The 63,356-nt window shown below is 20.7% G+C and overlaps 1 protein-coding gene and 1 long non-coding RNA gene across 2 annotated transcripts; both read left to right on the top strand.

Moving 5' to 3' along the window:
- The first annotated feature begins 12,396 nt into the window (after positions 1–12,396).
- On the top strand, positions 12,397–40,505 carry LOC105366125 (uncharacterized). Its single transcript, XR_912992.1, has 3 exons — positions 12,397–12,486; positions 33,664–33,769; positions 40,441–40,505. It is a non-coding gene; the product is annotated as an uncharacterized LOC105366125 (long non-coding RNA).
- Positions 40,506–40,669: 164 nt separating this feature from the next.
- zfh2 (Zn finger homeodomain 2) lies at positions 40,670–61,218 on the top strand. The gene is made up of 4 exons (XM_011504455.1): positions 40,670–43,607; positions 47,634–50,386; positions 53,858–56,488; positions 59,897–61,218. The coding sequence occupies exons 1-4, from the start codon at positions 40,751–40,753 to the stop codon at positions 60,350–60,352; spliced, it is 8,697 nt and encodes a 2,898-aa protein (XP_011502757.1). The 5' UTR covers positions 40,670–40,750; the 3' UTR covers positions 60,353–61,218.
- The last annotated feature ends 2,138 nt before the right edge of the window (positions 61,219–63,356 follow it).

The following is a 63,356-nucleotide window of genomic DNA, read 5'->3' as shown; positions in this document are numbered from 1 at the left end:
ATAAAATTTTCAAATTTTCAAGAATTTTCAATAAAAAGTTGAAACTTAAATAAATTAAAATAAATAACTAAAATTAATACTATGATTTACTAAAAAATCTAGATAAAAATTGAAAAAAAGATTTTCAACATTTTAATCAATTCATATGAATAGCTTAAATTTGAAATTTTTAACCCCATAAAACTTATTTGATCGTGTATATTTATTATTTATTTATCATTCATTATAACTTAACGTTTAAGTTAATACATTTTTAATTATTGATATCATTATTTTTTTTAATTTTCTAAAATTATAAAATATTTATCATTAATACACGAGACAGATCTATATTTCTATTAAATAAACTAAAAGCTAACTACATATGATTACTATTACAAAAGAAAAAAATATATGTATTTGGTTTTTGTTATCCATCTTGATTATATATATTTTATTGATTTTAATCGATAATATATTTGAATCGATAATAATCTCATAGCAAATAATAAGCTATAAAAATAATTTTTCCGCGATTTTTATTACTATTAAATAGAAAAAGGAATAGGAGTATAATATAAAAAATTTTATTATTAAAATAAAAATGAAAGTGAGAGTTTTTAATTTTGAAATACTTATTGATTCCGTAAATTATAAATAATGTTTAATGGGAACATAAGTAACATATAATCATAATCTACCAATAAGTCGAAGATTGGTAGTTATTCAAACTTATTAACTTAACATTTAACAGATTATTATAATTTTGTAGAAAACTCTCATTTATTCTAATATAATCAAAGATCCAATTATATCCATTAATATTTATTAACCTTCTATATACTCAGTTATTACACATTATATATACAAAACTTATTTAAATCAATAAATTTAATAATTTATTCAACAGTCTTTGGTAATATTAATATTTTCAATTACATTGAATGCTAATAATTCAATTTGAAGGGATATATGAATCATTAAAAAAAATGAATCTTAAATCATAACGTATAAAATTTTCTAAATAAAATATTTTTTTATTTTTTATTTCATATAATTAAAAAAAATATATTATTTTTGTTATTGGCGGGTTAAGAATAATAGTTTTATTATATAAAATATGGGATTACAAATCGTAAAGCTTACACCTATTAAATGTTGAATGAAATATTCCTTATTAGTTTTTATATTTAATAAAAATTTTATATTTAATATTTCAATTTTTATATTCAATTTTTTTATATATAATTTTATATTCAAATATTTAATAAATATTTGAAGCATTATAAATAATTTAAACGTGTTCAACTATATAAAAATTAAAGGTATTAAAATAAAGAGAATTTAACATAAAGAAAGAAAAAGGTATTATAATGCATTCGAATGTGGGCGGAGACTGTTCATGGACCCTAAAGGGCAGAAATATTATACACACACACACACACACACACACACATATATATATATATATATATATATATATAAGGCTTGATCTAATCATACACTTATATAAGTGAAATAAGCGTTCTTTAAACCCAGAGGGCAGTCAATTTCAGTTTACGTATGCAGGTGTAGGTGTAGACGTATGTACATGAGAGAATAAGGAAGAGAAGGAAACGAAGGAAGAGAGAGAGAGAGAGAGAGAGAGAGGGAGAGAGGGAGCGATTGTTTTAAGCTGAATCTTGAGTATAAATTGGCCTATTATTTGAAAATAAGGTAATTATATAAGAAGAGAGTGATCTATAGTACAACAAAGAAATAAAGTATATAAAAGAATAAAAATAAAAATAAAAGTTTGAGAACAAGAGCAATTATATATTATTCAGTTGGAGCTTTAGATTTTTGTTTTAAAATTTTGATTCTGTATACAATATCATAAAATATTTGCGATAATACTTTATTTGTTAATAGTGTAAAAATGTTAATCATCCAAATATTATTTCATTTATTAGATTATTAATGCCTTTACTTACTTTACTTAAACATTTACTATTTTTATTATTTTCTCTTTTGTAAAAGTTTTTAAAATAATAAAAAATCTTGAATAATATGATCCTCAATCGTTTTTAAATTAAATTCAGCTTGCATATTGTATCTTTTATTTGAATTAATATCGCTTATTATTATGTAATATTTTCATTTCAACAATGGATTATTAATTTATTATATTTTTTATATTCTATGTTATATATTATAATGTATATAATAAGTATAATTTAAATTATATTTAATTTTGTATTATATACGTTTCTTAATTTTTAATTAAATTAATAAAATTACGTAATCATTATTTTTTATATTATAAATCATTACTTTTAAATATCATTTCATCATATATTATATAACAAAATTTATATTACCATAAAATAAATACTTTTGTTATGTGAATATTGTAAATAGATTTTATGTAAATTAATTTATTAAAAAATTATTACTATTGAATATTTTTATCACTTATATATAATATAGTCTATTCAAAACTTATAATAAACTCTTATTTATGAAACGATAATTAGTTTAATCAAATATAATTCCACCAATAATAAAATTTATTTAAATTAATTTATAGTAAATGTTATTTTATACTGAAGGAATTATATAATTACAAAGCAGTGCTATTGATTAAATACAGTGCAACCAATCATATAAATTATTTAATTACATTGCTTGGCGATTATATATTTATGTAATTATAAAATAACATTCATTACAACTAAAATATTTAAAGAAAACGACAACTTTGATGTTGCTGGCATAAGCTTTAAAGTATTTTTAATTTTATTTACTTTTATGAAGGTACGGCTTCTTTACTAGCCATGTACTTTTCAAATTAGCTTATATTATGTTATGTTATGTTATGTTTCAGTTTATAATACATATAATAATGTTTAAACAATTATTAAGTAAACATGATACTAATATCAAATATTACTATTAAATGATACTTCGTTAATAATTTATCACTTCTTGATAAATAATCGTTTTATAAAAAAACTTTTTTCTTATTCATTTCAAAATTGCCTCATCAGTTCATTTCTCCTTTTTTCATCTATATTTAATTATTTTTATGTATTTTGTATAACAATACTGTATTTTAAATAAATACATATATTTATTTTAATTAATTTAATATATTTTTGAAATTATATTTCATTGTCTTAAAATTTAATATCATTTTAATTTTTTAACAAAATTCCTGTCTTAGTTGTCATATTTTTATTTTTTTTCCAGTATATTTGTTATATTAATTTACAATCTTACACTCAAGTGTATTAAAAAGTATACTGTTCGGCAATATTTTAGTAATTATACATATGTGTATTTATGTTCTTTATTCAATAAATAAGAAACAAATCAAAAGCATTAATGAATTGAGGCTTATTTTCAAAAGCAAAACATAATTGAAAAAAATAAAACGATTATAAAAAACAATAATAATTTTTTTAAACTACATGGTATAATATAATATCTAATGACTCTTTTGTTTGTCAATTAATTAATTTTTATCAAGTGATTAATTCCTTTAGAAAAACACCGGATTAATTATTGAAATAGAAAAACTGCATGTAGTGATTATAAATAAATAATTCTATAAAATTATGCATTAATAAGTGTTTAATCTTACTATAATAATTAAACAAATTTTTTATATAATTAATTCGATATTGAACACAAATTCTGCATCTAATTGAAAGAATAGAAATTTAGTTTTACTAACTAAATAATTGTATAGTTTATGCAATACAATTACTTGTATTTTGTTTAAATTTATTACAATAGTATAAACATAAAATAATGATAATTTACTATTTACATTTAATGTTTATTCGGTCACCTGGATTTTAATAAATAAAAGAAAACATGAATTTGATGTTTTAGTTACATTAAAAATATTCAAACTTACTTTGCTCCAGAGTTATGATCTATATCTGGTATAGTACCTTTTAATTTTTATTATTCTTGTTTGAGAACTTTTTAGAGGCTAGATCAAGTTTGAATATACAAAAATACTAAAAATAATTTTTATTTAAAAATATAAATACAAATTATGCAAAGTGTCATTAGCAAATTAAATTGAATAATAAATTATATGGTAAAAATGGTTATGAATAAATAAATATATATATATATATATATATATAATATTGTAGTATATGTAATATATATTGTTATTGTTATGAGCTTGATTACTAATATGGTATTATGGTTACGCATAGAAGTTAATAAAATAAACACTTGATACTACTCAATTTTAATTATTAAAAAGTAACGTAAAAATTAATTAAACATATTCATTTCATAAATTTATTAAATAAATTCATTTTTACACAAACGAAATCTAATTTTTTTTTATGTATTTAATTGGTTTTTACTATATTCATACATACGTATTTGTTACATGATCTATTACATAAAATATTAACCAACTATTATTTTAGTGTAAATTATGAAGTAAATAACCTTAGAATTTTATAATTTAATAATTGATTATAAAATATTTATTTTGTTTATATTATTAACAATTTAATTTTTTTTTCATGTTTAAAATATTTAATAATGTACCAATGTATTGTTAATAATAGTTAAATATTATTGATAATTTATATTGCAGTTACATTCATTATTTTTACTGTCATTGTTTCTATCGTTAATACTAAATGTTTATTTATTATTGTTAAAGTAGTAATAATTGTAATGGAAGTTTTCCAACTCTTATATCGTCTGTAGTTTAGCTTTTAGCTTAGGTCTTTTAGCTTAGATCTAATACCTCTTAGCCAGAGGTATTAGATCTTTATACTAATGTATCAATAATTTATGAAAATATGATATCATTATTCAAATCATTTGCTAACCGTATTTAATTTAAAAACGATCTAATAAAATAATTGACACTGTTTCACAGTAGTACATAACTTCCGTAATTGCTGGTTATTGTATTCTTGTCTTTCTATGTTTTCCTGATATTAACTAATGTATGAAGATGATAATTTTATGTTCGACATTCTTATTTATTTATCTATTCAGTTATTAATATATTTAAGTATATAAGATAGATTGAAAAATGTTCGATTTAAAAAATGGTTACAACTTTCTTGCTTCAGTATTGATAGGGTTGTACAATGTCTTTATTTCGTTCTAATTATATCATTTATATCCACACATAAATACGTGTCTGTGTGTGTGTGTTCTATGTAGTTATACATTTTGATAACAAAATTTAGTATCGCAGTAACCTTTATGATTAGTAGTATTTAGTATATAATTATATAATAAATATATATATGATATATATTTATACCAGATATTTATTTATTTATTTTGAAATACGTATAAATAAACGTATACATACATAAATATAAAAAATATATATACATATACATATATAAAAATTAACGTATACCAAAAATCCACTCTATATTTCAGCATTAAAAATAATTTTAATTGTAGTTAATAATTTGATAATTATTAATTGTCTAAATGAAAATTTTGAATAAAATAAAAACATTTCAAGGAAATTAAAGGACACATTTTTATAATAGAAAAATAATGATGTATGCATTATTAGAATTTATAAATAATTATATTAGATTAGAATGATAAATGTTAAAAATATTGATAAGTTTAGTATAAATGTTTTAATTTAATTATAAATGAATGCAAGAAATATTTTTGGTAGAGATAGCATTTTTAATGTGGTAATCACAAGTATAGAAAAATATGATATTAAAGTAAAAGTAAGTATGTGTACAATGTAAATGTTATATTTATAATTTTATATACATAAAAATATATACTACTTTCGCAACTAAAACTATTTTTTTTTACTAATACTATTATTAATAAATCGATAAATAAAAATTTATTATTATTGTAATAAAAAGGAGAGTTGAAAAAAGCATAACAATGATAATACAAATTTAAATTCATAAATTTTGATATTGTAAATCGTATATCATTAGTTGTCATACACAAATTGTATTATTAAATCGTAACATTCAAATTATACGTAAAAAAGGTATTTAAAAGAAAAATAAAAACAAACAAAATTTATACCATGAAATTTCGAAATGAAAGACTCAAAATGTTAATTATTTTCTTTAAATAAAGTATTTAGTAATTTCTTTAAATAAGTAAAAAAGAAATATGAATGTATTATGAAGTATATAAGAAATATGAATAATACAATTTAGCCGTCGTATACTTGAGTAATCACTGGTAATAAAGATATAATATACTTAACTTCGAGGTAATTAATAAAGAATCAATTAATAAAATATAAACCAAGACCAAATGGATTACTTAAAGAAAAACTATTGAAAGTATCATATGCCGGCTATTAATTCGTATAGATTTTACAGTTATTTAGTTACAATATCGTAATCAAACCAAAGATACTTAAAGAAGGATAAGTTATTTTTTATATACTTAAGAGAAATTTATATACGAGATACAGAAATTTATATATAAATATAAATTTTCACGATTATTCAAATTCAATAATTAATGATCTAACAAATTTGTCTTTTATTAATGAATTATTTAATAATATTTATATAAATTTTATAAAAATGTGAAACATATAGAAGAAATGAAAAATGTTTAAAACATAAAAATTACATACGAAGATTTTATAAAATATTTTGATTAGAAAAAATGGAAGTTGAAAAGAATCCATTATTAGAATAACATTGTATTCTAAATTCAAAAATATTTGAAAAATATTTAAAAGAGAATTTTCACACATTCGCTTCACGCATTCACTTTTAATCCACGTATTAGAAATATGGATTACAAACTTTATTATGATTGATATAAGATATTGCATTCAATGAAGTGGATACGAAATAAGAAGAAATATAATAATTTAAAGTATATGTTTAATTATTTATTAAAAATACTTATAAATAAAGAATATATCTATGTGAAATTATAAATCTAAAATAATAATGTTCATTATTATATCATGTATCAGTACTGTTATTTCTAGAAGTAAAATAAATGAATAATCAATAAAATGCACTCAAATCTACCTAAAAAGGTACTCTCTTACTATTTATTTCTTTTGATTTATACTTAATTATCTTATTTTTTATCCTTATTTTATCTTATTCTCTTTCATAATCTAGCTTTTGTTTTCATACCTTCATACCTGACATGTAATATGTCTTATCTTAATAATTAAAACTAAACTTGTATTCTATTGTATCCCTATTATTCTGTATGATCCGTTAAATATTTATTATATTATATATGATCTGAATTTTCTGTCATCTTTTTTAAAAATATATTACTAAAAGTACGTCATCTTACTATAATTTTAAATATCATAAGAAATATGATAAAACATGACCGCTCATAAGAAAATGTTTTCGTTTCCTGATAGTGTGTAATAAAAGCATTAAATATCATATTTTACAATATTGGCATCGTCTATTTAATAATATTTTACTATAAAATTAATCATTATAATTTTAATATTTTTATAAAAGTTATAAAAAAACTTCATATAAAATAATTTTTAAACATTAACTTAAACTTTTCAAATATCTAACTTAAAATCTCATTTTATTAGAATATATATATTTATAAATCAAAATTTGCTTATTAACAAATAAAAAATTAATTATATATTTTTTATTAGTTAAAATTGATAAAAATTTATATACATTGTATCATCTAAATTATTCATTTTTACACATAAATAATTAATTAAAATTATTTTAAGTTTATTTCAATATTATCAATGAAATGAAATGATAAATATACTATAAATGTATTTATATTAAATTGTAGAGCTTCAAGATAATTTACTAATGTTAAAATGCTATAATCGGAGTATGAAATCATGATATATTATGATAGAATATTACGATATATATTAATTTATTGATACGTTGTTATATCGCAATCACTTACAATTGTTAAATATGTAATAGTTATGGATACAAATTATCAAAAATTTTAATAGTATCAATATATTTCTATTATTAAAATGAAAAGAGTTTGAAACATACATATTTTATAGTTATAAAAAGATTAATGAAAAGTTTAATTAAATTGAAATCAATATATAATAATATAGAATAATAAGTTGAAATAAAACTTACAGTGATAGTTCAACTGTATGTTGTGTAATAAATACGTAAATGATGAATTATATGAGATAAATGAATGAATGAGATGAATATATGAATTTTATATTATAAATATCATTACTACATAAAATATATTAATTGTAATAATCTATATTCTATGTTTAAATTTAAAATAATTATTTTTATTCTATTGTATCTAATTAATAATATGTACATAAAAATAAGATTATTACACAATAAAATATAAAAAATATTAAAACTCATAACTACATACACATTACTTATATTATTATTTTTTAGTTGACTTTATAGCATGAATATTAGTATTTTATTCTTTAAAGATTGCTTTTAATATTATTTTCACATTGATTATTAGTGTAACATTTAATTATGTCAAATCTAAGAAGTTAGTTGGATGTAACAAGTTGACTGCTGAATGTATACGCTTGTTTTAAGGTGAAAATTACATTAATTGACATTTTGAAATAAATTATTGTACTTACGTAGACAAATTTGACGCTAAATAATTAAATTTTTCAATTAATTGCAGTAATCTATAAATCAATTATAAACATTTATGATTTCATTATAGATATAAACCATTTTTTCTTTACAATAATAAACTAAATTTTAAGTTTGATATATTACTATGAGAATTTAATATATAAGTTTAAAATCCTTATTCTTCATCTTCAAAATACTCATTAGATGTATTTCAATCAAATCACATCAAATATTTATATATACACAATCATATATTTATAAATGCTCAACGAGTAATATTATTGACAAGTTATTATAAATTTTAAATTTAACTTGTATTATTAAAAATTAACCATGTTTTCAAACATTTTTCATATTAAAAATGTGATTCATATATACACACACCCGAATACGAACCCACATATATTATCATATAGCTTATTAATATATACATAAATTATTATTTATATAAAAGCTTAAGGTAATATTATAATGCTAATAAAATTAAATGTATTCTTTAAATAATTTTAGATAAGGCTTTATACATTTTAAACTATTATTTTAAACATTTCTGTACCATTATATCTTACATAAATACTGTTTATATCTAATATAAGAATGTCGATTTTAATTACATTTAAAGCATTTTTGATGTAAACACGGTTATTTTAATATTAATTATAAGGAATATATATTAAAATTACTGTAATATACGATCGCTAGTACGTATGCTACTTTTTTCATTTTTACTTATTTGCAGTAAAAAAAATATTATCATCAGAAATTATTATTTAAGAAATTATAAATTTTCTTTAATTTTGTCTTTTATCTTCGCGGTTATAGAAATAGTCAACAAGACTAATGTTAGCTTTCATATTATCGTTTTCATTCATATGTTCGTCATCATCAACCATATTATCATTCGCAATATAATTTTTATTGCTATCATCATTCTAATCATTGTCGTCATCTATATTTACACCATCAACCGCATCATCAATCTTAACGCCATCGTCATCGTTAATCACATCTTCATTCTCATCGTTATTCCCACGTCATTCGCATTGTGACTAGTATCACTTTCTTCATGTAATTATTTAATTTATAAAATAGCTTTATGACTAGTCTAAAACTCGTTAATTAAAAAAAAACATTCAAGATTATTATGATAGACTAGTTTTTATTTCTAATAAATATCTGATTTTTTAATTTATTTTTATAAATATTACTAATTTTAATTAATTCCATATATAAATGGTATTTTTTTAGTATATATTCAATTACTAAATATCCCACTAGTGAGTAGGTAAGAAATATATACTTTTAATTTAAATTATTAATATAAAAAAAATTAGTCAATTATTAACTAAATTAAATAAAAATTTTAAGAAAATTTCCATTTCCATTTTAAATTACGTATCTTTAATGTATTGATGATGAATTTTATTATAAATTTCATTTATAAGTTTTTGGCTTTATACGTTAAATTATTATAATTTCTTTCAAAATATTATTTAATTTAAAATCTTTAAATTATGATGTATGGAAATATACTATTTTTTCACAAATTAATTAAAAATATTTTACAATTATACTATTTAAAAAAATAATAAAGTATTTGTTTTATTATTATTATTATTATATTATATATTAACAATTATATATTATTAATATTACATTATATATTAACAAAAACTTAACAAAACTCATAGAATTATTTAATTTTTTATCTTACTAACTTCAAAATCATAATTTCAAACATTTTCGGCCGTTTGAAAATCTGATTATCGTTACTCAGCTGATTTTATACAAAACCTGTTAGCTATAAAAATGTTAGTTCAATCTACTTTTAAACGTAAGGAACTATTTTTAGCTTAATACAGGAATAAAAAATATTATTTTTAGTAATTATTTCGAAAATTAAAATAGCTTATGACTACTCCAATATTATATAATTTTATATAATTATTCATATTAGAGATTGCTTTGAATTAAAGGATTTTTTATTAAAATCAATATTGTTATAAAGTGCATATGATTTTTATTGTTTTTAATTTAATTTATTTTGAATTAATTTTTCAACATTTTTTTATCAAAGAAATTTAATGTGTTAATAGTATAATGAATGAAATTATATTCTACTCAAATGATTAAAAAAAATTTATATTTAATTTAAATCTATTATTTAAATATATTTATTTTCTGAGACCATTATTATTTGTTAGTAAATACAACTAAATAAAATATATCAATTGTAAAATAGCGTATTTATTTTAATTAAAGAAATATATTAAAAAAAAAATTTTGTTTACTTGATTAATATTATTTTAAGTATATTGTTTCTTTTTTTTATTGAAATTCTTCTAACTTTAATAAATAATTTACAATAAACAAATTTAATGTATAAAGATACATTAAAAACAAAAATAAAGAAAAAAATTAAACGGATGATATTATTTTATTCTTTAATGATATTATTTGATGAAACAATATATTTAACACAATAATAAAGTTTATAAATTATAAAGAATTAAGAGATAAAAACGGTTTATATTATTTTTTTAGTTTTAGAAAGAATTATTAAAAAGAGAGGGATATTATAAGAAATATATCTAGAAAGTTTTTTAAGAAAATGTGGTGTCGCAGGCGAAATCCTTCAACAACTTTCCTTCTCTGTAGCTGACTATCTGTCCTTTATGAGTGTTGCTGTAGGTATGCGTAAGTGGGGAACAAAGGCGTGAGACGCTCTCCCCTATCGGTTGAAGTTGTGGAAGGGCAATGTGACTAGAGTTTTGAAGCCACGCCTTGTAGAAGCGTTAACGCTCCACCCAGAAGTTCCCCTACTGGTGAACCTGTACCTCTCAGATAGAAGAATCATCAAGTGGGGAAGGGAGAATGCAAGACTTTTTGATTTTGGTGGGGCGCAAGATCGACACGGAGGGGCGGGGAGCGAACAGTTCGGCAGCGCGACCCGACCTGGGCACTTCGCTGTCCGGCATTTGATCATTAAAATATTACTCATTATTTTGGCATATTTTCTATATATCTATGCGAATATTGCAAGTACCTGTTGTAATTGTTAATTTATGTGCATTTTAATTAAATATAAAACACTAATTAAAAATATATAGTGATTCGAAAAGAGACCAATAAAATATTCCTAAAGAAACAGTACAATTACTATTGTGTATGAGTTACTATGTCTACATGGACTATCATTTTTATATAAATTTAATTGGTATCATGTTGAGCTGCACAAACGTATTTTAATTTATTTTAAATATGAAAGATAAAGAAACAATGAAAACCAAGAAAACTAAACTTATTTACAATAAGTGCAAATTATTAAATTAAGTGTTATCAATGCATTGAAGAACAACAATATAATACTCTCACGCCAATTGTCATGACTTTATGGTGGCTTTTTAATTAATTTTTGATGGAGGGTATAGTCATTTTTCATTATTTTTCGATTTCATAATTATATTCAAAAACAGGACCATATATCCGTTCTTTTACGTTTAGACAGAGATTTTCCATATTTGCTATGTATGTTCCAAGGCAGTATTAAATGTCTTTAATTCAATAAATTAACAATTACTTGCAAATTCGTGATCAACAATTGTTCCTGTATGCGCTTTGCTGAATGTGATAGTCGAAGTGCCAGATTAAATATTGATAACTCGTTTATAAGATCTACGATTCACATTTCGAATGGATTGCTATTATCATTATTGTGTTATAGTCATCGTTTAAAAAGTTTTGTGAAATAAAACTTGTGCTGTGATCTTTTTTCTTTATGTCATATTAGTGTAAATCTTTAGATATTTTAATTACTTCCATTAATAAATGGTTTTAAGTTCAGTGATTGTTCACGAAGTGCAGTTGTTCAGAGAACTAAATTAATCTACGTAAATTATGTCTTCAGGTAAATTGTAATATATAATAAAATAAAATTGGTTACTAGTTAAAATTTTAAGTTAGATATTTTTTCATAAATTAGTATTACTTAATGCTAATTATATATATAATTTCTTAGTAGCCAAATTATTATTAATTTATATATCATATTCGTATTTGAAATGTTGATTATTACTTGAAATTTTTTAATCATTTACAGTTACAGCTTTTAAATATCATTATATTGCGTAAGATTGAAATATGAAAACATGCATATATATATATATATATATATATGATAAATGTACTTTATAATTATAGAATATTCCATTTATTTGTATAATAATAAGCGATTTTTTATGAAAAGTAATTATTTATATAAATTTGGAATTGGTTGTCTTCATATTTAAGTCTTATGTCCGACGGACAACGCGAGCGTTGAAATCTCCGAGTGATTCAAACAACGAAGAAAGTGATTTTCAAATATATGGAATTATTTTAAAAACTTTTAATATTCATAATTAAAAGTAATATTTAAATATATTTTTAAATTACATATTTGAATCTGGTTTATTAGTTTTCTACATTTTATATGTTTATTAATGTAATTAATTATTCATTTTTATTTTATGTAATATTTATGTCGAAATTTAGTAAACTGCTACTTCTATTATATAATCTTTTTTTCAAATTCTTAATAAATAGTATTAAAAAATATATAAGTTTATTAGTACTTGTTTTAAATTATGTTACATATTTTTATAATAGATAATTAAAATAATAATTTGTAATTAAATACTATATCCATATAAATGCTTCTGTATTTATTTAATAATAATTATTTATATTCTTTATATATTACATTTAATTAACTAATAGTCAGTAGTTTTTTTATACATTCGGTAAATTTCTGTCTAATGAAAGGTATTGCTTTATTTATATTTATATTAATAACAGATTAATAGTAAATAATTAGTTTTTACTTCTTATACTTAAAAAAATTATTTTATTTATTTTAGTATTTGTCACAATATATTATAGTTTCCTAAAAATCAATCATAGCAATCAATAACTTTTATGAATAATTATTTAATATTTATAAAAGAATAAGGTATTTTTAATATAGTTGATAATAATATACATTCTTCAATGAATTGTAAATAATTGTTAATTATTCAAATACGAAATTATTATTGATACAATTAATTAAATTGTTTAATATATACAAAAGAATTTATACAAAATTTTTATATTTATATAAAATTCTATGTTGAAAAGGTAAGTATTTTATCTAGAATTATCTTTTACATAAATTATCAGCTCATTAACACAGATGAATGATTAAAATAAGTGGATGGTATTATATTTTAATTAAATTATAAAATTATATTAAATAAAATAATAAAATACGTATTTGTACAATGGTAATTATATGTAATTAACGAATTTTCAATATAATTTTTTATATTGTATATTTGAAAATTGAATTTGATTTCTTATAGGATAAGAACGCATGCGCAAGTGTGTATAAATTGGTGACGTAAGACTATCGTAAACATTTCATGTTTAAAACTTGATAAATTGTATTTGATATATTTTGAATATATTCGATTCGATAAAATTTATATTTTAATTTTTGATAATCATTTATAAAATATACGATAAAATTTAGTATTAAATAAATTAATTTGAATATAATTTTTTTATAATAGCTTACATTTGTTAATTTTTTTCATGCTCATATAAAATTTATATTAACTGATACTATTTAGTCAATTTTGTTTATACGATTATTTTATGGTATAATTATTTATTATTACAATAAATATTTTTACTTTTATATGATATAAATGCTTTTCAAACGAGGAAATTCGAATAAAGCTAATAACTATAATATTTTATAATTTATTTTAATATAATAGATATGTTTATTGCTAGCTACATTCAATTTTTAATTCTTTACAAAATGACAATACAATAAAAATTACATTTGTTATAATGTTTAGTATAATAAAAATGTTTATTGTATATAAAGTTTATTGTATTTAAATATATATATATATATATATATCTATTTTTTATTAATATTGAATTCAAATGAGAAAAAGCATTTTTCTCATGTAATTTTTTCACAAAAATGTAATTTTTAAGCCTTATTTGTTAGATTATTTTTTAATTTTTATTTCCATGAATTAATTTTATATCTCATTTTAACATAGATTTTAAAAGTCAATATAAAATTAACAATATTTGAAAATATTAAGTAATATTGAAAAAATTAGTTATAAATTCTGATTAAATATTACTATAATATTTAACATTATTTATTATAAATGTGTATGTTAGTAATATTTTTATACTGAATAATTTGTGTAATGCTACAAATAATATTACATATTATATTCGTTATACAGTATGTAATTTTATATATAATTTATGCAATTCTACATATAAAATTATATATAATATATGTAATCCTGTATATATCCTGTAATATACATGTTTATGTCAAAATTTAATTAACATAACTTTATTTACATTTATTTTCGTAAGTAATCAGATAAAACAGTAAAATTTATTATTAAAAATAAAAATAAAAGAGTTTGTACAATTAATTATTACATTTTTTATTTTTATAAAAGTATTAATATATATTTATTAGTTTTATATAAAATCTTACGTTTATTAATAAATGTACTTTATTCTAAGTATTTTTAATGATTAAAAAATTATATTTATTACATTATCAAGTTAAGTGTTATGAAAATTTTACTAGTTTAAATAACGATAAATGTTCTCTTAGTTATTGGTTTTGAAAAATTATTCATTTTGATATTATTTATATAAAATGATATAGTTCATTTTACATGAGAGTAAAATTTGTGAAACTACAACATCTTTACATGTAAAAATATTGAATAATATAGAATAACATGTATGAGTTTTAATTTTATATTTATTATATATTATATTTTATGTATTTTATATGATTACTACAGTTTTGAAATTTTCGGCATTTAAGATGTCAGTAATAGTGGTGATTTATATATCTTATGCATATATATGTCTATATACAGTTTATTCTTCTTACCTTATAAATATTATTATTGCGATATAATTAATTCTACATATTGCATTTAAACTAATGTATTTTTGTAACTATCGATTTAGTTTTTTCTGTTATAAATAATTGAAAAGATTTAAAATTCTATTTCTAAAACGGTTAAATTTTATTATAGTAGTTATATAAAAAATATATTAAAACAATCTCATATCTTGAGACAATCAGTATCAATATTTATTTTATTATAACATGATAAATCAATTAAATAATGTTGCTTTTTTATAATCATTATTTTGCATTAGAGTTCTCTTATTTATGTTTCAATTATTCAATATTCTAGAACAAAATATTAAAATACTTAAAATAGAAATTGATTATTTTATTATTATATATCAAAGATTTTCATACTTTCATAGTAGTTACAGATAATTAGGATACATTTAATAATTAATTATAATTGAATAATATCAACAATATTAATAATATTAAATAATCCTTTTCTTATAATATTTTCACATTCATAAATATTTTTAATTAACATATTAGGAATTTTATGTTTATTTAAGATTTATAAGTTTTTTGTATTTTTTTTTTTTTGCAATCTAATATTAAAATATAAAGTTTTTGCTAATATTATAATTATTAATATTGCATATTGAAAAACTATATTACAACTTTCAATGTTAAATATAATAAATTAGTATTTTCTTTATACACATTATACATGCATGAATTTATGAATAATTCATTGAGTCTTGGAAACAACTCCGAATATTTTTTAAATATACTTTTAGCTTTTGAATTATATTATTCGTGTTTTACTTTTTGTTTGAAGTATATATAATTATATATATGTATATATCATATAATTATATAAATAATCATACTGTACAGCAATAAATAAATTATAATCTTAGATTAAACATAGTAAATTGCAGTTGATAACATTATTACCAATCGTTCTAAATTGTTTCAAGTTTTTAATTCAGTTTTCAATTATAGATTGTGACGTCAGAATGATTTTTAGAGTTTAGAAAATGTAAGATTTAATATAAAATTTTATACAATTTTAGATTTAGATTATGATTTGATTTTTTTTACATTGGTATTACTTTATAAAATAATTTTGTTAAAAAAATATTAATAACTTATTTTAATTTATTTATAACCTTTAGAAGATTTAAAAAACATTTTTTATCTACTTTAAATTCAATTTAAATTTGTCTAATTTATTTCATGTAATTAATATAATATTTATTTTATATGATATTTTTATTATTTATTCCATATGAAGAAATTCTACGCAATGTAATATAATATTATGTTTCATGAAAAAGTAAGGATTAACGTAAAGGATATGTCTTAGGTAACAAGTTATGAATAGCAAGGATAAAAAATAAGTAAGAAAAATATTGAATAATGTTTTCACTAATAGTATTGAATTAGTATTAAAGTTTCTATGTTAATTAATAATATATTTTTTTCTAAATATATTATCGTATTTAAACTAAAGAATTTATCTATAGAAATTATTTAGCTGCAATTAATATAATATACACTTTGAACATATATTATTTAACAAACATTTCAAATCCTACAATTCATGCATGAATATTATAGAATAACAGAATCACAATAGCAATTGCATAGAGTATACAAAACCAGGAATTGTATTTCAAATTAAGATGTGAGGTATGATAAAAAAATATATGTTAGGTTATATATATTTTAGTTTAGTATAACTTATATATCATATATCATACGATATTAAATCTAGAATACATTACAATATTAATACAAATTATTTCTGGAGGATATTTTATGTATTGTATGAAAAATATAATATGGAAAGTTAAAAAATCAAAATATTAATTAAATACAAAAATTTATTATGAAAATAATAATACACTTTGATATTTTATAATTAAACTTCAATTTAATATTTATTTTATCAGTAAAATATAGATTTGCTATTTACATTCATGTTTGTTAACAATATTCTAAATTGTATCCTAAAATATCAAAAAATACACTTACCTAAATTTATAAATTTATAAATATAAGCAATATATTATTACATTACTTTACATGATATTTACTGGTTAAATATTTTATTATACTTTAGCTATATGAAGATATAACATATTCATATGGTTAAAAGATTGCATTTTTGTTTTATAAAGAGCCAATAAATATAGATATTAAATTTACTGTAAATTTTATCGCTTAAATTAAGTTCAAAATCGTATTTCTGTAATATATGAGAAATCAATTTCGGTAATATATAAATCTAAAAATAATCATTATTGGCTGTTTGAAAATGTCTAAGTGCACATTCCAATTTTACTAAGTTATAAAATACATGCATATATAATAATTTTAAATATTTTCTAAAGAAAAAACTTTTTAATTAATTTAACAAATTTTATAAAAATAAATATATAATTTTTTATCCTTTTAATTTATAATTTACATTATTCTCATTCAAATCATCGATTATTAATTAAATTATTGTTTATATACTGTTTTAACACATTAATATTCAATCAAATAATAATATAATCGATAAAAGTAATTTATTTTTAATATAAAAATTTCTAGACTATGACTTCAATAATAATCGCGAAATAAGATCTAAATGGCAACGACTTGTATTGTCGATCAAATTTAATTTTTCACTTTATTGTATTTTATTTTATTTTAAATACATGTCAAGCGCAATGTTCTACAATTATCATTTACATATATATTTTTTTAATTTAGATATGTAATATAAAAATTATATATTGCCGCGTGTATTTTAATTATAGGCATAACTCTATTGGCTTTAGTAGCACTTTATTGAAATTATTTTTATTTTTCAATATAATTCAGAAGGTAAAAAAGTATGAAATAGATATTTATTATGTAACTCTTTACTTTATTTTATTATGAGTCTAATATTTGGAAAATAAAATTTTATATTAACTTTTAATATGTATGCTAGTTATTTAATCATGTAGTTACAATAATAAAGAACAATATAAAATCCTAAAGTAAAAGGATAGAATCCCGTTAAACTTAGCATCATATATAAAATATATAAAATTTCTATTAGATTCAAGATCAAATCAATAATAAGATATTTATTATGATATTATTTCGCATAATTCTAATTTAATTAAAATCGTTATAAATAAAAATTTAATAAATAATTTATATTGCAAGTGAGTTATATTTTGCCTTATTTATTATTTTAATCACGTGATGTATACGTATATATCTATAGCTATTTACAGTACTATTGGTATTTATCTATTCAATCCTTAACATTTAGTATTTAGTAAATTAATTACAATTAAACAATTACTTACCACAGTGTCAGTAAAACCTAAAATGAAATATCACTACATTAAATTTCTGGATATGCTATATTTAATATATTAATTTTCTAAGATGCAATAACAATAGAAATAATAATGAAATGAAAAATGAGATGAAATAAGATGAAATAACTACAATAAATACAGAATTAATCTAGTATTACAGTTATATTCTTCATCGATTATCATACATGCATAATAGTTCCCTGCGTGAATTTACGTTTTGACAATTGAATACAATACAAACATTTAAAAATATATATTAAAATCATCAAGTTATCACATCAAAATATATTTATATGCATGTAAAAAATAATATGTGCATACATTATAAGAATCCTATATACATTTTACACGATATATATAATAAACATTTTTTTTTAATTATTATTGTATAATAATTTATTCTGAATGAAGAACTAAAATAAAAAGTTAATATTCATCAAAAATATGTATTAGATACAATTAGATATCAATTTATATAAAAAAATATTGGCGGTTATATAAAAAAACTTTTTTCAATTATTAAAGATATATATTATGTACATAAACACTAGAAAAAAATAGGCATATGTAACATATATATTATTTAATTGATATAAATTTAATTAAAAGTGAATTATGATAAAGAATTTTATAATTATTATTGCATTCTGTTTTATTATATTTTACAAACTGTAATCTATAATTAATTTAATTAATTTTGATTTTATTACCATTATTTAAAATCTTTCCATTTCTAATTTGAGAATTCAAAAATTAGTACATACTATAATAATTAAAATAATAATAAATAGAATATTTGAGTGTATATATAAGTAAACTTTAGAAGATGTAAATTGTAAATAATATAATGAATTTAGCAATAGGTGTTAAATACCTAATTTTGTATACATAATCATTTTAATTACATTTAAATGCATAAAACATGTATTCTCATAAATTAATAACTATGTTTGAAATGATTAAAATTATTCTATATATGCGACTTTAAAGCAATAATTCGCCTTATAATTTATGAATTTTGCATTATTTAAATATCATTGATTTTTATTCATTATTATTAAAAGTGATTCATTAATAAAAATTTTCTAATATGTTTAAATAGTAATCAAATCATTTATTAAATATATTGTTTGATTAGATATCCTGGTTTTTTAAATTAATTAATTAATTTCAACGATTTTTCTAAGCAAATTTAATGATTTTACAATTATCAATTGTAAAATTGCAAAACAGATACTTGAATTATATAGTTTCATGTATTTAATAATAATGTAAATGATATATAATAAAATAAAAATATGAATGTATTAAATTGACATAAAAACAATGACATAAAAACAAGTTATATATAATTATTATATGCAAATAAAAATTCTTTACAAAACTTTTAATTACGTAATTAAACATCTTGTTCGTTATATCATTATAATTAATATTATTTTTTAAACTATTTTCTATTATAATATTAAAGTAGAATATAATTTAAATGTAATAAATTCTATGAAATATTTAAACAGTGATTTGAAAAAAAAGTTTAATATTAAATTAATTAGGCTCCTTTGACAAATTACTAAAAAACAATTGACTACAGAATTTCATACGTTATACATTACTTTGAATACGTTATACTTTAAATGTTATAATAATATATTCATCACAAAAAACGTTCTCATTGAATATGATAATCTTTTTAAACAATAAAAGAGTGATTATTATTTTAGTATTATACTAAGTATTAGGATATTTGATATAAAAATATGATAAATTGTAAACACATATAAAAAATTATAAGTGAATATATTTAATAAATGAATGAAACGACTGTTAAATCTGAGATATTTGGCATATTTAAAATGAGTACAGATTTTTGCAGTTTTTTTTAATTATTTATTTCTTTAATTTCAAAATTTTTAAGTTCGTTCAAATAAAATTATTTAAATATTATTATGATTATAAGTATATGAATATTATTGAAGTATTTTACCTGTTTAAATATATATATAGACCAGTGTCTATTATATATATATATATATATATATATATATATATATAGCCAATACGAATTTAAATTATCTATTAAATTTGAATATATTCATAACTTGCAATCAAAATTAATGAGTTCCATTATTTGTAATAATCTTATTTCAATAAGTTATTAATAATAAACAATTGGCAATATTTTATTAAAATTAATTGCTGAAATTTAATAATATAATAAAATTTAATAATTTATTAAAAAGTTATGATATTTCATGTAACAAAAATGATTAATTGCATACGAAAAATAGCATAATATAATTTTAGTAATGATTAGAATAAATTCAAAGCATTGAATTCTTTCAATACAATACCATTAGCATCCAATTCATAATCATTAAATGTGAGAAACCATATTCTACAATAGTTAACAGGATTTTTAAAATTATTATTACTGAACAAATAATATCTTCATTCTGACTGCAAAATTTTTTATAGGCTATACTATATATTATTAAGTCGCTATTGAAATTTCTGAGATTTACAAATATGTTAAAATGAAAAAAAAACTGGAATTGTATATTTAGACTTCCATTTAAACTTATAATTAATAAAGTGAATTACAATATTAGAATAAGTACAAATAATTATATAATGTTAAATATTTAATTTCAAATTTAAGACAAACTAATGCTATTTACAAATATAATGAAATGTTTAATGATTTCTTTGTTAACTGTTAGATAATATTATTATGACAATTATAAGATCTGCCAATTATAAAAGTATCAATTATAAATGAAATTTTATTACTTGGTAAGATGATATAGGTTTATATAATAAAACAAAATATATTATTCAGTTAAATTAATAAGTAAACGATTTTAATGAGCATTATACCAACATTTTTTATTAATAGTAAAAAATACGAAGACAAACATGCTTGGAACTTAAATAATTTTTGTGCACATTTTCAGGTCAATAAATTATGTATGTAAGATATATATTATATTTTATGTCTTCACGTATCAAATTTTTTTCAAACAAAGTGTAATATATATTGTAAATTTAACATTTTTATACACAAACATATGTACAAGGGAAATGTTTAATATAAATGTATACATAAAAAAATGAAAAATTTAGATTCAGATAAATTTTAGTATTTTTCTTTTAATAAGAAATGAATCCATTAATAAAATGTTTTTATTGGAAATCTAATTGAATTTTATTATACAAATTCAATATATATATATATATATATATATATATAATTTAATGCAACGTATTTAATTTATAGGTAATTTATATATATACATATATATATAATATATTATCCACTATAAAAAATTGTAATCAACGTACTTTCAATTTGTAGATTATATTTTTATTAAAATGAAATAATATGAAAATATCAAATGCAATACTAAAATTAATAAAATCTGTTCTTAAAATAAAAATAGATACGTACATCTAAAATAGAGAAGCAGATTGAAAACTGTTTTACATTTTCTCACGGATTTTTTAAAATAAGCAGGTGCTCAAATGCTACCTGCAATAGAAAGAAATCATAAGTTGACATTTGTAACATTATAATGGCAGTTCCCTTGTCGTCAAATAATCCTAAGAGAGAAAATGTACCTTCAGAAAATCCTCTAGTCGTAACTCTCGAATTGAATTCGACAATAGTGAGAACCAACCGTTTACCTTGTTCTGGGAATGGCTGTGTTTCATATTCAGTGGAAACGTAGCTCAGTGGCGAATGTCCAGTTTCTATGGAAAAATACAATGCCTGCACAACCCTGCAAATGGTGTGGTAGGATACTTAGCAGGGAGATAACAATGTAACCAGCTAGAAGGTTTACGATCAGGATCGTACACCTGGCATAGCATAAAGTGACCTGTGAATTTTTGGGTTTCAAAATTCTCCCCTCAGCCTAGGTAACTACTCTGTCTATCCTGTTGGCCTTGAAATGAAAGGACACATGGTTCTCAGAAAAATTTTACATTAATATAGCACAATATAATATTCTCAATTTTTATTATTTAAATTCTACCAAAAAACATTTCATTAATTTAATTTATATATGTTATTTAGTTATAGTATTATTATTAACAATGAATTAATCTTGTCTATTAATTTATTATCTTTAATTAATAATAGGTATAAAAAAAATTAAAATCAATATATTCTATATAGAATATATTATAGCTATATTTAATTAATTTAAAAAAATAATATACTTTTTGAAATTTTAAAATTGTAATTCGAAAAACAAAACTAAATTATTTCTTAAAAGTATTAATAAATTTTTATATTATTTCAAAAAAATATTTAAAATTAAAAAAATCTTTTATAAACAGAAGACACCGGCTTATATTATTTAAAATAAATTGTATACATAGGAGCTGTATGCGAATAAATTATATTAACTTGAAGTTTGCATAATCATAGTTCTGTTTTAATATATTTTATTATATATATGCATAAAAAATTTTGAAATTAAAAATGTAATCTTTATATGTGCATTGCTATTTTAATCTATTAGTACATAAAACAAATTAGCACAATAAATGGAAAATTTTGAAAACTCTTTTATTAATTAGAAAAATTTAAATAATTGTAAAGAAACACTTAAACTATTAATAATTTATTTTGTTTTCTCTTGTAATTTTAATTCAATTAAATTCTAAATACAAACTTTAGTTTCTCATTTTTTTTTCGGGTTTTGTTCAACTCTAGTCATATTTTTAAAAAAATTTCATATATATATGATGTAACTTTCTAAATATTTTAATACGCCATTTTTATTTTTATTATTATTGCGTATCTCTTATATACCCTTATTCCAGAGACCAATTATTTATAACTTAATGACAGTTTTATTTGTTATTTGTACCTAATATTCTTTTTCATTTATTATTTTTTTTTTGATTTTTTATAAATAATATTAGTATATTCAAAAATACTTTTTAATGATAAAAAAACATTGGTAAAAAAATTAAAATATTAAATTAAACGTAATTTCGTTTTTACATTCTATGGATTTCAAATATATTATTCAATATTTTTAATATACGTGGTTAAACTGTTAGCGTAGTAAATATATACTAATATTTATAATGATAATAATGAATTATAAATTTTCTTTCAATTTGAAATATTTCAAATATATATATATATTTTTTTTAATATTTTTAAATCTTTGTAATTTTTTAAATATAAATTTTTATATTATTGGGATTGTTGTGTATTATCATATGTATTAATTCGTAAATTATAATTTAATTATTATTCATAAGTATATATTTATGTACAAATATTATTAAAGGATACAAAATAATTAAAGAAAACAAGTATTTAATTCGCTGACTCGATAATTAAAATTTGTTATCATTTATTTGATATGTATTTATTTTGTATGAACATAGATAAAATAAGTATTAATCTTATTTTATAATAAAAATACTAAGACTATTGGTTTTTTCTATTGTTTGCTATTTGTATTATCAATGTAATGGATTCATTTGTTAGAATGAGAAAAATTATTTGATAGTTACTATTAATAATTTTAATATTATTTAAATAATTAACTTATAGGAGTATTGGGGATAATAATTTACAAAAGTTTATTAAATTTAACAAGTTTTAGACATTTGATAAAAATATATTTATTAGATTGAATTTTAATAAACAAAAGTTCAATAACAATCATAATAAAACGATGAATATAATTTCTGTAATTTCTATTAATTAATATTATATCTGAATCATATCTTGGCGTATTAAAAATATTTTTTAAATATTTAAAAAGATTATGCATATTTAAAATTTTTTATCATAAAAATAAATACATGAACAAATAAATAAATAAATATATATATATATATATATATATATAGAGAGAGAGAGAGAGAGAGAGAGAGAGAGAGAGAGAGGAGAGAAAAAGTGCTTCCATCTTTTTTCATATTATGACTAGGAACCATATCTGAAAAATATAAGCACTGATCTATTGAAGAATTTTCAGAACTCATTTATTTCAAGATTCTATTACAATATTACCAATTGTACCGTCTTTTAGAACACGTACTTATTTATTTAATTTATACAAAATATTTTTTTACGATTGTACATATTTTGATATAATATTACACAAGGTAGTTATTTTTAATATTTTAATCTTTTTCTACAAAATCTTCTTTGATAAGCCCATAAATTTTCTAAAGTAGTAATAAATATTTGAAAAATTATAATTTTTGTGATAAGTATAAAGGATTTCTTATAATCCAGTAATTAGTTACTGGAATTTTGCATAACTAATTTTGATTTATATTTATATAAATGTTCTTTTTTATTTATTTTCAATATTTTTAATTGTGAAATTTTTGGTTTAAAAACCTGAATTTAATTATAGTCTCATGATTTTTACCGATACTCCGTAGAATTATGTGACAATTATTAAATAATAAAGTTAATTATATATATTCTTATTATTTTTTATAGTTGAATTTTACTTTTATCTTTTTATAATTACCATAGATTATTACCATATATTATTGTTACCATACTAATTTTGTTTTAAACGAATTTTTTTTATTAATTTTTATTTTTGTAATAAATATTTTTTATTATAGTTACTATAATATGTAATTCTATGTATAAAGTTTGAATAATTTATTATTTGATAATCGTGATTTATTTCGCTTGAATATTGTCATCTTCATAGTTATTTACGCATAGAGAACATTTTCGTTTTTAAAGATAATTTTCATAAAAATTCAATTTATTCAATATTAATAATTTGTTATATTATTAATCATTTTATTAAATTCCATTAATATTTCAATTAAAATAATTTAAATAAAATTAGCAATTTATTTTGAATATTGTGAATATTTATAAAGTATTTAATTCTGGTTATTTGTTGACTCAAATTGCCAAATTTATTTAAACTTCTGTTTTGTTTTAAGAAAATCTTGCATACATTTTATTTTTTTTTCTTCTTTCATCTTTAATAATATCAGATTATTTTTCACATATTAGTATATGTATATTTATGTAAATTTTTTTTTATACTTGGTACGTGTGAAAGTAATGATTAATTTTTGTAAATAACTATATAACAGCGAAACAAATGTTGGATTGAATATTAAGCTTTTTTCCTTAAAAATTATATACAATTTATATTATTTACTAATCACAGTATTAATAATCCTAATACGTCACGTGTATTAAGTTTTTTAGTAATTTATTAAGAAATATATGATCACCTGAATTTTAATACCATAGTATTTTCAGAATCATCATTATAATCAAATGATACTAATATTAGTCAGTAAATTCAATTGTTAAAATAACTTTTTTTTAATGATAACATTTATCGTAAAAATTCTTACATATCAATATGAATTTTAATAAACAAATATATTAATTAAATATATTTATATTTAATTTATTTAATTAATATAAATTTATATTAAATTTGTTTTTTTAGTTTTTTACTTTTTGTCACATATAATAATTTATTTATTGCTTATATTTTAGATAGATTGAATGTAGAATAGTAATTATTGAATACGTTAGATAGAAGGAACATTTGGACATCAAAATCTAGCATCTCAATTTTGGCGAATATAAAGCTTAAGTTTATTCAATGAGCAACAATGACTATTGTATTATGCGAATTCATTAACACAAATAATAAGTTTCCGACCTTATTAGAAAATAATCTCTTTTTAGTTAATTAAAAATATAATGATTTATTAATTAATAATAACTTAATATTAGACTGGTTAAATATTGAACAATTACATATTTAAATTTTCTCATAGCACTTCCAATTATTATTAAAAAATATTGACATTTTCATTAAAAACCTTCAATATAATTTTTTTATTATTTTATTATTCTATTATCTTCTTTCTATTAATTAATACAGATTACAACTCGAATTTTTTTTTTTAATATATATTAAAGTAAGAATAGCGATATTAATAAATATTCAATCATCACATATCTGCAAATTGTACATGAATAATTAAAATTATTCTTAATTAGATAATTATATAATTCTAATTTTAATTATATTTTTAATTGTGAATTTCTTATTTGTTTTTTAATCTTTTTAAGTCACTGTAGTTTATATTTAAACGATATGATATAATTTTAATATTATATTTAAAGTTTAAAGTGTTTATACAAATTTATATGAAGATATATTTGAGTGAATAATTAATCAACACTATATAGAATGTTTACAGTGTCATATTTTTAATTCAACAAATATTATCACTATATATTTGATTATTAATGTTTGTATCAAATATGTAAAAAGATAGGCTTGCACATGTACTTAATTTTATTTATATATAGATTTTTTACTTATATCGTACAAAAAGATACTTTTTATTTTATTTAAAACTTATATATACAAACATATACATATAATACATTATTTTAACTTTAATTATTATGAAATTCAATTTTAGTTATATGAATGAATTTTGTATAAATACTTTCAATTTAATTTTATATATTTATTGTAATTATGTTACTATTTGTATTTAATAAATTACTTTTAAATTACTTACAGTTCATTATTTAGCTAATATGCTTGCGCGTGAGTGTATGTGTATATATATATATATATATATATACATTTATACATAGAAAGTGATGTATATGTTTTGCACGTAATTTACTTATTCCGGTTATTAACGGCGGTAATTGAAGACGTCATTTTGATTGACCATTACCCTTTCATGAATGACGCACGAATCTTTCATTATATTATGGTTTAGATTACGACTTTTTGTATAGAATTATTATTTATACTTAAGGACTATGTTACGTAATATATATTTTTTCATTATTTTACTAAATATATTAATTTTAATCTATTTTTAATTATTTGGTCTGTGATAAATTTACTTTGTTTTATTTTATTTTTTTTTTATTTTAAGCATAAATTAAATAAAATTAACATTATTTGAGGTATGAAGATTAATAATATTAATATAAATTTTTTTTTTGCTATTTTAGATATGATTATAATGTAAAATAATTAAACAATGTATTTGTTACATCATAGAAAGTAATTATAAGAATTATTTTTATTTATCACCTTTTTCCTTAAATTATTTTATGTATTTATATATTAATTTATGAAAATAAATATAATTAATTATTTTCTGCTCCATAATTTCTGTTCTATATTCGAAACTATATATGTTATTGAGATGATTATAGTTAAGAGCTTCTTTACTTCGCTTTTTGATAAATGTTGGATAATTGTAATTATGAAATGAGCGCTTAATAATAGGTAGCTTTGATTCTATGATATTTGTACTGTTTGTAATTAATCATTAATGGTATATAACATAATATTCTTATTAATGTAATAATTTTTAAACTTCAATAAAAATATTGATTATTCCATACAAGTTAAAATGAGTGTTTAAGTAACAATATATTATAACTAAACTTATTTAAATTAACGTCTTATATAATAGAAACTTTCATATTTTTTGTGTTTTTGTATATTTTCTATATATATTTATATACCTTCATATACATTTTCTTACTATAAATAAATAAAATAAAATAATTTTGGCTAAAATTAATAAAGGATGATTTCGAGATATATATTTTAGCCTTGCATGATGACGAATAAAATAAAATTAGTATAAATTTAATTTTGATACTTAAATTTATCTGAACTACACATTATTGATTTATATATTATACAAGACTCATTGAATCAAGTTTTAAAACAATTTTATACTCATTTCATAATCTAATTATTCCTAACAAAAACATATGGTTATTGAGACAGAATAAATCCAAGAATTATCAAAACATTTAATTTTTTTTTTGTACACTATAATTTAATTATTCATAATTTTATAGGAGTATTAGAAGATTCATTTATAAGACAATAAAATACTTTATTGCATGATAATGAACTTATCTAATTGTATTTATTATTGTATTAACCTGAATTTAGTAATAAAACAAGATTATTTATTTTTCATGTATTTGACATTATGAATAGTAATTCTTATTATCGTATAAAAAGTAAGTCTTATTTTAATTTTGTATAAAGTCATAAACAGTTATTTTCTTTCATTTATTTCAATAATAACATTTACTATAAAAATGCCTTTGTATTTATATTTCAATTATTTTAATATTAATGACATATTTCCATATAATATATATTCTATATTTTGGAAACAGTAAAATAATATTATTTTATATTATTTATATTATTTATAATAACATTATTTTATAAACTTACATATTCTGTTATAAGATTGAAAAAATTTTGGTGATGAAAAATAGATTAGTTTTACGATTTGTTAGAAGACTAATTTAATTTTTTAAATAGTTATATTACACAACAATTGGACACACCAACTGATTTCTTATATTATTTTAAATTCCAATTTATATATAATATGCTTTTTACTTGATTGAATCGAATTTGAAAAATATTATTTTTAAATTTGAAATTATTTTATTTGCTGAACCTTTACTTTATAATAATATAATTATAATACAATAAAAAATAGTTTTTAAGTTTTTGTATATTTCTTAGTAATCTATGAATATTACCATGTATTTTTTTTAATGAATACCTTTAAAAGCCTGTTATTTTGTTTTTGATATTTAATAAACCCATAAAATATTTCTATATTCTTTAACAGTAAATTATTTCAAAGTTATTTACGAGAATGCTTTTAAGTTTGAATAAATACAGTATGCAACTTGCTAATAATTTTTTATATACTAATCTACATGCACTAACATATATTCTGTGATAATATTTGAAACTTTGTTTATATTATGTATTTTCGATTGACAAATTTTTAATAAGATATGATCGGCTTATTAGTTTTTTAGATTAAACTTTATGATTAAATAAATATAGGATTAATTTATTTGTTTTAATCATACTTATCTTATACTTATTTAATTATATTTAATTATCAATACACTTATACCTATTTAATTAACTATTATTATATAGTCATTTCTTAAATAAGTATTTAATCATTTCAGTGACTATTATTATACTACTATTTATTTAATGAATCATTTGCTTTCTTTTTAGTTTAATAAATACAAAAGATCATCAATCATTCTGTACAAACCATATTAATAATTTTTTAATTGTATCATAAATAGTTTAATAAAAGTTTATTTTATATTAAATTTCATTTGTAACAAATATAATGTAATAAAATGTTTGTAATAAAAAATACGATAAAAAATATACACTGTATACTTTATTTATTTTGATATCAATACATTATTAAAAATTTCTATAAAAATTTTTTCTATTAATTAAATAAATTTACTTAATAATTATATATATGTAATTAATCATTTATATTTAATATTATGTCTAATTTGATCCAATTCAATCTTTACTAATATTCTTGGCAGTATTTAATAAATAATTTTTCTATTGGAATTTTTAAAGAAACAAAAATATATAATCTTACCATAGTTTCATTAATTCTATAATTTTATAGTCTCTTAATTTTGCAATTAATATAAACTAAATTTAATATATAATTTAATTTATTATTTAACCCATAACATTATTCATCACTTAAATTCACTTTTTTAGAGATTTATTCGAATTACATTCTATCATAAATGCCAATTACATACTGTATTTTTTAATATTATTTAATTAAAATATTTACTTAAGAAATTTGCCAAGAAGATTATTATGAAGAAGAAAATGATTAATACTAAAAACTTGTTTTATTTTGTCGTGGTGTTAACGATTCATTTAATTTGTACATTTCTATTTATTAATTCTTAACTTCAGTTTAACAATATTTGTGTACATACTGGCTTATTGTATGTTGATTTATATTCTTGTGATAATGTAAATAAAGCTGTATTGACAAATTTATTATGAATAAATCTATGAAAAGAGTGCTATTACGACTGAGATTCTGAATGATTTTAATTGTTTAATTAAACAAATAAGTTTTTTCCCATTGAAATTTTTTCAGAGCATAAGAGTACAAATAATTTATTTACATTGATTGGCATTTTTATATTTAATTGATATATATATATTTATTAAATATAATTCTAAAATAAAACATTCATTGACTTAATAGTGTAGACTTAATAGTGTATCTAATAAAATAATACGGTCAGATATATTAAAATTTACTCAGGCATAGATCAGGCAAGATAAATTAATAAAAAAGAAAAAGTAATCATATAAAAATGTTTGTAACCTAATTTTAATTATTACATTTATTTGTTAGTAAAAGAGTTACTGGAATGGATTGATAATTAAATTACTATTGTATAAAATAATGAGTTGACATAAGTGTTTGTATTACATATTAATATCAATAGTGTCGAAAAGCTATAGTGCATGTGTAGTAATAGCGTCAATAAGTAATATATTTTGTAATTTCATTTTTAATTAAATATGAATTAAGAATATTACAATGAAACCTATAATATAGATCTTTTACCGTTTAAGATATTGCAAAATGATAAAAAGTCTCTATACTCGACAAAATTTCTGTTTGCTCTACTGTAATAAAATTTATTTTTTAGAATAGGTCCTACAGTTACTACTAAATACAGTTAGAATGAATAGTATTTATAAAGTATGAATTAAAACAATATTTATTAATCAGTCCAATAATAATCCTGATGGATGTATAAAACAAATTTATTTGTGATTCTCAACATTCCTTATTAGTATTTACAAGTATATATGAATCATTAAAAAGAAAATAATGATTGAGAATCTAGAGAAAATTATATCTGCATATCTGTATATATAAAAATAAAACAAAGTTAATTAAATGAAAATTAATTAATAGTTAATATATTGGTGAGATTTTATTTATATAATAAAACAATTTGTCCTTTTGACAAATCTAACATGTACAGGAGTTTTTCTGTAATATATTTATCTAAGTAATATATTTGTAACATATGTTTAATTACGTTCATAACAATAGAGACATCTGAGAAAAAGAAGATAAAAGCATCATAGCCTTGATTACGTATACGACTATTTTTTAATTTATTAATTAAATAAATAATATATATTTTATATTTCAGGGTAATATTACAATTATATTATTCATATGATGTTGAGAGTTACTAGTTACTATGAAAGCTATTTATAGTAAATAAAGGAAAAGTTGTGATATAAATAATATAAAATGTATTAAAATTCATAAGCCATGGAATTTTTACAGCTTAATACAACGCATAGTGTTAATATTCATAAAGTTTGTATATTTAGATTTGTATGTTTAAAGTAATTAATCTGCAATTACATTTTTTGATATGTATATACATATATTAATATTTATAATATTTACATGTTTTAACGCAATTTCGTTTTTTATTATTTTTAGATCAGCTATCATTAGAAATTATTGATACATCATAAAAGAATAGTCGTGTTGTGGAATTACTTTTTCATATAGATTTTGTTTTTACATCATGTTTTGACGAAGACAATATATTAGCAATATTTCACCATATTAACTTCTCCTAAAAATTACAATTAATATAAATAAATTGAATTTTATATCCGTCAAAATGATACTTATATATTTTATATTCATATATCTTTCTTTAATAATCAATTATAAAGAATTATCGCTCTTGAAGCAATTTTTTTACCAAATTAAAAAAAAAATATGGATATTAGACATAATTATAATCAAAAGATTTTCTCACGTACTTCAGTAATAAAATAGCTAATAGTCAGTTTCTGATTGAAATTTAAGACAGTTATTATAACAAAATATTTTATTTTCCTATGATATTTTAATTATGTGGACACCTTTTCTTATTGATTTATTGTGTACCGTTCTTTATCTACTTGCCTTTTTCATATGTTCTGCTTGATTTTTTATGCTATGTAAGATAAGATACACATAAGATAAAACAGTTTTATAATTAATTGATAATAAATAGTTGCAAGGACGATTTTGTATCAATAATGATTATATTTTTTTATACTGTATATGTAGTTTGGAAAGAAAGAAATATTTACAACTGCGATGTTTAACTTGATTCGAAGAATTTCTTGACATATAATGATACACGTTATATACTATTATAACATGAAATACAAATTAAATTCACGTAAGTATATTGCATTAAGGAAATGTTATTTAAATATTCAGACTGTAAATGTTTAGCAATTTATTAATACTAACAATTTTAATTAATGAAAACTTTTCGACTAATTTATTTAAAATTGAATAATCATCTAATATCAATGAAGACCTTTATTTGAATAAAAATTTGTTTAAATTAGTTTAAAAAAAATTTTTCGCTTTTAAATCAATTATAAATTTTACTGCTTATTTTATTATATATTGTGAATATATAATAAAGTAAGTTTATTGTATGTGTGTGTGATACATTGTGAACAATAATTAATTATAATATCGGTAATTTAAAGATAAAACATATATTTTTTAATAAAAGCATTATGAGATAAAACTAGTAATAATATAGTTAGGGGTTTTCATCAATATATTGTCAAAAATTTGTTTAGGAATGTTTTTAAATTTAAAATAAACAAAAATATATTTATTTATTTAAAGTAAATATTTTTCCGTTTTTAAAAAATATTACAAAAATAAATGTTTATTTTCTAGTCAACTATGATTTTTTAAATTGAAATTTTATACTTTAAATACACAAAGAATATTATAAATTAAAAAGGAAAAGTTATTTTAATTTCATATTTATCATATAGATTTATTTTTATTTCAGCAATCATTTGGGTCTTGTTCTTCAATCATTCTAACCACTCAAAATGATTATCCTTGTTCGGTTCAGATTGCAGCTGTAAATTTTCAATAGGACAATTCCGTTCAAGGTAAAATAATTCATAAACATTTTCGTTTTTAAATATTATATATGTATTATTATGTACTGTAAGTTATTTTAATCACTAAATTTTAATATCATAAATTAAATATATCAAGAAATAATATTGATAAATACAAATTTATGATTAAAATTAAATAAATTCAACCTAATAAAACAGTAACATATTTATATTATATATAACTACACCATAGTGTTAAAATATAAAATTGCTTTCTTGATGCAATATAAGTGCAAAAAATGGTAAAAAAGTAATCAACTTTACATAAGTATCGATCACAAACACTTTTTCAAAAGATTTATTATGTAGATTTTGTATGTAGAATAGCGATAGAATAGCTAATAGTAGATTTGTAAGATTTATAATGTTAATATTTCATTTATATTAATTTTAACTAATATCAATTTCATGTGTCATATTATCAATTTCTTTTTGTTTATAATTAAAATTTAGTTTTAGTTAAAATATTGTTGAGGCACTTATGTATTGAAAAATAGGATTAATTTAATAAGTTTTATATTTTTTAGAAATTTATATTAGTATATCATGATAACAAATAATACTGTTTAACAATTACAGTTTTTATATTCATTGCCATTTTATAATGACAAAGGTAAAAATAAAATATTTAAATTATGATTGATGAACATGAAAAAATTTGGAGAATATATATAATTTACAAAAGAAATTAGATTGATATACATAAATAAATTATTAAATAATTGAAAGACGTGTGCTAATTACATTTTAATTTTTTTGTAATCTAGCGTATAACATAACATAAAAACTAGTAATAAAAGTTTCAACGTTGTACTTGAATTTTAAAAATTGTTATATAAAATAGTAAATTACGATAAAAAAATTATTTAGTACTTATAAATTATTTTTAATTTAAACATTTTATACGTACAACCAAAAAATTTTAATTTTATTTCGGCATTAAATTTGTTTAAAAATGATAATAATATAATAAATAAATAACACTAATTGTACATGCGTGCGCACATAATTAATTATGAATATTCCATCCGCTATAGTACAAAATTATCTCTCCTTTAGTCATGTTACGAAATTATAACTTCCTGCCTTCTGAGTAGACCCAAGCGAGAACACGGTGGAACAGAGGGAAATAAATTATAAGCGTATGTTACCTAACTGCGTTTTAGCTTTGTAAGTCTTACCACTAACTGATGGCTTACCTTAAAGTTTTATATTTATACGAAATTTAAAAGTCACTAATACACTTATTTTGCCATGCGATGTTGAAAATACTTAATAAATAATGCACGTAAAATATTTAAAACTTCAAATTTAATATATATTTTTATTTCAGACGTTATAGAAAATATGAATCGTTATATTTTTTCAAGAAATTATTCTTCTTTTATATCGAGAACAAAAGAGGGTGATACTTCAATTGAAAACTGCTTTGGTTGTACTTCCGGTGAAGTATAAATTAATGTACAGTATAAAGGAAAACAAATAATTCAAAAACATTTTTTAATATTATACTTTCTTTTTGAACGATAAAATTTTATTGACTAAAATAATTAATCTTATAATTTTATGTATAATACATATTATTGAATTTATAAAATTTTAGATTTACCTTAATTTATCTTTATACATTTTGTAAACTGTAAACATTGATGTCAAATTAAATAAATTATTATATACAATATGTATTAATAATCGCTATAATTTTTATAAAAATTTTGGACAATACTTTATACTGTACATGATTTTTTCAATTTAATTTTAGAATTATTAAATTATTATTTAAAATATATTTAATAATTACAAATGATACACTATTTTTGTTAAAAAGGATTCTTACTATTTCTTTTATTATTTTTTAAGTATTTAACTATATTTTGTATATTATATAAACCTTTATATATTTTTTATTCAATATATCATTTACAATTTCAGTTATAAAAATTCATCAAGTAAAAATATTAAATTTTTAAAGTTATTATATAAGTATTGCAATTAAAAACACGAAACTTTTATGTTTAAATGAACACGAAACTTTTATGTTTTTAATTTATGTTTAAAAATTTTTAATTTTAATTTTAATTTAAGTTTAAAAAATTTTTTAAATGAAACTTTAAAAAATAATATACATAAAAGGGGTCATTCTATATTGCTTTTTGAAAATTATTAAAAAATTGTAATTAAAAAAAATATTGTTTTTATTAAGAATTGAAATTTTTAATTCTTACAAAACAATTTTATAGCATTTTTTAAAGACAATGTAAGTATAATTATGTTTACAAATGTGTTACCTGATGCATTTAATTTTGTTTAAATTATTAAAAGCTTATCATGAAGGTTATATTTTAGAAAATTTTTTAAATTAATAATTTTGAAACAAGTACTAATCGTGTTTACATAATTCGATTCTTAATCCGATTTTTAATTAGTTTTTATATTCAATTTAAAAATTTGATTTTTAGCGATGTGCCATGTTGAAAAGTTCAATAATTGTTTATTCGTGAATTTTCTTGTGATCAATAAATGAAGACAAAATATGTAAACATTTAGTTAAATTGAAAATACATCGTAAATACATATAAAATTTTCTATAATCAATATTTTAAAAATTTGTCATTGTTTCACGTTATTCTGGAAATTCCTATTTCTAGAAAAAATGAATTCTGTTTTTATTTTTATAATCAAGACATTGATATTCACGCTTTATTATTTCGCATTTTTATTAATCGTATATTAATTTATTTTACATATTTATTCTAAAATTTAAGTTTTTATTCTTATAGTATCTTAATATTTTTATTTAAAAGATACTATTAATTTATTTTTGTTCAAATTAAATTTTCGATAATAATTAATAATAATTAATTTTTGATAATCACTGCTTAAAATAGTAAATAATACATTTCATAAGTTGATTTTATATTTGCAGATCAAAAAATTTGTGTGGCGAATTTGAATTCCATGGAACAATAAAATATTTGATATGTTCAATTTAACAAAACTATTAAAATTAGTCAGTATAAATTTTAAGAACTGTTTAGCAATATTATTAAAGAAGTTGTTTCATTGAATTTAAAATACTGTTAAATGGGATATTTAATTTTAATTTGTGGTCGAATTATTCGTCGATTTGTTATTATAAATATATTGTCTTTTATTTCTTACATATTTGTTTTTATTTATGTTAAAATATTTTTTTGATACAATTGTATACATATAATTTTCTTACTTTATATTAATTAATTATTTTCAGTAGTGTTCATCTCTTCGATGAATGTTTTTCAATATTTTAAAACTGATTTTCAATCTTAATTTTATTTTGGATAAAAATTATTTTTAATTCTATTCTTCTAAATATTGTATTACAATTATAATTGTTTATTATATTTAATTTTTTAATATTTTTTATAAAATGATGCATTTGTACATGTATGTAATATGCTATGCAAATTCTAAAAGTTCTTGATTTTTAGCCTATGAGACTAATTTTACTTTTTGATCAATAAAAAGTTTTATTTCATTATATATATTTCTATTATTCAAAATGAAAATTATTGGAAGTGTGCAGAGTTTGTAAATTATTTATGACGTAAAAATACTGTAGCGAATAATTTAAACTATTTGATGGGAATAAAAAAAACTAATTGAAATTTGTATACCTCAATAATTGCGAAGAACAAGTATAGAATATTAATAGAACATTAATAGAAGGATTAAGTTATACTTTAATTAGTCCTCACGTGTTACTTTTGTTCTGCAGCCAACACTAAGTTAGAATATGATTTCTGAATCACTTAAATACTGAAACTTTCAAATATTTAAGAAAGAATAGTGATTGATACTTATAATCTTTCGTTTTATTAAAAATCAAAGCGTTAAAAAGTTAATTTACGTTAAAATATTCGCTTCTAAAAAGTTTTGAAATCGCGTGTTCAAAATCATTACTATTATATTTGACTGATATTTCGTTTTTATAATATAGTATATAGCATAATATACTAATATACTATAAATATATAGTAGTATTTATAATATAATATGATAGAATATGTTTAATATTTCAAGATAATTTAAAAAATCATATAGAAAAATAAATTCTCTTTTTTCATTTCTTTTTCTTAAATAAATTGATTCCAATTTTGCACAAAATATATTCCGTTTGTAAGTACGTATATATATTTATATTTTATCTTAATGTGTTTTTAAATTTTTTCTCTCTCTTTATGCACATTATTTTAACATAATTGTCATTCTATATTCAAATATTATATTTTATTTTTGTAATATAATTTATGACGATATCATTAAATATTTTAATTATTATTTAAATAATATATTCTTACAATACCCTCATACATCCTAGAATATTTTTTAGATATATTGATATCTTTATTGTAGTTCGATATCATTTAATTTATTATATTATATATTATTTATATATTATTTAAAGTGAGATATAGCTTTCTATTTATTTTTATATACATCAAATACTACGATTTATTTTTTGTCTCATAATTTTTTTGTTTGCATTTGAATTTTTGTGGTACTTTTCATCTGTATCTTTAAAATTTCTTACATATATCTTCCTTTAGTTTCAAAATATCTATTAGGAAATAATTATTAAAGATTGTTAATTTATAATAAATATATATTTTATAAAGGATTAGTAACTATTGTGTAGTTAATGTTATTTGTATAAAATACACAGCGAAGCAATTTTATGGAAATAATTATTTTTATATCATTAATAAATAAATTTTAATCCTATTTTAGAATGTGAGATATAGTTTTTTGATTATTTCAAATATTATACGTTCCGTATAATCATAGTATAACTGAATGTACTACGTGTATATAATTAGATACTTTAATATTATCATTCTGAATGTTAATATTTAAAAATTAAATTGAAGCTAATTTTATGCGTAAAAAATAAAAATATATTAATGTTATATAGAAAAGAATTTTGTAATTTATAAAAATTTAGAATTATCTACTTTTTTCATTTTATATATTTATAAATATATATTAAAATATTTTTAAAAATATTGTGAAATATGTATGAAAATGTATAAATTTAACAAGTATCAATAAATAATATTTATGCTAATTCATTGAATATATTTATATTCAAGATTACTTATACACTTTCATATTTTTATGCAAAGTCAAGAAGTTATATGACTGTACTATGTGTTATAAATCTTTATGAATTTCTTACAATAATCATTTATTTATTCTTAAAGTTTGATTGAAAATAAGTTTATAGCTATGTGTTTACATGCTGACACATTAATATGTGTATATATAACAATTAGATATTATTTTATGATACGTTATATTAAATATTAATAAATAAATAATTACAAAACTCAATAACATTTTTTTATGATTCTAATTGATTATCATTTTCACTTAGAATAAAATCTAATGCTTGCTTTAAAATACATTAAAAATGTCAGATAGAAAAATCATTTCTTTAAAAATATTTATACATTATATTATGTATTAAGAATATTGATGTTAATATCGTTTTTAGAATATAACTAAATAAATTGCAATAAACTAATATGAAAAGTCTTTTCTAACAATAGGATAAACACATCTAAAATATTAAATTTTAGAAACATGAGGAAGTATCTCTTCTGAAGATAAACAAAAGATTGTATTACTTATTTTTAGTATACTTGTTTGAATACAATATTTAATTGAGTATTTCTAATATTATAGTAAACACAATTTTGCATATAGTATCTCTATGTATATAATAAAATATATATAGTATGCATAAGCATATAATATACATACATACATACATACATACATAAATATATATATACATATAAAATATACATTTAGATGTACATATAAATACGAAAATGTATCTATTTATAAATTTCCGCTCGGTATTTTTTTTTTAAGTATTTATCAAATTACAATAGTAAGTCTGCATAGTAATTAGGTAATCATATTAATTCAGTTAATTTATCAGTTTTCATAAGTTTATTTAAAAAAGTGTATTAGAAAAGTAAGGTAACAAGTATGTATATAACTATAAATACAATATTTTGAAAAGTTATATGTTGCTTGACAATTTCAAATAAATTTAATTTCAACTTTAAAAATTAGGAAAACAGTCTTTAATAAAAGATAAGAAAATGACATGCAAAAAATTGAATTACCTTTTAAAATTAGGTATTTTAACATTAAAAGGAAATAAGTATTTTTGATTTTAAATTTAATTTATAATATATATATATAATTATATTTATAATTTATTATAATTATATTTATAATTATATTATAATATATATATAATTAATTTATAAATAATAGTCAAAGAAAATATAGAGAAAATAATATATGATAAAAATTGTTTAAAAATATTTTATATTTTGATTTAGATATATTTAAAAATACATGCATATTATAATATACAGGTTTCAAAAAATTATTAATTCATCACTGATTTGATTAAGAATAAATTAAAAAGCATACATTAATAGAAAATTATTGTTTTTATTTCATTAATTCTCTCTGTTGAGATGATGATTATATGAGGATCAAATATGTTATGAAGATCACATATCTTCATATATTTTTGTTTTCAATTACTGCATAGCCCAATTAACAAATGCTAAATTGTTCGTTTTTTTTCATAGATGCGACATCAATGTATAATAGAATGCTGCTTGAACTATTTTATATGAATCACAACAAAAAAATACTAGTAAAAATTGATGCAGTAAGAACTATATTAATTTAAAATAATTACCAGAATAACGATGAGTAGATGGTATAGTATTTTAGCTATTAATATTTTATGTTAAGGTTTATCAATAAGTTTAATTTATTACATTTTCAGAATACTTGTCATTATAAAAGAATAATTTCTATACACGGAAGATCATATATTTAATACAGTATTTCAAGTAGTATAGTCAAAATTCCTCGAACACGAAATAAAAAAAGATGAGCCCGGAGGAAGAAGGTGGCCGAGGGGGCGGGTCCCCACCGGCTGCTGGGGCTGTTTTGCATCAACCTCATTATCCTTTAATTGCTAGTCCAGCTTCTGGTACAGAGCCTTGTACGCATGACGTAATTTTAACACCTGTTTCTGCAGCAGATACAACTACTAATGTAGCCGATCAAACTACATTTTCTGTAAATTTACAACAAACTATTAGTCCAAATTCAAGTCCAATAACTGGCGGTGACGTTGAAAAATTTGATGGAAAAATTGTATACAATCCTGATGGATCAGCGTATATTATTGAAGGAGAAAGTGAATTAAGCGACGATGATTCTTTACCAGATGGCTGTATTGTTGATGGGCGAGGAGTTTCTATTCCTCATACTCTTGTATTTCCTCAAATTGCTAATGCTTATTACGTTTCTAGACTATATGCACATCAAGCGTATCAACATCAACAACAACAAAGATCATCAATTATATTAACAAATCCTGAACTCCCTGTTATGCACAGTTATCGTGTAATTAGTTATAGAAGTTCTGAGGGAAGTAAACAACAACCATTGCCATCAATAATGCCAACAATCCCTGTCGCTTCTGTACCCGTTAAACCTATTTTAATGTGTTTCATATGTAAACTCAGTTTTGGTTACACGAAAAGTTTTGTTGCACATGCTCAAGGTGAACATCAATTAACATTAATGGATGATGAAAGGCAAATATTATCTCATGCAACTGCATCGGCTATAATACAAGCAGTTGGAAGAAATAAGCAACCAATTATTAGTTTTCTTGAACCAATTTCAACTTCAACATGTTCCCAAGATTCTGTAGAAAATATTTCATTACAACGTTCTCATAATGGAGATGATATTAATATTCATGAATTGTCAAATAAAACACATACAAATTTAAATATGTCAAATTCAATGAGTAATTTACATAATTTCCAACAGAAGTCTATTGGTACTTCTATAATAACTGCCTCATCTAATCACAATATTTTGCATAATCATCAACAACATAGTCAATGGACTAATACACAAATTAGTACCTCCTCCTGGTCAAAGGTAACAGAAAGTTCTACAAGCAATTATACATCACCGTCAATACCCATAAAATCTCAAGCAGCTTATACAAGTGTATCGCAACAACCACCCAATTTCCTCAGTGGTACTACTATCGGTGTTTGCCCAGAACATATACAGGGTAGGCCAAGTGGCATTGAATGTTCAAAATGTGAAATAATTCTAGCGAGTAGTCGATTATCAACGGTTAGTGGATCTTTAACAGGAGTTCATAGTAGAAATTCATGTAAAACTTTAAAGTGTCCAAAATGTAATTGGCATTATAAATATCAAGAAACTTTAGAAATTCATATGAAAGAAAAACACCCAGATAGTGAAACATCATGTATCTATTGTATTGCTGGACAACCTCATCCAAGATTAGCACGAGGTGAAACATATACTTGTGGTTATAAACCATACAGATGTGAAGTTTGTAATTATTCGACTACTACTAAAGGGAATTTAAGTATACACATGCAAAGTGATAAACATTTAAATAATATGCAAGAGCTCCAACAAGGTAGTAATAATTCTAATACGAATAATCCTTCATCATCTCAAGATCATCCCATACAAACTCGAAGTCCTCATCACCAACAAAATCATAGTCCATTACTAAGTACTCACGTAATAAATCAAGGAAAACCTAAACCTACGTTTCGTTGCGATGCTTGTAATTATGAAACTAATGTTGCTAGAAATCTTAGAATACATATGACAAGTGAAAAACATACACATCATATGTTAGTTTTACAGCAAAATATTAAACACATACAATCGCTGTCTGTAATTCAATCACATCAACATCAAACACAGCAAAGTCAAATTCAGCAACATCAACAATCATTTGAGCAATTTCTTCATCTAGGAAATTTAGATAAACCACAACATGCTGAAGCTGCAATTGCTGACATGGCTTATAATCAAGCTCTTTTGATACAGATGATGACTGGAGGTCAACTACCATCAAATGTACCACCAGAAATAATTGGTAGCATTGCAAATATAAATGCTTTAGCAAATATTGGAACAGATGTTGGTTTATCGCCAGAAAGCATGGAACCGCCACCAGAACCATCAGATCCTGATCCATCTCATCTTTATCAATGTTGCGTTTGTAATAATTTTTCCACCGATTCTATTGAAGGGCTTGGAATTCACTTAGCTTCTGATCGAACTAAAACTCGCGAAGGTGAAATACTCAGCAATATTGCGGGTCATTTTATTTGTAAATTATGTTCCTATAAAACTAATTTAAAAGCAAATTTTCAACTTCATTGTAAAACTGATAAACATTTACAAAGACTTCAACATGTTAATCATGTAAAGGAAGGTGGACCTCGTAATGAGTGGAAACTAAAGTACCTCGCATCTCCTACTAGCGCAGCACAAATACGATGTCATGCTTGTGATTATTATACTAACAGTGTTCACAAATTAGCTCTTCACGCTGCCTCTCCAAGACATGAAGCCGCAGCTCTTTTACTCCGTCATTTACTTGAAGCTAGTATTAATGTTTTATCTTTATCAAAATTATACCATTGCGCTCTTTGTGGATTTAGTGCAAAAAATCGATTACCATTACTTCAACACGTTAGATCCATTAGACATCTTCAAATGGAACAGCTGCATCAATTACATAGAAGAACAGGAATACCAGGTAGTGAAATTCCACATACCGATATTGGAGATGTTTTTCAAGTAATATCAGATCCTAATGGAGCTTCTACAAATTTAAAATCGAACTCCTCGTCTAGTTTACTATTGAGTTCTACATCGAGCAGTGGTAAGTACAAAGATTTAAAAATTATAATAATCATATTCTTCTAATTTTTGTTTTCTTTGTTTATCTAGTTATTGTAAGAAGGCGAATACAAAAAATTTAAATAATATAGTTTAACAAATTACATATAATTTAAAAATATATTAAAAAATATTGTATAACACAATCAATTATATATCTTTTTTTTAATATAAAAAACAATATGTATTATATTTAATTGTTTAATATTGTTGAAACTCATTCATTTTTAAATTGTTAAGTTGTTAAAAATTAAAAAAATTAATTAAAAAAGTTTATGTTAAATGTTCATTTAAATGATTAAATATTTACATGTTTAAAGTATAAAATGTATAGTAAAATCTGATTTAAATTCATATTCTAAATTGTTTAATATTCTATATCAATTTTAATATAAATGCCAACTAATTGTAAAAACTTTTTTCATTTTATGCATGGGCAAGTTTTTATTACTATCGCACATTCATATTCAATAGTAAACCAATATACTTAACATAAAATTGGCAAATTGGAATTTATGATCAAATTCTATTTCTTTCATGATAACAATTTATATTGCCTGAATATATTTAGTACATATAATTCTATATTAAATAATTTTTCATTCTCTGTTTCTTTTTTTTAGTTAGTACAATATTTTAAATTAAATTTATAGTAATATATTACTAAAAAATAAAAAATTCATTTATAATTTTTTAACAAATAATTGTATGATTAAATAGTGATATAAATTTAACATTTATTTTATTCATTTTCATTTGTATAATGTACTTAAAAATGTTTTTGAATTAATTTATAATCATATGCTAATATTTTTTTGCGCATATCACTAAAAATCAATATTAAAGCATTTTTTATTTTACCAATTACATTATTGAAAATGATTTACATTTTTATATCATTTAAAATTGCAATAATAAAATTAATCAACAAATCAAAGTATTCTATTGTATTTAAAATCTTGTATTATTCATATTTTGTGTGATTTTAATAAAGTTGCTTACTTTATACTATTAGTTTTATTAAGAATTCTTTTAACAATGAACTAACTATTAGCTTAAATATGATATTCCTTTAAGATACTTTATTGTTATGCGCATGGCGCGTGTGTGTGAATGTGTGAAACATAATACAAATTTTTAAAAAAGAATAAATTGATTAAGTTTAAGTAAAATAAAACGAATTTATCTTAATAATTTTCTAGCATTTTAATTGAATATATTTTATAGAATACTCTTAAAAAATAAGCATATCAATTCTTATTTATTGCTATAATGATTCAAAATGAATGATCTTCCACATATTTATTTACTTAAATTAAGACTTTTAAAATTTAAAGAACATTATATACGTAAATACTTCAGTGTTAAGCATTTTATAAAAAAAATTACATAAGTTTCATTATAACAAAAAATAAAATTGATAAAAAAATATAATTTAATATATAGGACTTAATAAAATTTCAGTCTCTAAAATTTGAAAATTATTATAAATTCATTTTTTTGATAAACGATTTTGTATTACTTTTGGTAACACAAAGAAACGAAAGATTTAACATTATTTCTTAATTCTTATTTAACGGAAATAGCTTTAAAAATTTAACAAAGTAAACTGATAGTTACAGATATATAAAGTTGTAAATTTAACACTGTATTTTGAATGTTCATTTAAAATAAAAATTATCATTCAGACTGATTAGAAAGACATACTTGATCGTTACTTAATTTTTAGTTTTGAGCAATAGATTTAATTTAGTTAAAAATACATGATTTTTATATGTAAAATAGTTTTTACTAATCGTAGTAATTTTTAATTAATTTAAAATTTTAAAAGCTACGTCAAAATATTTTTTATGAAGACCTTCATTTATAATGAACAACTATTAAAAATTTTAATTTTTTTTTTTTTTTTTTTGAAAAATAGTTTAAAAATAGTGATAATTGTAAAATAATAAATGGTAATACTTTAATAAAAATAATGTTTGTTTATTACTCTTGACTGTCCATCATGTTTTAAAAATATTTTTCGAACAAAAAATCAATTCGCTTATTAATTCTTTATATTATAGTTTGACATGTTATTTATGAAATTTAAAAGAAGACAAAAAAATTATTTAAGTAAATTGTATTTTCTTTATTTCTATATCCATTAAATATATAGTAGAGTTTAGTCGACCTATTCTTCTAATTTTAAAATAATTCAATAGAATTAAGACAATATTACATTAATGTAAGACTTTTAACTATATATTTTATTAGTACTTTGAATCAATAAAACGTGTTTACCTTCATATTTTCATACAGTTGAATAAAGTCAACATTTTCGAATTGATTTTTTAAAATAAAAATATTTAACCATATAATTTGTAATCTGGGTGTTAAGGTATCATGAGGCTTATGATAATTGAAAATGAAAAATCTTTTAATAAAAAATATTTTTTATTAATATTTTAATATAATTTTAGTATAATATTGACATGAAATTGAAAAAGTGTACATCGTCTTTAATTTTTAATCAATTAATAATAAAGGTAACTGTTAATCTAATATAATTAGAAATAATTTTTTAATAATTTATTTTTAATAATTTAAATATTATAATCTTATATGTATAAATATTCAATATATACATAACATATATATATATATATATATATATATATATATATATATATGTGTGTGTGTATTTATTTATTTATTTATAACCATTGTAGATTATACATTCATATTACTAGTGCAGTACAGTAATGTATTTATTCCATGCATGTGTGCGTGCATGCGCGCGTGCGTGCATCTTGATTTTTAAAAGATAAAATGTAACTCTTTATTAATAACATTATATCAGCCTTTTAATCTTTATTTTAAGTATATAATTTCTTGTTTAACTTTGTAATAAAGATTTTATAAAATAAATAGAATTTTACGAAATAATATTTTTAATTTCAAATATTTTAAATAAAAAATAAATACTTTCTATTCTCATAATAATATACTATTTATTTTTATATAATATAATTTATATTTATATATAATTATATATAATAATAAATACAATTATATATAATAATAAATATATTTATATATAATATAATTTATATATATAATATAACAAATAATACATCTTTATAATATGAATGCAATTCCTTTTATTGCACTACTAACATTCATAAATGTAATTTGTAATAATAAATACCATAATAAATATAATAATACATGAATAATGTTCAATGTAAACATTAAATTTATTTATTAGGTTATAGGTAAATACGGATTTAGATCTTGTATCAAATTTAATTATAGATATTATAGATATGCTATTATTTTAAATGATTTTTTATTCCGTTCGATTATAGTGAAGATAAAGAAATTAATTACCATTATATTAAAACTTTTTAATTTTTACTTAAAAGTGCAACAGAATTGCTTATACTATTGTTATTCTTATTTTGACTTAACATTTTTTTTTAATTTATTGTGAAGTACATGATAATTTTTATTACGCTTCTCAAAAAATGTTCTATTACGGATATATTTTAAATAGTTGATTTCATCTAGACATATACATAAAATTGGATTATATTATGAAATAACGTGTGCAATTAGATTTCAGATTTCGGCAAAGGTTCTTTGTAGTATTACTGTCTCAATTATTAACTTGTAACATACATTTAAATATGTCTCCCTTCTAATAAAAAAATATTGAAATATTCCATTATAAAGATTATATTTAATTATATAATTAACAATTTTTATATTTTTTTAGATATATAGAAATAACTATTCATTCCCTTAAAATATTAAAAAATTTATAGTACAACAAAATGACAATCATATACCAAATGAAAATATTTGTATATAACATAAAAATAATATAGAAATATTATGTATTAAATAGTATGTTTTATTTTTATATGATAATGAATGAAATGAAAATTAGTTTATAATTTTTTTCCGATAATTAATAAATTATTTTAAGAAATATTTTTAATTAATTGTTATTTTTTTATTTCAGAACGAAAAGAAAACGAAAGTGATTGTAAAAATGAAATAAAGAAGGAAATAGAACATGAACGAGAACAGGAACAAGAAAATGAGACTGATGATCTTACATGTTCTTATTGTTCATATTTAGCATCATCGAGTGAGGAATTAAAAACACACCTTCAAATTATCCATACTCAGGACACTGAAGAGGTGGATGACTTAAAAGAAAATTCAAATTCTGATCTACTATGCCCTTTGTGCCAAGACTGTTTTAAGCATCGTACTGCGTTGGAAAAACATGTAATGCAAATTCATTCAGTTAATTCTGATGGCTTACAGAGATTATTACTTCTTGTAGATCAAAGCCATTGGTTAAATAATAACCCTCGTACCATAAATGCGTCAATTCCATGTCCAAAATCACCTAATATTTTATTTAAAAAAAATCAGAATGAAGAGAATATTGAACATATAATTGATGATGGAGATGATACTACAAAATGTCATGTTTGTCCAAGAGTATGCCACTCGATAGATGAACTGCAGCAACATCACAAAGAATCACATTCAACATCTGTACCAAGTTTAGCTGTGAGTGAAAAGCATGTTTATAAATATAGATGTGGTCAATGCAGCTTAGCATTTAAGACATTAGAAAAGCTTCAACAACATTCCCAATATCATGCTATTAGAGATGCAACGAAATGTGCTATTTGTTTTCGCTCTTTTCGATCAGTACAAGCACTTCATCGGCATTTAGAAACTGCTCATACTGAATTACAAGAAGAGGAGTTGGCACAATATAAACAAAGTTTATTAAATTCACATCCTCTTTTACAAGTACTAACAGAAGAAGCACTTCGACGTCAAGGTATATTTAGTAATGAACAATTAATTGACGAAGAAATTAAAATTGATGATGATGAAACCGATATTAATGAATTATCAACAATGCATAAAGAACAACGATTACTTGAAGATTATTTAAATAGCCAATCTATAGCAGAAGATTCTTATAATGATTCTGGACGAAAGTTTAAATGTCATCGATGTAAAGTTGCATTTACTAGGCAATGTTACCTTACTGGTCATAATAAGACTTTATTACATCGAAAAGGTGAAAAAATGCCATATCCTATGGAAAAATATTTAGATCCAAATAGACCATATAAATGTGACGTTTGTAAAGAAAGTTTTACTCAGAAAAATATTCTTCTTGTTCATTATAATAGTGTTAGTCATTTACATAAATTAAAGAGAGCGATGCAGGAACAAGGCAATAATAATACTTTTATTAGCGTAGCATCCCCTGTAAGTCCTGCGGATCTAAATGATATTCAACAAGATCATGATAAAAAACCATATAAGTGCAATATATGTAAAGTTGCTTATTCTCAAGGAAGTACTTTGGACATACACAAGAGGAGTGTACTTCATCAAACTCGTGCTAGCAAAATTCATGATTTAGCCATCAGTGGTCAATTAGATTTAGCACGACCTTTAATAGAACAACCGATTTTAAGTCCTAATAGTTTATTATGTAATAATGGAGATAATAATGCGCATATGCTGCCTTGTACAAAATGTAATGCATTATTTATTACGCAAGATCAACTTTCTGCTCACCAGCAATTGTATTGTATTTTCAGTAATCCTTTGGCCTTATTTCAACAATTAGCAACATCTCAACATTTAACAATGTCCCCTTCAAAAACTCCCCCTCCATCAGTATCATCTACTGGATCCCAAGATAAACATTTATCACAATCACATCCGCAATCATTGATTTCTCAAGAAGTATTGTACCAGCCAAAACATAAGACATCACAAATGTACAAGCATTTATTAGAAAGTTTTGGATTTGACTTAGTTATGCAGTTTAATGAAAATCACCAAAGAAGACAAAGAAAAGAAGAAGAAGTTGCAGTTGCATTTCAATTGCACCAAGAACATGAAAACGAAGAACAGCAGAAACATAATTTTGATGAAAAAATATGTCAAGAAAAAGAACAGGATATTGATGATCCTGGAGAAGATGAAATTATTCCAGAAATAAAACGAAGTACTTGTCAACATTGTAATAAAGAGTTTAGCAGTGTATGGGTACTTAAAGCACATTGTGAAGAAGTACATCGAGATCTAGTTCCACGTGAATTTCTTGAAAAATATGCACAACAGTTTAAATGTGAGTATGAAAAAAAAATTGTTATTGTAACAGCAGCTACTTCTTCATCCACAACAACCGCTCCTGTAACTATAACACCTACATCATATCAAATTCATGATAATAATATGTATGAAAACAAAGAAAAAGACGATTCTTGCGAACATAAGGAATGTGTGAGTAAAACACCAGAAGCTACTTCTACAACTCCAGCAACTACTCCAGCACTGAGTAATACACCAGTATCAAGTACAGATTCGAATACACCAACAGTACCAAGTAACATATCTCAAAATCTTACTCATCAACAGCAAGCTCAATTAACTTTAGCTCATCATATGTCTGAAATGCAAGCAGCATTTAATGCCATGGCTGCTTCTCAATTACAACAACAGCTCCACCAATATCCAAGTTTAATGATGAGCATGATGGGTTTACCACTAGGACTTAATGTACCTGCTCTTGCAGCAATGAATCTTCAACCTCCACTAGTACCAGTTATGTTACCTCCGCCAACGTTCGATGGAAATAATAGTACATATTCGTCTTTATCAACACAATCTGATTTATTATCACAACAGCATCTTTCCATGCAACAACAACAACACGTAGTAGCAGTAAGTATTTTAGTAGAAGATCGTTTTTTAAGATAATAAATTTTTATAAAAATTAACAATATTGTACACAATATTTTAATTATTAATCAATACTTTTTAGAAAATTAAAAAATATTAGAATTATTAATACAAATAAAATAAAATAAAAAATTGAAATTAAACTGAAATTATTGAAATTATTCGTTTAAAGAAGGAAATTAATAACAAATTATTTAAGAAATTGTCAAGTTGAAAATAAGTTTTTCGAAAAAAAATTTTTTTAATAATCATATATTTTGATTTTTATTTCTATTTTAAGATTTTTTAATTTTTTTGTTATCATATTTGGAAGTCAGATATGACATTATTTTGGTATAAAATATTTAAAAAGTAAATAAATTTTTTTGCTTTAACGAATAATTTATATTATAAATTCAAGTATCAAATACCTTTGTAGAAAAAAATTGCTAACTATAATTTCAAATTATGGTACATTTTAGTACATGTACGTTCAGTACATTTTAGCAGATGAAGGTACCGTATTTATGTAAAAATATATATATTTGAATACTATAAATAGTGTTAGTTATTTTTACAAACATTATTAACAATTATTATAATGATTTAAATTTTCTCAATCAGAAATAATATGAAATTTTTTCAGTATTAAACAGAATCGTTTGTATAATTTTTTATATTCTTATAGTATGTTTATGTATTATTAAATTTTGTATTAGAACAAATATTAGTTTTAATAAAAAAGTATTAAAATACATAAATTTAAAATAAATAAATTAATAGAAAGAAGTATATATTATGTTGTTCAGTGGTAAGGTTTTAAAAGCTTATGAAAAAAAAATTAAAATATTATAATAGTAATTTTAACATGGAAGTAAATAGTTATCATATAATATTAATAACCTTTAAAAAATTAAACAAAATTTACACTAAATACAAGTTAAAGAACTAAAAATAATTAAAATTTTTTGAAAAATTTGGAATTGATATTGCAAATTTAAATTCTTAATGTATATATATTAATTGTGAATGTCATTTTTAGATTATGCTATAAAAGTATATTAATGCGAAATACAGTCTAAAAAATCCTCACTCAGTTATAACTTATCATTTATCTGATAGAAGATTAAAGCTAGTTACACTTTAAAAATTTAGACATAAATCAATTTTTTATATTGAAGTTTTTAATGCTCCTAGAAATCTATATATAACAATTTCATAAGTAATTATCTACTCAATCATTGTTAACGAAACTAGACACTTTATTATAATCGAAATATTAGGCCTTGAAATGTGGTATTTTTATTTTTTAAAACCGGTAAAACAATATTTGATATTATTTTCCATTGCAATCTGTATTTTCAATGATAATTTATGTAGTATCATGAACACTATTATTATAATGGGCATCGACTATTCATCAAAACTGTTATATCTTTACATACAAATTAAAACATTGTTAATAAAATTATTATTTATGAAGAAGGTGTAAAGTCACAATCTATCTTACCATTATGTCGAAATGATAATAAATGTAAGAATATTACCATAAATGAATATTCATATTATTTCAGGATAACAAAATTAAGATAAAAAAATAATTAAAAATTTTTCTATTTGCAAGACAAATATAATATTTTGAAATTTGAAACTTGTTTTAATACTTTATTACTTATACTTTATTACATTTATTACATTAAATAATTTTTTTTTCAAAGCATAAAGACATTTTTCATTTCATTTTAGACCACGTTTTGGAAAAGTAACAATTTTTAAGTAAAATCTTTTTATATAAAATTTTATATAAATTCAAAAATTCTAATAAATTTTTTTTATTAGAAATGATTTTAATTATTTCATTATAACTGATTTTTAATAATTGTGTTGAAGATAAATAAATAATTAATTATTTTATTGCTGGAAATATGCACAATCTAATTGATTAAATTTTCAATTTATAATTGAAGCACAATACATTTTGATATATTTATTTTATTTATTTTTTTGTTGTATTTATTTTTTATTATCAATATTTATTTGATTATATTTTATTGAGTATATCATATTTTATTATATCATATATCACCATGTCAATATTTTATTGAGTAATCGAACAATATTCATTTGATATACTATTCATTCGGTAATTTACAGTATTCATCTGGAATTAATTTTGATTGTGTCATTTATTTATAACCTTATGCATATTCAAATGATTTTATAAATATATAAAATATGTATGCAGTGAAGGTTTATAAGTAAAATTTTACTATTTATTAACAAAAGTCTTCTCTATACTTTTTTATTTTCATCCATACACAGAAATGATAATTTAAGTATTGAAGAATATATTTTTTCAATACAAATTAATGTTTGAATAAAAATATATGTAAATGGAATACAGATATAATTATTCTTATTTATTATTTTATGCTTTAAATTGCATTTTTCGGACGTGCACGAAATCTGATCAATTCAATGTTCAATGATAATAAATATTCTATTATATTCTATTAAAACCTTCATTTTCAGATTTGAAATTTTGTCAGATTAGCAGTTATATTTGATTATGAATTTATTATATATTAAGAGAATGAATTGCATAATAGAAAAAACTAAATTATTTTATTTATTTCATTATAAAATTTGTATACGTTCTTATAATAATCAAATCACTATCCTATCTTATTTAAAGAATGTCATCTACTGCGGACATTATTTAAATCAGTATTTTCATATCAGTTTAATTCATTTTTAATTTTGTTACAATATTTTTTATGAATATTCGTTATGGTTTCGTATACTTTTTTAACAATAATAGATTTATTATATAATTTAAATGTTTAATTTATTTGCATTATATCGAATAATTAAATTTTTTCTTGTTTTATGATTTAATTTTAAAATTGATTGTTTGATTTTTTAGATTGATTCTTTAGATATATAATTTATGTTTATAATAATAATTTTGTGTCTTCAATGAGTTTTATTAAATTTTTAATAATTATTTGAATTGGTTTATTTGCAGTAAATTTTGTGATCTGCATCTCTTTTGACTTGTTTAATAAGTAATTTTTTAACTTTGATTATACAAATGTTATAATTTTTTAATTAAATAATAAATAAAAGTATTGAATTTTGTTCTCGTAATATTTTTTTTATATATTCTAATCATAAATCATTAAGAATTTTACGCTCAACTTCACCGATAATTTATTTAGATTGTTACGATTTCTTTTATTACTTCCAATATACTCATATTTATTTTCATTTACTTAATTACCGGTATTCATAATAATTAAACCGAATAAAGCGAATTAAATTTTTAATTAATAAGTAAATATAATATAATAAATAAATTTCCTTACTGTAATAAAATATTTTCAATAATTTTAATAAATAACATGGGCTAGAAATGGATTTTTTTATCTTTAGTGAATACTATATTTATATATTTTTTTATTTTTATTTTAGGCAAATGCAGCAGCATCACAAAAAAGAGCAAGGACTAGAATAACAGATGATCAGCTTAAGATTCTTAGAGCTCACTTTGATATAAATAATTCTCCTGGTGAAGATCAAATTATAGATATGGCAACTCAGAGTGGTTTGCCACCTAAAGTAATAAAGCATTGGTTCCGTAATACTTTATTTAAAGAACGTCAACGAAATAAAGATAGTCCTTACAATTTCAATAACCCTCCAAGTACTACATTAAATTTGGAGGAGTATGAAAAAACTGGGGAAGCAAAAGTAATACCGCTCAATTCTATAGCAAGTGAAACTACATTAGAAGATAAACTTCAAGAAAAACAATTACTTATTGCAGCAACCTCAACAATTTCTAATATTTCAACTCAAAATGATAATAAACATGAATACTTGGATCAAAATATTTTACAGCATTCTCACGATGAACATTATTCTCCCGAAAGTTCTGGAGATCAACAATCTAGGCCACAATCACCAGTGATAAATTCGGGTTTTCCTAGCACTAATCAGGATATGTCAGCTATACTTTCTACATCAATTATTACTCAAACATCACCAATGCTTCCTCCAAAAGTAGCTCCTCCAAATGTTACAAATACAAATTCATCAATAACTAGTACTTTATCAACTAATACCTTATCAGTTTCTTTATCGAATCAGCATTGTAATAGCCCCACTAGAGTATCTGATTTTTCATTTAATGGTAATAACAATGGAAGTAATACAACAAATAATAGTTCTGGAAAAAGAGCAAATCGAACAAGATTTACCGATTATCAAATAAAAGTGCTTCAAGAATTTTTTGAAAATAATGCCTATCCTAAAGATGATGATTTGGAATATTTAAGTAAACTTCTGGGATTAAGTCCACGAGTTATAGTAGTGTGGTTTCAAAACGCTAGACAAAAGGCTCGTAAGGTCTATGAGAATCAACCACCTCTTGATCCTACTCCGGGAAGTAGAGATAATGAAGATGGAACTGGACGATTTCAAAGAACGCCTGGTCTTAATTATCAATGTAAAAAATGTCTTCTTGTTTTTCAAAGATATTATGAACTTATACGACATCAGAAAACACATTGCTTTAAAGAAGAAGATGCAAAACGAAGTGCGCAAGCACAAGCAGCTGCAGCTCAAGTAGCCGCTGTTCTTAGTTCTGAAGATAGTAATAGTAGTTCGACTACAACAACTAATACACTTCAGTCAACTTCTATAAATATTCAGTCTGTTTCAGAACAATCATCAAACTCCAATAATACTTTTCTTCAAAATCAGACAATCCAGCAACTTCAGCAGAGTCAACAAAATATTCAATTAGACTCTAAGGATGAAAATTTTCAATGTGACAAATGTAATCTTGTTTTTGGTCGATTCGAATTGTGGCGCGAACATCAATTAGTACATATCATGAATCCAACACTTTTTCCTCCAAATTATCCACCTGATTCAGCATTTGGTATTTTACAGCAACAAGCATTAAACAACTCTAGTTCATCACCAGATATATCTCATTCAATGCTGAATATAATACACGATAAAAAAAGAAAGTATGATGATTATGATGATGGTCATAATACAGACAATAAATCTAATTCAGATCAAAATGATCAACCAAAAGATAAACGTCTACGTACAACTATTCTTCCAGAGCAGCTAGATTATCTTTATCAAAAATATCAAATTGAATCTAATCCATCTCGAAAAATGCTAGAAACTATTGCTAGAGAAGTTGGTTTAAAAAAGAGAGTAGTTCAAGTTTGGTTTCAAAATACACGCGCACGTGAAAGAAAAGGACAGTTTCGTGCACATAGTCAAGTAATAAATAAACGATGTCCGTTTTGTCCCGCCCTTTTTAAGGTGAAATCTGCTTTAGAATCTCATCTAAATAGTAAACATATTGATCAAATTACTAGAAGTGAGGTTAACATTGACAATTTACCTGACGAAGAGTTATCGTTAGAGTCATCTCCATCAAATCCAAGTACTCCTAATATGATGCCTCCTTTATTTCCTCCAATTAGTACTGAAGTTGAGGCTTCATTAAAAAAATATTATGAAGAATCTATGAAACGTTACATAACAGAATTACAAGCACATGCAAGTAATGAAAAACAAGATACGAATACTTCACTTTTTCCTGCAAATAGCAGTGAGTCGCCTTTGGATTTAAGCAAACCTGTTGATTTGAGCAAATCTATTAAAGTTACCGATAATAATTTAGGTAATCTTTTAGATGATCAAAATAATTCTCAACAGGTACGTAGTGGTAGTGACTATGGCCCACTAACTGATTTTTCAGAAAAGAGCGTTTGTGATGATGATAGTATGAGTGAAACAACTGAATTTCTTGACGATGAAAGCAGTCCAACTAGCCCAGCATCTAGTTCGCAAAGTTCCAAACAAGGATTAACTAATAATATTATTGGAAATAACACAATTGTATGTTCTGGTATCAACGCAGTAGTTCAAACTGGAGGAAAAAGATATCGTACACAAATGTCAACAACACAAGTTAAAGTGATGAAATCTTTATTTTCGGATTATAAAACTCCAACAATGGCTGAATGCGAAATGCTTGGTCGTGAAATCGGACTTCCTAAACGAGTTGTTCAGGTAACAAAAATTATATAAATAACGACTAATTTGCTTTTCTAGCTATTATTTCGCCAATATATAATATGTAATATATGATAAAATAAGTAAACTAATAATTTTCTTAAATAAAACATAAAAAGCATTTTTTTAATATAAATTAATAAAATCAACTTAATGAAGGTTCTTAAATAATTTTTATTAAAAATATTTATATATTAAACTTAAAATTCAAAATCTTGTAGAACAATATTATTTTATGTTTTATAATTTTTATTATCTGTGTTATCTAGCTTTAACATATTAATACTAATTAGTTTCATGAAAACTCTATAAAAATCCATTACCATATTATAATTGTATGCAGTTTTAATATAATATAAAAACATTTGTTTACATATAAAAGAAAATAATATTGATGATAAGATATTACTTATAATAATATTTACTATAAGAGTATTCCTTTAAAGATATTTGTATACCATATTTTTCGATATTAGAACTGTTGTATTTTGTATAGAATTAATAAAATCATTGATCTTATAATATTTATAATGATGGTATGATAATACTTATCATTTATTATACTAAATGATAGCCAGAGAATTCAACACAAGTCAAGTTAATATAAATTCTTATTTTCTATTATTTATAAAACGATACAGGCTATATATATATATATATATATATATATATATATATATCAGTAAAACTTTTAATAATATTTCCAATAATTTGAATGGACATGGACACTTTAATATTTATTAAATTTTTTAATAATGGATTTTGCAATTGCTTTTCGCTGGCTAGAAAGAACTTCTATAAAAATTCATTGCTTTATTTTTAATTAGACTTAGTTTTAATAAACCTCAATTGAAAAGTATTTTACTATTTGAAATAATTTAATTAATTATTTATGATAGAAAGAATTCGTTCCCAATACAATTTCATTTATTTAATAATGTATGCAATATGTATTTATTATCGAAATTTTTCTATAAGTATTCCATTATATTATTCATAATAATAACATAATTATTATCTACTTAATGAATTATTATTATAACTACTAATTAATAATCCACAGATTTATGAATAATAAACAATACCTTGTGATAATTGTCCTGTCTATATTAAAATGAATGGTGCATAATATAATGAAATATATATATATTTAATTTTATTAAACTATCTATAACAGATGTATTTTGTATATCATTGACTCAAATAGTTCGTTTCGCTTATTTGTACTTTTAATAATATTTAAGAATAACATTTGAGAATATTATGTTGATTTTAATACAAAATTTAATATATGGATTAAGACGATATAGTATGTAATGTATTTTATTAATAACCGAGTTATCAATGGTTTTTAAATTAGGTAAAAAACATATCTGGAACTATTAGTTAATTATATGTTAATGCTATATATTTCAATTAATTATTTCAGCAAAGTTTAAATATATATAGTTTGTAAGGGAAAATCACGTAATATTTATAATTTTATATGAGAAAAGTCGAGTAATTAGCAATTTTCTTAATACATGAAGTAATAATATATAAATATAATATTATAAAGTTTTTGTATATTAAATATATATAAATATAAAATTTTTAGAGGGAATTTTAATTTAATGCGATAATATTTTGAAATATACTAGTAGAAGAAAATAAATTTTTCTTAGAAATTATTAAAAAATATTTATTCCTTTGAGATTATTTTTTTATCTTGACAGTGTTTTTATTTCATAAGAATTTAAAATAAAAATCGTATCAGAGTTTTTAAGTAAATTATTTATTAATATTATATTAAGATAAATTAATATAAATAATTAATATAAATTAATATAAATAATTATTATAAATTATTAATTATTAATATTATATTGAAATTTTTTAAATTAATATAAATAATTAATTTAATATAAATTAATATAAATAATTAATATAAATTAATATAAATAATTAATATAAATTAATATAAATAATTAATATAAATTAATATAAATAATTATTATAAATTATTAATTATTAATATTATATTGAAATTTTTTTATTAGATTGAATTATTTTGAAATAAAGAGGTTAAAAAAAAAGAGTTTGTTTGAATTTTACTGAATACGGAAATGCGTGATACAAGCAAACAAAATTGGCTGTAAAATATGAAAACTTAAATTAATTATACCCTGTAGTTTTCAGAAAGATAAAGAAATAATATTAAGGTATATTTAAGTTTGTACTATTTAAAAATAGTGTTTGTCCCAAGAAGGTAAAAGAAGGTTAAGATAGAATCTCGGAAGCCTAGTGCGGAAGTGATAAAATGATGTGGTTTTTATATATCTTATATAAATTTTATATAAATTAAGTTATATACAGTACATTATTTTAGATATAAATTAAGTAATAATTTTTATGAGTTAAGCTTGATATGGTAAAATAACGTATCAAACAAAGAGATAAGAAAAAAGCAAATTGTAAATAATTCAAATTTTATTTAAAATACCATTGACTGATTTGTTTCAGTATTTACCAAATTTTCTATAAAAGTACTAAATATTTTAAATATTGTAACAATAGTTGCCATAAAGTTTTTGTATATTCTGAAACTTGTAGTGGAACAAAAAAATATATGACAAATTTATGGAATACTATTTTTAATATTTAGTTCTCTTATTTTAATACAATTTCAAATGTTAAAGGTTTGCGTTGGCTATTACTTTTAAATAATTTGACAATTGCGTATTGATGGTATTTAAAGTTCAGATAAATTTCTATCTATAATAAATTTTCAATTTTGATTTATATATATATTAAATAGCATATACCATATGGATAACTTTATATACAATGTTAATTTAGATCTATATTAATGATATCTAAGTATCTATCTAAGTATCTATATTAATGATCAATGTGCTTATTGATAAAAAATTCAAACTTTTTTATTTAAATATATTATGTTTTATGTGCTAATGTTTTTAATTTATCCGAGTGAGAACACTTCACTTTTAATTTATGTATCTAACTTATTTATTTAATTAAGTTATTTCTCCAGGATTCAAAATAATAACTTTAATATTAAACAGTCTTTTTTTGTAATTTTTAAATTTTCCGGTAATTTCAGCAAATTTTTAAAAACTTTACAGTTTTTATAATAAAGAATTAGAATAAAGTAGACCGATTGTATAATTAAGGAATCTTACCATAATATAATAGGTATGCAAAAGTAATTAATAATTAATTAAATATTAATTATTAATAGAATTTAATATTAATAAATAATTACAAAAGTAACCATTTAATTTATGTTTCTAAATTTACGGTGCAAATTAATAGAACTGCAATTTTTATTTGATCTTCATACTTATAATCGTATAATATTAATTTAAAGTGATAAATATCATTATACTAATAATTATTATCTAGGTATGGTTTCAGAATGCACGTGCTAAAGAAAAAAAAGCTAGATTAGCAGCAGGATTATCAGCAGAGGGTATAGTTGTTCATCGTGGTTTAACTGGGCCAGAAGAATGTAAATTATGCTCTATACGTTACAGTCCTAAATCGCCTTTGCAAGAACATGTATTTTCGCGAAGACATATTGAATCAGTAAGAATTGCCGTTGAAGATGGTAGTTTAATACCACCTACTCCTGGAGCTCCTATTATACGGGAAAGTGCCATTGCAAGCTCTACAAATAATAATCTGCAAGGCAACCAATCGCAGACTGAAGAAAATATGATGTACGGGTCGTTGTTCCTTCATCCCACGGCAATGTTTCAGTCGCAGCAACAGCAGCAACAGCAACATTCCGGGAATGTTACAACCAGCACGACTACCACCACAACCGGTGAGTGTCTAGCTGACCTCTTAGATTCCTAAGCTCATGCTACCGAAATTCGAATTAGGCATTTCATACAGGTAAGAAAAATCGACCAATAGCTATTGCTTAAAGGTCAGTTTTAGTAAAATATATTTGATTATGATACCACCGAATTACGAGTGCATGAGCAACGTTATGTGTTGTATTCATGTAGGTCAGGTGTATACTATATTTTTAAAAAATGGTCCGTGTGATAATGTAGAAGGGCCATAAACTCTCGCGATTTTATTTGTTTAGGTTTCAAAATATCTTTATATAGCGCGAATAATATATCCAGTGCTAGGCAATACTGAAAGTTCCTATCAAATGACTATTATAATATAAGAATTATAAAAAAAAGTAAATTAGAATAAAGTAGACAGATAGTATGATTAAGGGAGATTGACTACGTGAAAATAAAATGGTCACGGCATAAAAATAGTAGATTTGACACATGAGAGCAATGAAATGATTTCTTATATAATGTATAGTACTATCTGGTTACTAGAGAAAATATCTCCACATTAAGTTTTTATGTACAGTAAAGACTATATATAAAGATTTATAGTTTTATTATTGTATTTTGATAATGAATTTAACAGTGTCATTCATTTAGATCAGTTTTCATTTAATGCATTTGATTCATAATTATAGCGAAACGAAGGATAGACTGTATTTTATTATTTAATGGAATATTTAAATTCAATTGTAATAAAAATAAAATATTCCTGTTAATGACATTATGTAAGCTCCGAAAAATATTGTAAGGATAGGAAAATATGTGATCTTCGTTTTATACAGTTTTCCTAACGTATCTATTTATAATGATCACTCTACATACCTCGCATGTTCTTGTTTATATTCTAGGAAATATAAGTCCGTTTTTAAGTAATGGCTATTGCCTTAATTTTTTATTGCAAAACATAATCCTAACCCATAATTATATTATTTTTATTCAACATTATTGTATCCTCATATATGTTACATTTATTACAACAAGCCAAATTTAACAATTTTATTTCTCAATTTTAACGTAGTTCCTAATATAATTATTCAAATTATTTAAAAATATTTTACTAATACATAATAGTTTCAAATTCGTTCAATATAATTTTATTTAGAATATGATAAAATACTATAATATACGATTTTTGGTAATTCAAATAAATTTGTATTATATAGTTCGTATTAAAATAGTTCGATAATTTTTTTATTTATAAAAATATTTAAAAACAGATATCACTGTTTTCATTTAACAATTTCATAAAATTGCTTTAGAAAATTTTTATAAAAAATTTTTATGTATATTATTTTGGAGGAGTAATATTTAAAATAATAATCAATTTTAGGCATCAATTAATTTACGAGTTTTATATATATTTATAATTGTATAATTAAATAATATATTTTAAATTATAGACTATTAGATATAAACTTTTAGTGATCTATAAATTTAGCAAACAAAATTAAAGATGACTATGAATTTTATTACATGAATGGTAAGATATGTATATACACAAGTATATAATATAATAACACTGCCATTTGTTCAGCTTGAATTGTATTTTTATAGTACCTATATTTATATTTCGATTATTTAATATGTTTTTATTAAAGTAGATATTACAAAAATGGAAGCTTTTAAAATTTTAATCTAATTATTTTTCTTACTGCTTAGTTATAAAATACAAAATGTGTAACTTTTATTAATCAGTGAAGAATAATGTCTTACTAGTATTAAAGTTTTTAAAAATATGAAATAGAAAATGAATACAAAATTTAATTTTATTATATTAATTTCTGATTAGTTTTAAAATATGTATGATAAAATATATATTTTGTTTCTAACTATATTTTTATAAAATTTATTCAACACTTTGTTTTTGTTTAGATATTTTGTAAATATTTTAATTTTTCATTTATAATTTTTTTTTTTTATTTTAATTTTTCATTTATAATTTTTTTTTTTTATTTTAATTTTATAATTTATAATTTATATTTTATATATTCAAATAAAATTTTTAACTTTTTTACATTTGAGTCATTATTACTCAAGTTAATTTGACAAAATATAATAAATTACCGTCATTAATTATTAAAACAAAATCAAATTTATATAATTATTTTTTTATAATTTCATTGGAGTTGCATATATGCTTTTTTAAAAGTAAAAATACGTAATATGATAGAATAAGTAATATACATATCATAATTTGGAGGAAATCGTACATATTATTGTAAAATATTTATTCTATGTAAATAAAATTTTCAATATAAATATTAATTTTAAATATATTTATTTTGATGTCTATTAAAGTTTAATTAGACTTTTACTTTTTTTTTTTAATTTAACAAAACAAGCTTTTAATTAAAATCGCCATATTTTGTTTTACAGTAAAATATAAACAATAATACTTTATATATTTTTTTATACTAAATATAACTAAACATAATGTTTATACGATAGAAACGAATAATATAGATGTAATTGAAATGAATTTTTCAAATTTTAATAATGATTTATAATTTGTAATATGATTGAATTTATCAAATATAAAAAATTTAGGACATAAATTATATGTTATTTCTATTTAAATTTTAGTTTCTAATCAATATTTAGAACAAAATAGAAAAAAATAATAAATATATATTATTTAATTGTTTTATGCCGGAAGTATACATATAATATACTAAATATCAAATATGCACCTTTGCTATAAAAGTTATTTTACAGAATGACCATAAATAAAATATTTTGCCACATCTAAATAAAGATTTTGATGGATTTTTCGTATATAGTGTGTGTATTCGACATATTTATAATGTATGTCTATTCATATATAAGTAATTTATTTAATATCAAGTTATATGTATAATTATAATTATAATTATATATTTCTACTGTTTTTTCATAAAATCATTAAACTTTCAAATTTAAATTTATTATTTTCATTTATTACTAAGTTTACTTTTTTTTAACATTATTGAGCAATATATTTTATATCATTTTGTATTCTAAAATAA

This window comes from Ceratosolen solmsi, unplaced genomic scaffold (assembly GCF_000503995.2).
Source record: "Ceratosolen solmsi marchali unplaced genomic scaffold, CerSol_1.0 scaffold17, whole genome shotgun sequence".
NCBI lineage: Eukaryota > Metazoa > Arthropoda > Insecta > Hymenoptera > Agaonidae > Ceratosolen > Ceratosolen solmsi.
The sequence above is the reverse complement of the archived record's forward strand: the minus strand, read 5'-3'. Positions and strand labels throughout refer to the sequence as shown.

What these genes read in the sequence shown, in the direction of transcription:
- zfh2 (XM_011504455.1), top strand. Translation starts at nt 40,751, where the DNA reads ATGAGCCCGGAGGAAGAAGGTGGCCGAGGGGGCGGGTCCCCACCGGCT. An exon ending in AACAACAACACGTAGTAGCA is followed by an intron (nt 50,387 to 53,857) that starts GTAAGTATTTTA and finishes TTTTTATTTTAG; the next exon opens with GCAAATGCAGCAGCATCACA. An exon ending in TTCCTAAACGAGTTGTTCAG is followed by an intron (nt 56,489 to 59,896) that starts GTAACAAAAATT and finishes ATTATTATCTAG; the next exon opens with GTATGGTTTCAGAATGCACG.